The 71,862-nt window shown below is 42.9% G+C and overlaps 2 protein-coding genes and 3 pseudogenes across 5 annotated transcripts; 3 read left to right on the forward strand and 2 right to left on the reverse strand.

The window, feature by feature from the left end:
• Positions 1 to 11,685: 11,685 nt before the first annotated feature.
• LOC101142998 (class I histocompatibility antigen, Gogo-C*0202 alpha chain-like) lies at positions 11,686 to 15,582 on the reverse strand. Of its 4 annotated transcripts, XM_031011840.3 has the most exons (9): positions 15,509 to 15,582; positions 14,930 to 15,084; positions 14,531 to 14,800; positions 14,009 to 14,284; positions 13,146 to 13,421; positions 12,903 to 13,022; positions 12,430 to 12,462; positions 12,275 to 12,322; positions 11,686 to 12,110 (listed from the first exon to the last, which is right to left on the reverse strand). In XM_031011840.3, the coding sequence occupies exons 2-9, from the start codon at positions 15,000 to 15,002 to the stop codon at positions 12,106 to 12,108; spliced, it is 1,101 nt and encodes a 366-aa protein (XP_030867700.2). In that variant the 5' UTR covers positions 15,003 to 15,084; positions 15,509 to 15,582; the 3' UTR covers positions 11,686 to 12,105. The 4 variants fall into 4 exon arrangements, with proteins under 4 accessions (XP_030867700.2, XP_030867704.2, XP_063563534.1 ...); XM_031011844.3 differs by lacking the exon at positions 15,509 to 15,582 and having other exon boundaries at positions 11,686 to 12,112; positions 12,278 to 12,322; XM_063707464.1 differs by lacking the exons at positions 12,903 to 13,022; positions 15,509 to 15,582 and having other exon boundaries at positions 14,930 to 15,085.
• A 2,898-nt stretch (positions 15,583 to 18,480) lies between these two features.
• On the forward strand, positions 18,481 to 20,274 carry LOC101145683 (ubiquitin carboxyl-terminal hydrolase 8-like; annotated as a pseudogene).
• Positions 20,275 to 20,365: 91 nt separating this feature from the next.
• On the forward strand, positions 20,366 to 21,684 carry LOC129534129 (ubiquitin carboxyl-terminal hydrolase 8-like; annotated as a pseudogene).
• A 1,550-nt stretch (positions 21,685 to 23,234) lies between these two features.
• On the forward strand, positions 23,235 to 24,510 carry LOC101142644 (large ribosomal subunit protein uL3-like). Its single transcript, XM_055389980.2, has one exon. It carries the CDS (start codon positions 23,247 to 23,249, stop codon positions 24,102 to 24,104), a length of 858 nt encoding a protein of 285 aa, XP_055245955.1. The 5' UTR covers positions 23,235 to 23,246; the 3' UTR covers positions 24,105 to 24,510.
• A 2,508-nt stretch (positions 24,511 to 27,018) lies between these two features.
• Positions 27,019 to 31,896, reverse strand: LOC101146056 (actin-binding protein WASF3-like; annotated as a pseudogene).
• Positions 31,897 to 71,862: the final 39,966 nt, after the last annotated feature.

A 71,862-nucleotide genomic window follows, 5' to 3' on the forward strand; every position in this document is an offset into this window, starting at 1 on the left:
AATTTTGTTGATCTTTCCAAAAAACCAGCTGCTGGATTCATTGATTTTTTGAAGGGTTTTTTGTGTCTCTATCTTCTTCAGTTCTGCTCTAATCTTAGTTATTTCTTGTCTTCTGCTAGCTTTTGAATGTGATTGCTCTTGCTTCTCCAGTTCTTTTAATTGTGATGTTAGGCTGTCAATTTTAGATCTTTCCTGCTTTTTCTTGTGGGCATTTAGTGCTACAAATTTCCCTCTACACACTGCTTTAAATGTGTCCCAGAGATTCTGGTATATTGTGTCTTTGTTCTCATTGGTTTCAAAGAACATCTTTATTTCTACCTTCATTTCGTTATGTACCCAGTAGTCATTCAGGAGCAGGTTGTTCAGTTTCCATGTAGTTGAGTGGTTTTGAGTGAGTTTCTTAATCCTGAGTTCTAATTTGATTGCACTGTGGTCTGAGAGACAGTTTGTTATAACTTCTATTCTTTTACATCTGCTAAGGAGTGCTTTACTTCCAACTATGTGGTCAATTTTGGAATAAGTGCGATGTGGTGCTGAGAAGAAGGTATTTTCTGTTGATTTGGGGTGGAGAGTTCTGTCGATGTCTATTAGGTCTGCCTGGTGCAGAGCTGAGTTCAAGTCCTGGATATCCTTGTTAACTTTCTGTCTCGTTGATCTGTCTAATGTTGACAGTGGGGTGTTAAAGTCTCCCATTATTATTGTGTGGGAGTCTAAGTCTTTTTGTAGGTCTCTAAGGACTTGCTTTATGAATCTGGGTGCTCCTGTATTGGGTGCATATATATTTAGGATAGTTAGCTCTTCCTGTTGAATTGATTCCTTTACCATTATGTAATGGCCTTCTTTGTCTCTTTTGATGTTTGTTGGTTTAAAGTCTGTTTTATCAGAGACTAGGATTGCAACCCCTGCTTTTTTTGTTTTCCATTTGCTTGGTAGATCTTCCTCCATTCCTTTATTTTGAGCCTATGTGTGTCTCTGCACGTGAGATGGGTTTCCTGAATACAGCACACTGATGGGTCTTGACTCTTTATCCAATTTGCCAGTCTGTGTCTTCTAATTGGGACATTTAGCCCATTTACATTTAAGGTTAATATTGTTATGTGTGAATTTGACCCTATCGTTATGATGTTAGCTGGTTATTTTGCCTGTTAGTTGATGCAGTTTCTTCCTAGCATCGATAGTCTTTACAATTTGGCATATTTTTGCAGTGGCTGGTACTGGTTGTTCCTTTCCATATTAGTGCTTCCTTCAGGAGCTCTTGTAAGGCAGGCCTGGTGGTGACAAAACCTCTCAGCATTTGCTTGTCTGTAAAGGCTCTTATTTCTCCTTTACTTATGAAGCTTAGTTTGGCTGGATATGAAATTCTGGGTTGAAAATTCTTTTCTTTAAGAATGTTGAATATTGGCCCCCACTTGCTTCTGGCTTGTAGAGTTTCTGCCAAGAGATCCACTGTTAGTCTGATGGGCTTCCCTTTGTGGGTAACCTGACCTTTCTCTCTGGCTGCCCTTAACATTTTTTCCTTCATTTCAATGTTATTGAATCTGACAATTATATGTCTTTGGGTTGCTCTTCTTGAGGAGTATCTTTGTGGTGTTCTCTGTATTTCACAAATTTGAATGTTGGCCTGCCTTGCTAGGTTGGGGAAGTTCTCCTGGATAATATCCTGAAGAGTGTTTTCCAACTTGGTTCCATTCTCTCGGTCATTTTCAGGTACACCAATCAAATGTAGATTTGGTCTTTTCACATAGTCCCATATTTCTTGGAGGCTTTGTTCATTTCTTTTTACTCTTTTTTCTCTCAACTTCTCTGCTCGCTTCATTTCATTCATTTGATCTTCAATCACCGATACCCTTTCTTCCACTTGATCAAATTGGTTACTGAAGCTTGTGCATGCGTCATGTAGTTCTCATGCCATGGTTTTCAGCTCCATCAGGTCATTTAAGGTCTTCTCTATGCTGTTTATTGTAGTTAACCATTCATCTAATCTTTTTTCAAGGTTTTTAGCTTCCTTGCGATGGGTTCAAACATCCTCCTTTAGCTCGGAGAAGTTTGTTATTACCAATCTTCTGAAGCCTATTTCTGTCAGCTTGTCAAAGTCATTCTCCATCCAGCTTTGTTCCATTGCTAGGGACGAGTTGCGATCTTTTGGAGGAGAACAGGTGCTCTGATTTTTAGAATTTTTAACTTTTCTGCTCTGGTTTCTTCCCATCTTTGTGGTTTTATCTACCTTTGGTCTTTGATGATGGTGACCTACAGATGGGGTTTTGGTGTAGATGTCCTTTTTGTTGATGTTATTCTTTCTGTTTGTTAGTTTGCCTTCTAACAGTCAGGACCCTCAGCTGCAGGTCTATTGGAGTTTGCTGGAGGTCCACTCCAGACCCTGTTTGCCTGGGTAACACCAGCAGAGGCTGCAGAACAGCAAATATTGCAGAACAGCAAATGTTGCTGCCTGATCCTTCCTCTGGAAGTTTCGTCTCAGAGGGGCACCGGGCCGTATGAGGTGTCATTCAGTCCCTACTGGGAGGTGTCTCCCAGTTAGGCTACTCAGAGGTCAGCGACGCACTTGAGGAGGCAATCTGTCCGTTCTCAGATCTCAAACTCCATGCTGGCAGAACCACTGCTCTCTTCAAAGCTGTCAGACTGGGACATTTAAGTCTGCAGAAGTTTCTGCTGCCTTTTGTTCAGCTATGCCCTGCCCCCAGAGGTGGAGTCTACAGAGGCAGGCAGGCCTTGTTGAGCTGCAGTGGGCTCCACCTAGTTTGAGCTTCCTGCCACTTTGTTTACCTAGTCAAGCCTCAGCAATGGCAGACGCCCCTCCCCCAGCCTCACTGTCACCTCCCAGTTCAATTTTGGACTGCTGTGTTAGCAGTGAGCAAGGCTCCATGGGTGTGAGACCCACTGAGCCAGGTGTGGGATATAATCTCCTAGTGTGCCATTCACTACAACTGTTGGAAAAGCACAGTATTAGGGTGGGAGTGTCCCGATTTTCCAGGTACAATCTCTCATGTCTTCCCTTGGCTAGGAAAGGGAATTCCCCGAGCCCTTGTGCTTCCCTGGTGAGGCAATGCCTTGCCCTGCTTCAGCTCACACTCTGTGGGCAGCACCCACTGTGTGACAAGTCCCAGTGAGATGAACCCAGTACCTCAGTTAGAAATGCAGAAATCACCCGTCTTCTGCACCGCTCATGCTGGGAGCTGTAGACTGGAGCTGTTCCTATTCGGTTATCTTGGAACGATCTCCTCTGGGATAATTGTTCATGACCAAAAAGGATTCTGGTAATGTAGCAGGATCTTCTCACTGTTATGATTCTTCTGGTATAGGAGATCTGTGATTGGCCAGGCACAGTGGCTCAGACTTGTAATTCCATCAGTTTCGGAGGCCATGGTAGGAGGATTGTTTAAGGCCAGGAGTTTGAGACCAACTGGGGCAAAATAGTGAGACCCCATTCCTACAAAATCTTTAAAAAATTAGTTGGGCATGCTGGTGTGCACCTGTAATGCTATTGCTCAGGAGGCTGAGGCAGGAGGATCACTTGAGCCCAGGAATTCAAGGTTACAATGAGCTATGATTGTGCCACTGCATTCTACCCTGGGCAACAGAGCAAGACCTTGTCTCTGAAGTAAATAAATATCATAAAAAGAGATAATGTGGTCAAAGACCAGGGTGTGATCTGTGGCCCAATCAAAATATTTGGTCTTTTTCCCTGTTTCCTGACAAGCAGGTTCCAAAACATTTGCAATCTCCTCAGTGATAAGTATGACTTTAATATGCCAATGAGATGACTATGGGGTGAGGGGCTCCTAAATAGCTTCAGGATGGGGGCTAGTTGCCAGAAACATGAAGCTGTGATTAGAGGATTGGAACTTTCAGCACCATCCCTTACCTCTGAGAAGCAAAGAGGGGCTGGAAGTTGAGTTCAGTCACCAGTGGCCATTGATTTAATTAATCTTGCCTACACAATGAAACTTCCATAGAAACCTCTAGAGATTGGGTTTCGGAGAGCTTCCCAACTGGTGAGTACATCCGTGTGTCCATGTGCTGGGAGGATGGTGAACCTCATCTCCATGGGGACAGAGGCTCCTGTGGTCAGAGCCCTTCCAGGCCTCACCCTGTGCACCTCTTCATCTGGCTGCTCATTTGTACCCTTTATAACTGCTATGGTTTGAATGTTTCCCTAGAAAAGCATCTGTTGGATAATTCATCCTGAATGCAACATTTTTAAGAGGTGGGACCTTTGAGAGGTGATTGGACCATCAGAGCTCTGCCCCCATTAATGAATTAAGTCTGATCATAAAAGGACCTGAGGCTGTGAGTTTGACCTCTTATTCCCCCTACCTCTCACCCTCTCTTGACCTTTTGCTTTCTACCAGGTACAGTCCTTGGTCTTGGAATTCCCATCCTCAACAACCATGAACAAAATAAATTTCTGTTCATTTTAAGTTATCCAGTCTCAGGTGTTCTACTATAGTGGCATAATTTAAACCAAGAGTCTGTAACCTCCGGCTGTGGACTGGTACAGGTTCCTGGCTTGGCAGGAACCAGACCGCACAGCAGGTCACTAGTGGGTGAGAGAGCATAAGCATGACCACCTGAGCTCCGCCTCCTGTCAGATCAGTGGCGGAATTAGATTCTCATAAGAGCATGAACCCTATTGTGAACTCTGCATGCAAGGGATCTAGGTTGCATGCTCCATATGAAACAGTAATGCCTGATCATCTGAGGTGGAACAGTTTCATCCTCAATTCATTCCCCTCTATTCCCTGCTACCTCTGCTGGTCCTTGGAAAAATTTTCTTCCATGAAATTGGTCCCTGGTGCCAAAAAGTTGGGGACCACTGATTTAAGCTATAACAATAATAAACTACAATACTGAGTGTGAAAGAAAAATAAAATTTAGGGACGCCATATTCACTATACCAAAGGGACAAGTTAAGTTTGGTAACTGAGTGATGGAAAAACTGCCTTTCTTTTGTTCCTAAACAAATAACTGCAAAGATAGAGGACCACATATCTCCCCAGGTGGCCTCCCTCACAAATTGCTCACAAGATAATTCCTTGTGGGCCCCAACATCTTTACTCTAAAACAGAGTTTTGTTGAATTTCACCTTAACAATGTAAATTAACAGCTTATCTTCACAGGTACAGGACAAAGACAAGACCAGAAATCATCCCTCCACTCACCTGGAGACAAATGTGTATTTGACTTCTCTACCCAACATTTACTTTGTCTTATGTAAAATGCAGATTTACTGAGCACTCGATGAAAGCATAGTTGCCTGTTCCTTTTTCCTCTCCTGCCTGCTCTTTCTCCTGTAAATATTGAAGTCCTCAAAACCCTCTTAGTAAAAAGCATGGGCCACAGATGCTACAATAATTTGTGTCTCTGTTTCCAAGGTACATCTTCAGCTTGGCAAAATAAACTTCTAAACTGATTGATACCTGTCTCAGATGTTTTTTGGTTTACATGGCTATAGGAACTTCCTGAGTTCTTTGAGTTAGTTTATGAATTCCCAAACCTTGGGAGGTGAGAAACCCCTGACTTTGCAGCCATGATAGACAGAAGTGCAGGTAACCTGGAACCCAATAACTTGTGACTTGCATCTGAAGTGAGGACAGACTTGTGGGACTGAGTCCTTAAACCTGTGGAGTCTGAGGCTAACTCCAGGTAGTTAGTGTCAGAATTAAGTCAAATTCTAGGACTCCCAGTTGCTGTTGGAGAATCAGAAAATTATTTGGCTGGAGGAAAACCCCATCACCATCCCACAGAGAGAAACTTACAGTATATTGGGGGTACCCACCCCCAATATTTCAACATAGGTTCTTTCTATTTTCCATAAGTGTCGGCCAGCTGAGAAATAAAGAAAGACAGTACAAAGAGAGGAATTTTACAGTTGGGCCACCAGGGGTGACATCACATATCGGTAGGACCGTGATGTCCGCTTGAGTCTCAGACAAACAAGTTTTTGTTAAGGGTTTCAAAAGGGGAGGAGGTGTAAGAACAAGGAGTAGGTAAAAAATCACACGCTTCTGAGTGCAAAAAGCAGAACTACTAATAGGGGTCTAACAAAGATCACATGCTTCTGAGGGAACAGGACAAAGGGCAAAAGCAGAACCACTGATAAGGGTCTACGTTTAGCAGTGCACGTATTGTCTTGATAAACATCTTAAACAACAGAAAACAGGGTTTGAGAGCAGAGAAGTGGTCTGACTACAAGTTTACCAGGGCAGAGTTTTTCCCCACCCTAGTAAGCCTGAGGGTTCTGCAGGAGACCAGGGCATATCTCAGTCCTTATCTCAACTGCATAAGACAGACATTCCCAGAGCGGCCGTTTATAGACCTCCCCCAGGAATGAATTCTTTCCCCAGTGTATTAATATTAATATTCCTTGCTAGGAAAAAAATTTAGTGATATCTCTCCTACTTGCACTTCTGTTTATAGGCTCTGGGCAAGAAGAAAAAATATGGCTCTTTTTGCCCAACCTCGCAGGCAGTCAGACCTTATGGTTGTCTTTCCTTGTTCCATAAAAATTGCTGTTATTCTCTTCTTTTTCAAGGTGCACTGATTTCATATTGTTCAAACACACGTTTTACAATCAAATTGTAACACAATTATCACAGTGGTCCTAAGGTGATGTACATCCTCAGCTTATGAAGGTAACAGGATTAAGAGATTAAAGTAAAGACGGGCATAAGAAATTATAAAAGTATTATTTGGGAACTGTTAAATGTCCATATTAAAATGAAATCTTCACAATTTATGTTCCTCTGCCGCAGCTCCAGCCAGTCCCTCCGTTCAGGGTCCTTGACTTCCCGCAACAACAGTAAGAGTAAGCAAGTAAACCTCTACCTTCTTCAGTCCCAGAGGAAAAGAAAAAAAAAATTAAGCATTTATTTCATGTCCCTAAGTCTGCTAAACACAGGTTTCTACCAGCTGTTCATTGTCCAGACATGGAGTGGCCCTACCTCTAACCTAGAAGTTAGGATTTTTTAGGCCTTTGAGGGGGTCACATAAAAACTAATAAGTGTCAGAGATTCTCTCCCCAGAAATATTTCCACACACAAGAAAATATAAATATTAATATAAAACATCAGTGTGCAACCAGATCCTCTGAGATCTTACAAACCTGGGTGTTTTAATCCTAGTAAGAGACAATGCCAAGGGAAGATGTGTGAATAATCATTTCACCATCACACAATGCCACTCCAATAATCTGGAGTATGAACTGGGATAGACAAAAACTTGATGTAATAACTTATTTTCAAGGGAATGGGTGGAAAGATGTTATTTATTAGTCACTGGTTCATTCAGACACTCTGAATCCCTACCAGATACTAGATAAATTTCTTGTCTTGGAGCACTGCTCCAATAATTAAAATTTATCATTCTTTTCCCACCCTTCACACTCCAGCACTTGAACCCTCTTACTACATCAGAATTCCACACTGTCAATGAAAAGAGGCAAACTTCATAAAATATTTGAAGAGATTTATTCTGAGCCAAATACGAGTGACCACAGCCCATGACACGTCCCTCAGGAGACCCTGAGAACATGTACTCAATGTGGTTGGGGTACAGGTTGGTTTTATACATTTTAGGAAGATATGAGACACTAATAATATGTATTTAAGATATACATTGGATCAGTCCAGAAAAGCAGAACAATTTGAAGCAAGCGGGGGTTGGGGGTTACTGCTTCTAGGTTATAGGTAGATTTTAAAATGTTCTGATTGGCAATTGGTTGAGTTATTATCAATAAAAAGGAACGTCTGGGTTATGACAAGAGGTTGTGGAGTCCAAAATTTTATCATGCAGTTGAAGCCTCCAGGTGCCAGGCTTCAGAGAGAATAGATTATAATGTTTCTGATCAGACTTAAGGTCTGTGTTGATGTTAATTGCTGGTCAGCTTTTCCTGAATTCCAAAAGGGAAGAGGCCATAATGAGGCATGTTCAACACCTGCTTCCCATGGTGGCTTGAGCCAGTCTTTCAAGTTAACTTTTGAGCACCCTGGCTGAGGAGGGTGTCCATTAAGATGGTTGGGAGAGGGTGGGTTTGAAGTTTATTTTCGGTTTACAATATGTAAAGTGTTAAGAGGAGATAGAAACCACCCGCATCCCTAGAAGAGCACAACACTCCAGTTACCCCTGCAGTTGATAACGGACATGAGTCTTAAACTCCATCAGTCAGATGACCACCTGCTGAAGCGGCATTGTTGTCTCAGGTAAATACTCAGGGTTCTTTGTAGCTTGCCAAGAAGATTAAGGACAGTGACACACAAGGAGTGAGTTTATTGGCCGGTGCTATGTTGCCTGCTCTTTACTGAACACATGGCTGGCAAAAAGAAGGGAAGATGGAGCCATCATTGTGAACACGCCTAGTCCCAGGTGTCCTTTTCCTGTTGGCACAGCTGCCAGCATTCACTCGTGCAAGCTTCCAGCTTGCTTGTCTATGTCTGAAGCTTGATTTTACAGGCTGGTCTTTGTCAGAAAAGAAAATGATTTGGGGCCTGCTTTCCATTAAAAAGAAAACCTTGGCCGGGCGCGGTGGCTCACGCCTGTAATCCCAGCACTTTGGGAGGCCGAGGCGGGTGGATCACGAGGTCAGGAGATCGAGACCATCCTGGCTAACACGGTGAAACCCCGTCTCTACTAAAAATACTAAAAATTAGCCGGGCGTGGTGGCGGGCGCCTGTAGTCCCAGCTACTCGGGAGGCTGAGGCAGGAGAATGGCGTGAACCCAGGAGGCGGAGCTTGCAGTGAGCCGAGATCGCGCCACTGCACTCCAGCCTGGGCGACAGAGCGAGACTCCGTCTCAAAAAAAAAAAAAAAAAGAAAAGAAAACCTTACTGAGACTTCTGTACCCTCACTACCTGCCTAAATAATTTCTTCTTAAATCCTATATCACTGCCAGACTCTGAGCTAGAATGAGGTGACACAGAAAGGCTGGGATTGTGCAGAATGCATTTTAGTAAACATGGCTGAGTGTCAGTAGTGATGTCCAGTTGCCAGGTGCAGCAGTGACATCTATCCTAGCCTTGGGGTCCAGTGTCCAGCACCAGGATGTCAGAGGTGTGAGCAGTGGTGTCTGTGCTCAGCAGCAGGGGCAGTTGTTCCTAGGAGGGACCTGATCCAGGGGCGTGGGCTATGGATTCTGTTCCGGGATGTGTAGTTTTCAGCCTGGTTCTGTGGCCTTCCCCACAATAAAATTAACCCCCAATACCAGATATACTACTTTATGTGTAAATTACAGAAATTTGTTTTCCATAGTTTTCTCCAAGAGGTGAGTGAGAAATGAATCTATGGACCAGGGTCAGAGAGCAGCATTCGGAGGTGTTCCTTGTGTGACAGCCACATCCTGAATTGTCTACCTGGCATCTACCTCATGGTGGAGAGATCAACAGGGAATATCACATCTCTTAACTGATGATATACATCCTCCCTTTCCTTTCTGCAAGAAAAATCCTCTTTTAAACAGGGTTTGAAAACCCACCCCACCCCACCCACTCACCCACCCTGGGCACTCTCTGATCTCTGAGGTTCCTGATCCGGCTGAGCAACAGGATTTCTGGTGGAGGCTTAGAAAATAGTCAGGCCACTCCTCAGAACCCCTGTCTCACAATATTATGCACAAGACCAAGGAATCATTTACATAACAAGCCCTACAGGTGAGGCTGATGCAGACATGTGGGATCCTGGTGTTCTGGCTGCTCCAAGTGTGATCAGGAGACCAGTAACATGAGCTCCAGCCTTGTCATAAATCCAGAATCTCTTGCTCGACTCCAGACTTCCTGGATCTCAGCACCACATACAGGTGATCCTGGTGCACATGGGGGTTCCTTGTCTGAGTGTCCTCTAGACGTGGGGCCAGAACTGTGCAGTCTGCTCTGTGGTCTGATCAGATCCCTTACAACTGGAGGTCCAGGGTTCAGTCCTTGCGCTCATTCTTTTCCATAGTCAATCACTCCATTGGTGCTTCATCCATGCTTGAGGTTTTAAGTATCCTTTATGTGGTGTGACCTCTTAAATCTATTTCTCCAGCCCAGTCCTTTCCCCTGAACTGTGGAGTTGTCTGCCCAACTGCCACCCCAGCTCCCCCACCTGCATTCCTAGCAGCCATGTCCTCCACTGAGTGCCTGTGATGCCCCCTCCTCGGGACGCTCCTGCCAGAGTCTCCCCATCTCCACTGACAGCAGCTCCACCCTTCCTTCTACTCACTCATTTTACAACTATGGGTGTCCTTGATTCGTCTTTCTCACACCACAGATACAATCCACTGGCAAATGCTGTGAGTCTATCTTCAAATGTATCCAGAATCCCCTCGCGTCCCACTATTTCCTGTGCTCACACCCCAGTCAAGGTAACCGACATCTCCAGCCTGGAATACTGCACTCGATTCCTGTTTTCCCTTCTGCCTCCCTCGTCCCTCGCCTCTCAATTCTGTCCTCAGCACAGCCGTCAGAGATCCTTTTAAGAAAGAAGTCATATCATGGCCCTCTTCTGCTCAAAACTGTCCTCTAACTCCCCATCCCACTCAGAGCAGAGGTCAGATGCAACCCCACTCCCCTCAAGCCCACCTGTTCTGGCCACACCTCTGACCTCATCTAGTTTCTCTGTCCAGCCCTCCTGGCCTCCTTGCTCTTCTGGGAACACAGACACCTTCCTGCCATTGTGCATTTGGACTGGAGTTTCCTTGCCTAGAAAGAACTTCCCCAGACATCCTCATATCCCTCAAATCTTTCCTGAAAGGTCATCTTTGCAACAAGGCACACATTGACCACTCCTGTCCAACAGCCACCTTCCCTGTCCCCACTGCCCGTACCCGGATCACCTGCCTCATGGCACTTACCACCTTCCATCACTTTCTTTCCTTACTCTGGTTATAGTGTATGTATCGTCTGCCTCTTACCACTGGAGCATATGCTCAGATATTTTTCTGATTTTACTTCAATGGCGTTCCCCAGATGCAGAACTTTTCTGTCCTATGTCTGGCTGACAACAAAGGTCAGTTGAATGATCAGTGTAGAGCACCTCCTATTCTAAAGCCAGTATCTTTATTAACATAGCCTCAGGCCAAGTGCTGTTTTGTGGCAGCTGCAGCACAAGGTCCCCTCACACTGACACCGAGGCCGCCTGTACTTTTCTCAGCAGGGCTGCTTGTGTGTCTTCCCTCCCCTATCCCTCCTCCCACACCAACCGCCCTGCACACTGCAGCACACAATCAGGTTTCTCTCTTCAGGAAGGAACAATTCTAGACTATGGACCCAATTTTACAAACAAATATAAATCTAAATTAGGCTCTGCTTTAGATTCATGAGTTGGGATTGGAGTCAGCACGAAGATCACTGGAATCAGGGAAGGGAGAGAGGGCAGGAGACCAAAGCAGAAGAGGAGCCCTAGAAGGAGGGCAGGAGCTGAATGGGTCTGAAAATTTGTCTCAGAAAGCACAGGGACTCCCGTGTGCAGGGGCTGCCCTGGGGGATGGGTGAGCCTCTGTGGTCACAGCTCCCGCTGAACAAGTTTCCACTGAAGGGACAAGGACAATGGAGCAGTGAAGGTGACCCAGCTGAGGACTGACCACATAAAGCCCATGAAGAACTGAACAGCAACTAGGCACAGGCCCCGTCCACACTCGGCTCCTCACAGCCTTCCCCACCCCCACCTGCAACAGACTCAGCACAGCGAACATGCAGATTCTGGAAGGTTCTCAGGTCTTTATTTGCTCTCTCAACTTCTAGGAATTGACTTATTTAATTAATCCATCAACACTTCATAGCAAATATTTGAGAACACAAATTTATATTCAGGTTCTTAACTTCATTAGGGAAGTAAGAAGTTGCAGCTCAGTGCACCATGAATTTGAGACAGAGATGGAGACATCCAGCCCCACCTCTCTGGAACAGGAAAGATGATCGGGGAGGGAACACAGGTCAGTGTGGGGACAGGGGTCACGGTGGACACGGGGGTGGGCTGTCTCTCCACCTCCTCACATTATGCTAACAGGAACGCAGACACATTCAGATGCCTTTGCAGAAAGAGATGCCAGAGGCTCTTGAAGTCACAAAGGAGAGGTGTGAAGAAATCCTGCATCTCAGTCCCACACAGGCAGCTGTCTCAGGCTGCAAAACACAATAGTCATGAACAAATTCAGGTCAGTCATGGTAAGTGATGACACTCTGAACGGCCCACCACACACTCAAAACGCCCCAATCAAAGAATCCCCATTACCCAGGCCTTTTCCCTCTGCCCCACCCCCGACCACTTCAGCTCCCCAGAATCTCACCTTTACAAGTGATGAGAGACTCATCAGAGCCCTGGGCACTGTTGCTGCCTGGGGTAGAACAAAAAAAAAGACCTGGTCAGAGCCCGCAGGAGATGTGGGACAAGAGGAATTATGGAGTAGGTGAGCTCCTCCACACGCCCGCCGCCATCACTTACACGCAGCCTGAGAGCAGCTCCCTCCTTTTCCACCTGTGGGAAGAAAATGCCTTATGAGGGGACTGGGAGGAGGCAGGGCCATGTGATCTTAGGGGAACCTCCTAGTCTTGGACCCAAGAGAAGTTTCCAGAACTACGACTGCAGACCCAGGGCAGGATCAGGAAACATGGGGAAAGCAGTTGTGGGTTCTGGACCAACTGCCCTCCTAAGGTCTGTCCTTAGCAGGGACCTTCCCCTGACTCGTGAATGCTGGAATCAGGACCCCAACACCATAATCATCAAGGTGATACATCCGTCCTTCATTGTCACATGTGCTTCACAAAAGAGTAAGTGCTGGCACACAGGGTCCCAGGCTGGGATGGCCCATGTGTGGATGGTGCTTCCAGTAACAAGGCGGGGCACACTTCTACCTGGGGCTTGAAACTCCCAGTGGGACAAGAAAACCCAGACCCCACTCTTCACCCCTTCCCTACCTGAGCTCTTCCTCCTACACATCATAGCGGTGACCACAGCTCCAAGGACAGCTAGGACAACCAGGACAGCCAGGCCAACAACAATGCCCACGATGGGGATGGTGGGCTGGGAAGATGGCTCTGGGAAAGGAGGGGAAGGTGAGGGGCCCTGACCCCCAAGCCTCAGCCCTGACCCGGCTGAAGGGCTCCAGAAGGACTTCTGCTTTCTCTGATAAGAGATGTGACCCCCATTCCCCTCCTTACCCCATCTCAGGGTGAGGGGCTCTGGCAGCCCCTCGTGCTGCATATGGCACGTGTATCTCTGCTCTTGTCCAGAAGGCACCACCACAGCTGCCCACTTCTGGAAGGTTCCATCTCCTGCTGGCCTGGTCTCCACAAGCTCGGTGTCCTGGGTCTGGTCCTCCCCATCCCGCTGCCAGGTCAGTGTGATCTCCGCAGGGTAGAAGCCCAGGGCCCAGCACCTCAGGGTGGCCTCATGGTCAGAGAGGGGGTGGTGGGTCACGTGTGTCTTTGGGGGTTCTGACGGGAAGAGTCAGAAAATTCAGACACTTTGCATCTCTCTTGGGACACTCCAGCAGCGCCCATGTGACCATCCTGAGAATGGACAGGACACCTGGGGCGGGGAAGGCGGCACAGAACCCAGACGCCAGCCTGGACACAAGCACCTGGGATAATCTCCTATTCATTGGAAAGTTCTAGTCTCTGAGGGAGGAACAGCGACTTCTGGTCCTGACCTGAGTGGAGGCCGCAGGACTCAGAAAAGCTGGAATCAAACCTTCAGACACATTGAGTGTGAGGCAGAGAACAAGGCCTGAGAGAAAGGTCAGCAGCCTGACCACAGCTGCCGCAGTGGTCAAAGTGGTCAAAGGAGACCCCTGATCAGTATTCCAGGGACTGTCTTCCCCTCCATTTCCTCAGAGACTTCATCCCTTAATTGTCCTAGAGAGCAGAGGGGGCCCTCAGAGGAAACTCAGGAAAACTCATGCCATTCTCCATTCAAGGGAGGGCGATATTCCAGTGCTGATCCCATTTTCCTCCCTTCCTCGTGGGAGGCCATCCCGGGAGATCTATAGGAGATGGAGACGGCTCCCCACTGCCCCTGGTACCCGCGCGCTGCAGCGTCTCCTTCCCGTTCTCCAGGTATCTGCGGAGCGACTCCACGCACAGGCCCTCCAGGTAGGCTCTCTGCTGCTCCGCCGCACGGGCCGCCTCCAACTTGCGCTGGGTGATCTGAGCCGCCGTGTCCGCGGCGGTCCAGGAGCGCAGGTCCTCGTTCAGGGCGATGTAATCCTTGCCGTCGTAGGCGAACTGGCTATACCCGCGGAGGAGGCGCCCGTCGGGCCCCAGGTCGCAGCCATACATCGACTGGAGAGTGTGAGACCCTGGCCCCGCCCCCGTGGTCAGCCCCGTCCCCCGAGCCCCGCCCCAGCCCCGACCAACCCGCGGGGATTTTGGCCTAAACTGAAAATGAAACCGGGTAAAGGTGACTGGGGCTCTCTCCGGTCGAGGGTCTGGGCGGGTTCCGCAGCCTCGGGGTGGATCTCAGACCGGGAGACTCGGGGCGACCCGGGCCGTCCGTGGGGGATGGGGAGGGGTCGTGACCTGCGCCCCGGGCCGGGGTCACTCACCGTCCTCGCTCTGGTTGTAGTAGCCGCGCAGTTTCCGCAGGTTCACTCGGTCAGTCTGTGCCTGGCGCTTGTACTTCTGTGTCTCCCGGTCCCAATACTCCGGCCCCTCCTGCTCCACCCACGGCGCCCGCGGCTCCCCTCTTGGACTCGCGGCGTCGCTGTCGAACCGCACGAACTGCGTGTCGTCCACGTAGCCCACTGAGATGAAGCGGGGCTCCCCGCGGCCGGGCCGGGACACGGAGGTGTAGAAATACCTCATGGAGTGGGAGCCTGGGGGCGAGGAGGGGCTGAGACCCGCCTGACCCTCCTCCCGGCGCGGCTCCCCGGTCCTGCGCCCTCGCCGGGCGGGCCCCTCGCTCCTTTCCGCAGAGGCCGTTTCCCTCCCGACCCCGCACTCACCGGCCCAGGTCTCGGTCAGGGCCAGGGCTCCCGAGAGCAGCAGGATGAGGGTTCGGGGCGCCATGACCCGCATCTCGGCGTCTGGGGAGAATCTGAGTCCGGGTGGGTGACTGGGGACTTTAGAACCGGGACTGCGGCGACGCTGATTGGCTTCTCTAGAACCCGACACCCAATGGGAGTGGGAATTGGGGACGCGTCATGAGTATTCAGGAAGAAGGACCCGACGCAGGTTGGGAGAAGAAGTGAAACTCAGGGGAGTGGAGAATCCTCAACGCGGCGCCTCCCGAGTGCAGACACGGCCCTTGGAGCCTGAGACCCTGAGAGCCCCGCCCGGGACCTGGGACTTCGTCCTGATCCCTCTTCTCCTACATCAAGCATCTTTGTCACACTGTGTGCCTGAGTCCTGGCCAAGGATCTGTCTGTGGAAACCAGGGAGAGACCCCCAGGCTGGGCCCAGCCCCTTCCCCTTCACTTCTCCTGGAATCCCCGTCCCTGAACTGGACTCCCTGCCTCCCACTCTTTGCCTTACCTCACCTCAGGTAATATTAAACTACATCCAGCAAAATAAAGGACACTTACCTCTCCCCTTGGACTCTTGTACAGGGAAACTCACCATGGGGAACTTGATGCCAGACAGTGAGCTCGCCCTGGGAATGGACGTGTAGAGTCAGGAGTTTTCTCTTTAAACCTGGTGAAGTTTTGTCTGAAAGCACCAGGTAGAGATTCTCATAGAGACCAGTTTCCTTTTTGTTTATTGATACAGTAGGTAGCACAATATTGGTAATCCCTGAATGATTAGAATTCCAATCTGTGAAAGACCTGTGTCAAAACTGCATTACAATTAAATTCTCAAAGCTCCTGTTTTACTTTCGCAGACTATGGATCTGTGACTCTGGGTTGTTGCATTTAAAATTATCCTCATTCTCTAGCCCGAGTTTCCTTGTGTGAGTCCAGAACATCTCCTGAATACAAAGAAGCAGGGTTTGTTACTGTCTATTGCAACCGGGAGCCTGTAGTCATCACCTCAAAGTTGCGAGGGCTCCATGCAGTCCCAATGCTCTTCACCAGCGCTCAAGCACTGCCCGTTTTCGTGAACTATGCACATCTAAGCAGTGTGCATATTTTATTTGGACACTTGATATTTTTGTAACCCCTTTTTAAAAAAAAAAATCATAAGGAGGCCATTAGTTTTAAGGCAGTCACACAAAATGTATTAAATACCGAATGCAAAGAACCCCCTGCCAGGCTCTTCTACTGCTTTAGAATTCTTTCCTCTGCTCCTTTTCCTCACCTCCTGCTTCTCCAGCCCTTCTGTCTGCCCCTCTCATCCCTCACACCCTCTTTCCCCTTTAGTCCCCGCCACCCTGTCACTCCTGAATTGTGGCACTAACACTGTCCCTCACTTCCTGCCCATGTCTGTTCTCCCCACAGTGCTCAGCAGTCCTGCTAATGTGACTCAGGTCGTGTCATTTCTTCACTTACAATGGTTGGATTTTGGTCTACCATTTTGCTATACGTTTTCAATTTGTCTCATATCTTTTTGTTTCTGTTCCTCCTTTGCTACTTTCTTATGTGTCAAGTAAATATTTTTTAGCTTATGGTTTTAATTCTCCTAGTGGCTTTTAGCTATATTTCTTTACATTAATTTTTTATTGTTGTAAGAATTGAAACCCAATTCCTTGACTTTTCACAGTGAAATTCAGGTAATATTAAGCTGCATCCAGCAAAATAAAGGACACTTCAAATGGTGTAGTTTCATTTAAACTATCATTATGCTATTATTATTGTATATGTTACATCAATATACGTTATAAACTCAATGATACAGTGTAATACTTTTTGTTTTAGACAAGCAGTCACATATCTTCAGGAAATTAAGAAAATGGGTGTGTATGTGATATGTGTATGTGCATCATTTCTGTTGTTAATTGTTCCTTTCTGTATATCTGGGTCACCATCTAGTATCATTTCCCTTCAGCCTGAAGAACGTCCTTTAAAATTACATGTAGTACAGGACCCCTAGGAAATGAATTTTATGGGTTTGATGATCTAACAATGTCTTTATTTTTGCCTTCTTTCCTCCCCCCTCCCCCCCCCTTTTTTTTTTTTTTTTTTTTTTTTTTTTTTTTTTTTGCTTATTAGGGCATTTACGTGTAAAAAAATTTACCAGTTTTAGCTGCACTTTTTGGTGGATATTGGTAATTATTTATAGTGTAACTACCACACTGCCCAGTAGAGAAACACCAAATGCAAAGATCCTCCTACTAGGCCCCTCCACTGCTTTAGAGTCCTTTCCCCTGCTCCTTGTCCTCACCTCCTGCTTCCCCAGCCCTTTTCTCTGCCCCTTATCCCTCAGACCTTCTTCTCCCCTTACTTTCCCCTCCCAGTCACTCCTGAATTGTGGCCCTGTAGAGAACCGTTTCTTTTCCCTAAAAACTTTCTTTATGTCCTTTTCTATTTAATCCTTGCCTCCCACCCTCACCCCTTTCCCTTCATTCAACCACTGCTGTGCTTTCTGTCACTGCAATAGTGACATTTCTAGAATTTCATGGACATGCAATCATATGTTATGTAGTCTTTTGTTTGGTCTCTCCCTTAGCATAACGATGTTTGAGATGATGCCATTCATTCATTTTTGTTGCTGAGCAGCTGCCGAGTATTGCTGGAATCCCAGTTTATTCATTGGTTTCTGTGTCTCCAGTTGATAGACATGTGGATTCCTCCAGTTAGGGTTTGTTATTAATGAAGCCACTATAAATAACTGCTTACAAGTGTGGACTTACATTTTTATTTCTTTTGGATAAATACGTATTTGTGGAATTGCTGGGCCATGTGGTAATAGATGGGTAACTGTATAAGAAATTGCCATACCACTTTACAAATTAGCTGCCACATTTTTTGCATTCCTACCAGCAATATCAGACATTCCTATTTTTTCCATATTCTTGCCAGTGTTAAGACTTATCATGTGTCTTTTTAACTTTACCTGCTCTAGGTGATGTGTGATGGTTTCTCATTGTGGTTTTAACTTGCACTTCTTTGATGACTAGTATTGTTTGCTATCTTTTCATGTTCACCTAAGCGACTTATTACATATATTTTATGAACTATTTTGCAAATTCAATGATTAATTCCAGAGACTTTTTCAGAATTCCCTAGTGTTTTCTACATATACAATGAAGCTGGTGACAAAGAAAGACTTTCATTTCTTCCTTTCTTATACATTGATCCGTTTTCTTTTAAAATTATTTTTATTTGGTAGAGATGAGGTCTCACTTATCAGGCTGGTCTCAAACTCCTGGTCTCAAGTGATCCTCCCACCTCAGCCTCCCAAAATGCAGGGATTACAGGCATGAGCCACCATGCCTGGTCCTTGTTGCACTGGTTAGGATGACTGTTAGGTGTTTAAACAAGAATGATGAGAGCTCACATGTTTGTTTACAAGGAACTTAAACAAATTTACAAGAAAAAAACCCATCCCCATCAAAAAGTGGGCAAAGGATATAAACAGACACTTCTCAGAGGAAGACATTTACGTGGCCAAGAAACATATGAAAAAAAGCTCACACATGTATATGAAACGTGACTGTTTATAATCCTATCCAAAAAAGAACTGATTTCAAGCAACAGCAGTATTACTTCCATTCAATACTTGGACCTGCAAACATCAAAAAAGCCACTGGAGAAACTGAACGACTCTCTGAAAGCCTTAAACTAAGATATGAAGAAGTTGAAATCTGGAAAAAACTTGAGGAAAAGGACAGGCAGGGGGAAGCACAGTGGCTACAACAAAAAAGGCAGGAAACAGGAAGAGAGGATGGCAGCATGTTGGCTAAAGATTCTTTGGAGATTGTATTGGATTCCAAAGACAGAACCCAAAAGAGCAATGGTGAAAAGAATGAAAAATGTGAGACCAAAGAGAAAGGAGCAATCACAGCAAAGGAACTATACACAATGATGATGGATAAAAACATCAGCTTGATTATAATGGATGCTCAAAGAATGCAGGATTATCAGGATTCCTGTATTTTACATTCTCTCAGTGTTCCTGGAAAAGTCATCAGTCCAGGAGTCACTGCTAGCTGGATTGAAGCACACCTCCCAGATGATTCTATAGATACATGGAAGAAGAGGGGGAATGTGGAATATATGGTACTTCTTGACTGGTTTAGTTCTGCAAAAGATTTACAGATTGGAACAACACTCTGGCATCTGAAAGATGCACTTTTCAAGTGGGAAAGTAAAACTGTCCTGTGCAATGGGCCTTGGGCCTTTGGTTTTAGAGGGAGGCTATAAAAACTGGTTCCTTTGCTATTCCCAGTATACAACAAATGCTAAGGTCACTCCACCCCCACAACACCAGAATGAAGAGTTGTCTATCTCATTGGATTTTACTTATCCCTCATTGGAAGAATCAATTCCTTCTCAATCTGCTGCCCAGATGCCACCTCAACCTATAGAAGTGGATGAAGACATAGAATTGATAAGTGATCAAATAAGTGATAATGATCAAAATGAGAGGACAGGACCACTGAATATATCAATTCCAGTTGAACCAGTTGCTGCTTCTAAATCTGATGTTTCACCCATAATTCAGCCAGTGCCTAGCATAAAGAATGTTCCACAGATTGATCATACTAAAAAACTGGCAGTCAAATTGCCTGAAGAGCATATAATCAAATCTGAAAGTACAAATCATGAGCAACAGTCTCCTCAGAATGAAAAAGTTATTCCTGATTGTTCCGCCAAGCCAGTAGTTTCCTCTCCAACTCTCATGTTAACAGATGAAGAAAAGGCTCATATTCATGCAGAAACTGCTCTTCTAATGGAGAAAAACAAACAAGAAAAAGAACTTCAGGAAAGACAGCAAGGGAAACAGAAAGAAACTGAGGAGGGAAGAACACGAGCAAAAAGCCAAAAAGAAACAAGAAGCTGAAGAAAATGAAATTACACAGAAGCGACAAAAAGCAAAAGAAGAAATGGAGAAGAAAGAACGTGAACAGGCCAAGAAAGAGGATAAAGAAATCTCAGCAAAGAAGGGCAAACAAATAACAAGAGTAAAAAGACAAAGTAAAAGTGATCATGAAACTTCTGGTGCCGAGAAGTCTGTAGAGGACGGGGGAGAAGATGTTCAACCCCAGAAGTACAAAAAAAGTCAACAAGAGATGTGTCCCATACATCTGCGACAGGGGATTCAGGTTCAGGCAAGCCTTTTAAGATTAAAGGACAACCAGAAACTGGAATTCTAAGGACAGAAACTTTTAGAGAGGATACAGATGATACTGAAAGAAATAAAACTCAACGAGAACCTTCGATAATAGCATGAAGTGAAGAAATGGGGAGGATGGTACCAGGACTGCCTTCAGGCTGGGCCAAGTTTCTTGATCCAATCACTGGAACGTTTCATTATTATCATTCACCACTAACACTGTTCATATGTACCCACTGGAAAAGGCTCCTTCATCTGCACCTCCTTCCACCCCTCCAACTCATAAAGGCAAGCCACAGATTCCTGCTAAGCAGGATAGGGAACCTTCCAAACTGAAATGCTCTTACTCCTCCCCAGATATAACCCAGGCTATTCAAGAGGAAGAGAAGAGGAAGCCAGCAGTAACTCCAACAGTTAATCGGGAAGACAAGCCAACATGCTACCCTAAAGCTGAGATCTCAAGGCTTTCTGCTTCTCAGATTTGGAACCTCAATCCTGTTTTCGGAGGTTCTGGACCAGCTCTTACTGGACTTCGTAACTTAGGAAATACTTGTTATATGAACTCAATATTGCAGTGCCTATGTAATGCTCCACATTTGGCTGATTATTTCAACCGAAACTGTTATCAGGATGATATTAACAAGTCAAATTTGTTAGGGGCATAAAGGTGAAGTGGCAGAAGAATTTGGTATAATCATGAAAGCCCCGTGGACAGGACAGTATAGATATATCAGTCCAAAAGACCTTAAAATCACCATTGGGAAGATCAATTACCAGTTTGCAGGATACAGTCAAGATTCACAAGAATTTCTTCTGTTCCTAATGGATGGTCTCCATGAAGATCTAAATAAAACTGATAATCGGAAGACATATAAAGAAGAAAAAAATGATCATCTCAATGACTTTAAAGCTGCAGAGCATGCCTGGCAGAAACACAAGCGGCTCAATGAGTCTACTATTGTTGCACTTTTTCAGGGTCAATTCAAATCTACAGTACAGTGCCTCACCCGTCACAAAAAGTCTAGGACACTTGAGGCCTTCATGTATTTGTCTCTACTGATAGCATCCACAAGTAAATGTACATTATAGGATTGCCTTAGATTATTTTCTAAAGAAGAAAAACTCATAGATAATAACAGATTTTACTGCAATCTTTGCAGAGCTCGACAGGATTCTTAAAAAAGAAATCTGAAAGTTACCACCTGTGCTTTTAGTGCATCTGAAACATTTTTCCTACAATGGCAGGTGGAAACAAAAATTACAGACACCTGTGGACTTCCCGTTAGAAAATCTTGCCTTGTCACAGTACGTTATTGGTCCAAAGAACAATTTGAAGAAATATAATTTGTTTTCTGTTTCAAATCACTGCGGTGGGCTGGATGGAGGCCATTACACAGCTTACTGTAAAAATGCAGCAAAACAGCAGTGGTTTAAGTTTGATGATCATGAAGTTTCTGATATCTCCGTTTCTTCTGTGAAATCTTCAGCAGCTTATATCCTCTTTTATACTTCTTTGGGACCATGAGTAACTGATGTAGGCACATAAGGAGACATAGGTTATAAACTAGTTATCTTTTAAAAGCCTCAGCAACACAATTCTTGAAATGCTTATCAAGATAATGGTAGCAATAGCTGGTCATTTAGAGGAATTCTAGGACAGTGGGAGCTGTGTTACTAGCACTATATAATTCCTGTCAGTGGTAACAAATAACACTTAACAAGTATTGCAGTAAGCATCACTTACAGGTACCAGTTATTTCAAAACAACTTTTTTAGTCTGCTCCAAAGTTAAAATAATTAACTAGCTAAGCATTATTATTCTACTGGTCTAAAAACCATTGTACCCTTTTTTTCCTTTTCACTGTTACAGCCTTTTCACATTTCTAAATCCCATCTTCATATACTATGAATACTCTAGAATGATGTGAAGCAGATAGGAATGTATGTGTACATATTTATTGCATACTTACACATCAAATCGATGTACATAGTTTAACATGTGGTCCTTTCGTGAAACTTAGAACTCAGAGGATTGCATTTTTTTCTTTGAGCATATTTTGAGTAACTGCAGTGCTTTCTTAGGGAAATGACAGGGCAAAGCTATTTTTCTGTTGGCTTTGGGGGCATTTGGGTGCGCTAAATCTTTATCCTAAAAAATAAATGGAAACTTCCTTTAATTTTGTAAAAGGAGACATTAAAATCTTAATGAGAAAAATTTAAAAAGCTCAATATCACTGCTCATTAGAGAAATGTAAATCAAAGCCACAATGAGATACCATCTCCCGCCAGTCAGAATGGTAATTATTAAAAAGTCAAGAAACAATAGATGCTGGTGAGGCTGTGGAGAAATAGGAACACTTTTACACTGTTGTTGGGAATGTAAACTAGTTCAACCATTGTGGAAGACAGTGTGGCCATTCCTCAGAGATCTAGAACCAGAAATACTATTTGACCCTTTGGGTATCTACCCAAAGGAATATAAATCATTCTACTATAAAGACACATGCACACGTATGTTTACTGCAGTACTATTTACAATAGCAAAGACTTGGAACCAACCCAAATGTTCATCAGTGATAAATGGATAAAGAAAATGTGGTGCATACCACCATGGAATAGTACACAGCCAGAAAAAGGAATGAGTTCATGTCCTTTGCAGGGACATGGATGAAGCTGGAAGTCATCATCCTCAGCAAACTAACACGGGAACAGAAAACAAAGCACCTCATGTTCTCATTCCTAAGTGAGAGTTGAACAATGACAACACATGGACACAGGGAGGGGAACAACACATATCAGGGCCTTTTGGGGAGTGGGGGGGGCAAGGGATGGGAACTTAGAGGATGGGTCAATAGGTGCAGCAAACCACCATGGCAGACTATACGTATGTAACAAACCTGCAGGTTCTGCACATGTATCCTGGAACCTAAAGTAAAATAAAACAAAGCAAATTAAAAAAAGAAAGCCCATGTCTTACATGTATGCATATGTTCATTGCAGCACTATTCACAATAGCAAAGACATGGAATCAACCTAAATGTCCATCAATGGTAGACTGGATAAAGAAAATGTGGCAAATATGCTCTACCAGCAGGATTTGATGGCGTGATGTCTCACAGAAAGTTCTCCACTCCCAGACATGGGTCCCTCGGCTTCCTGCCTTGGAAGCGCAGCAGCAGGCATCGTGGGAAGGTGAAGAGCTTCCCTAAGGATGACCCGTCCAAGCCGGTCCACATCACAGCCTTCCTGGGATACAAGGCTGGCATGACCCACATCGTGCGGGAAGTCGACAGGCCAGGATCCAAGGTGAACAAGAAGGAGGTGGTGGAGGCTGTGACCATTGTGGAGAGGCCACCAGTGGGCATTGTGGGCTGCGTAGAAACCCCTCAAGGCTTCCGGACTTGCAAGACTGTCTTCGCTGAGCACATCAGTGATGAATGCAAGAGGCGTTTCTGTAAGAACTGGCATAAATCTAAGAAGAAGGCCTTTACCAAGTACTGCAAGAAATGGCAGGATGAGGATGGCAAGAAGCAGCTGGAGAAGGACTTCAGCAGCATGAAGAAGTACTGCCAAGTCATCTGCATCATTGCCCACACCCAGACGCACCTGCTTCCTCTGTGCCAGAAGAAGGCCCACCTGATGGAGATCCAGGTGAATGGAGGCACTGTGGCTGAGAAGCTGGACTGGGCTGGCGAGAGGCTCAAGCAGCAGGTACCTGTGAACCAAGTGTTTGGGCAGGATGAGATGATCGACGTCATCAGGGTGACCAAGGGCAAAGGCTACAAAAGGGTCACCAGTCGTTGGCACACCAAGAAGCTGCCCCGCAAGACCCACCAAGGCATGTGCAAGGTGGCCTGTATTGGGGCATGGCATCCTGCTCGTGTGGGCTTCTCTGTGGTACGTGGTGGGCAGAAAGGCTACCATCACCGCACTGAGATCAACAAGAAGATCTATAGGATTGGCTAGGGCTACCTTATCAAGGATGGCAAGCTGATCAAGAACAATGCCTCCACTGACTATGACCTGTCTGACAAGAGCATCAACTCTTTGGGTGGCTTCGTCCACTATGGTGAAGTGACCAATGACTTTGTCATGCTGAAAGGCTGTGTGGTGGGAACCAAGAAGTGGGTGCTCACCCTCCGCAAGTCCTTGCTGGTGCAGACAAAGCAGCAGGCTCTGGAGAAGATTGACCTTAAGTTCATTGACACCGCCTCCAAGTTTGGCCATGGCCACTTCCAGACCATGGAGGAGAAGAAAGCATTCATGGGACCACTCAAGAAAGACCGAATTGCAAAGGAAGAAGGAGCTTAATGCTGGGAACAGATATTGCAACTGGTGGGGTCTCAATAAAAGTTATTTTCCATTAAAAAAAAAGAAAAAGAAAATGTGGCACATATACACCACAGAATACTATGCAGCCATAAAAAAGAATGAGATCATGTCCTTTGCAGGAACATGGATGGAGTTGGAGGCCATTATCCTTAGCAAACTAAGGCAGGAACAGAAAACCAATTACCACATGTTCTCACTTATAAGTAGGAGTTATATGATGAGAACACACGGACACGCAGAAGGGAACAACACACACTGGGGTCCACTTGAGGGTAGAGGGTGGGAGGAGGGAGAGGATCAGGAAAAATAGCTAATGGGTACTAAGGCTTAATACTTGGGTGGGTACTAATGGGTACAGAAATAATCTGTACAATAAAACCGCATGACACAAGTTTACCTATATAACAAACCTGCACATGTACTCCTTAACTAAAAATAAAAGTTAAATTAAAAAAAAAAGAAACAAAGAAAGTGCATATCTGGAAAGAGCATATGGTTGGGTTCTGTGTTTTGTTTTGTTTTTTTTTAACCAATTCACACAATCTCTGCCCTTCATTGGAGTGTTGATTCATATAGGTTTTTTTTTCATTATTGATAAGTTTTAGGTCTACCATGTTATTTCCTCAGTTTTGGTTTCTCTGTCCCTCTTGTCCTGACCAACGACTTCTTATTAGAAACCATAGAAACAAAAGAAAGTAGAATAACACCTTTAAAGTGCTGGAAGAAAAAAAGGACAACTAAGAATTCTATATCCAGCACAGATGTCCTTCAAGGACAGGCAAAATAAGGAGATGTTTCAGGTAAAAGAAAATTAAGAGAATTTGTCACCAGAAGATCTGCACAATAACAATTTGGTAAAGAAAATTCTTCAGGCTAAAGGCAAATGATACCAGGTGGGAAATGAGGTTATCAGAAAAGATGAAGATTATCAAAAATGGTAAATACTGAGCTAAGTGCAAAAGGCTATCTTGTTCCCCTCATTTACTCTAATTTATATACATAGAACTGTTTAAAGATAAGAAGAAGTTTTTTTCTTGTGGGACTTATAACCTATATAGATATATTACATATAATATCTGTACCATAAAGATGGACATTTTATAGAGGATAAATGGTTGCAAGATTTCTCTATTTATGGGTACTAGTACATTTTTAACTGAAAGTGGACTGTGAAATGTTAAGAAGAGTTAAGTTCTGAAGGAAATTGAGACACAAAAACCATTCAAAAGATTAACAAATCTCATGATGGTTTTTTGAAAAAAACAAAACAAAACAAAATAAAAACTAAACCAAAATAAAACCCTAGCCAGTCTTGAGTCTCATCATCCTATGATTTCAGAACTATTGTGAATACAAAAGTAATCAAAGAACAGTCCTGCCCAGAAAGAGGAGTTATCCCTAAATATGGTGTCCCTGGAACAGGTGGCTCTCCCTGCTGGACCTCTTCCACGTGGGTGCTTTCTGCAGTGACTTTGTTGCCTTGCTATTCCACTTTACCCAGTGTCCTGACCCAAGAGACAAGGGGTGTCTGCTGCTGTGTCCACACTTGGAGAAAGAAACCTTGATAATGTCAGTACATTACAAGCTGGGCATGACAGCTCATGCCTGTAATCCCAGCAATTCAGGATGCTAAGGCAAGAGGATTGCTTGAGATTAGGAATTGGAGACCAGCTTGGACAACATAGTGGGACCCTCGTCTCTAAAATAAATAAAAATAAGTAAACAGCTGGGCCTGGTGGTGGACGCTTGTATTTCCAGGTATTGTGGAGGCTGAGGTGGGAAGATCCCTTGAGCTCATAAATACAAGGCTGCATTGAGCTACGATCCCACCACTGGGTTCCAGCCCAGGCCAGAGTGAGGTCTTGACTCAAAAAAATACATTGTAAGCCTTTGCTCACTATGGGTTATTTATTATTTATTCAATATGTATTTTGATTTTATTTTACTGGCAGCACAATAAACCAGGACATGCTGAAACTAGAAATCACATCCACTTTCCAGTGTTAAAAAGCCCAGTCTTGGGAGGTGAGAAGGAGACAGTCCTCATTAGCGTTGAGGATTCAGGGAGATCGAGATGGGCTGGGCAGGAAGGTTCTTACTTGGAACCTGGAGGATGAGCAATGACATTCCTCTCTCCACCTTAAAGTTCATCCTGGGCATCCGCCTCCTGGGAGCAGGAGCACTGCAAGCTCCGCCTCCCGGGTTCACGCCATTCTGGCTCAGCCTCCCGAGTAGCTGGGACTACAGGTGCCCGCCACCACGCCCGGCTAATGTTTTGTATTTTTTAGTAGAGACGGGGTTTCACCGTGTTAGCCAGGATGGTCTCAATCTCCTGACCTCGTGATCTGCCCACCTCGACCTCCCAAAGTCCTGGGATTACAGGCGTGAGCCACCGCACCCGGCCTCTCCTTGGGATTTCTTTACTGGACACCAGCCTGAGTCAACTTTCCTGTAAAGCAAAAGAAGCGTGAGGTTGCTAAAGGAGGAATGGTGTGATCTCCACCTTTGGCGAGATCCCTGTCACCGTGTTCAGGCGAAGGGCCAGGCCTTACTCCCCGTGCAGAGAGGAGGCTATGGCCGTGAAGACGCCTGTGGAGAAGTGAGGACCCGCTCCCTCTACACTGATGGCCAAGAGCCTGCAGATGGCGGAGAAGGCTTCCCTTCAGCTGTGTCCTATCAGATTCTTCCAGGAGTCAAGGAGTAGACCTGCATGTTGCCTCTGGTCATGTAAACTGCATGCACACCTAGAAGTGAGGTCACCCCTGCTGGGGGTCCTGGGGCTGCTGGTTGTTCTGGGTGCTCAGTGTCCAGAAAAGAAGATGGGGAGGAGGCCTTGTGCAAAACAGCAACCATACTCTATAAATTATTTTTTCATTAGCCTTTGTGTCCTAAAATAAAATATAGGACTCCAAAAGAAAAAAATGTCTAAAATTTGTGTGCTTTAATACAAAGTAAACACCCATTAATCACCAGGGATAGGTGTTTGTGGGGCAAACCAGAAGCCCCATCATTTGCTCCAGCCCAGCAATAAACTCTTTCTTCCCTCAAATAAAAACACAACCTGACTTTTACGATCATCACTTCTTTGTTCTATTTTTATTTTTATCATCCAATATTATGATTTAGTTTTACCTTTAGAAATATGCTTTTCTTGTCTTTATTCTATAGATTCTTCCTTGAAATTTATATTGTGTGGTAGAGCTTCCCATAGCGTGCATTTTGCTGATTGCTCCCCAAGGCATAGTTTAATATGTATTTCTATTATCTGTATTGCCTCTAAATTGGTAATTGGCTATGGAGATCAGCTTCTATTCAGGCTTGGTTTCTTTTTCACTTGGACTTGTTTGATGGTGCTATATGGTGTTCTTCCATCAAGAGGAAGAACCTCACATTAGTTTTTTCTTTTATTGTGTTGTTAATTGCCATTGCTGTTCAATGGCTAAATCTGTTAATTCATGATGGGTTGCAAAAGAGTTATTATAGTCTCCGTCTCTCATTCCTTCTTCATTTATTATCTGAATAATTTCTAAGTAAGAGATTCACCCTCCTCTACTGTTTGTTTACTACTAGAAACTTGGTTTTTGAAAGACTAAGCCAAGCATCTACTCACCTATGATCCAGCAATAGCACTCTTACTTCTAAACCAATAGAAATGCAGGTATGTGTGTGCCAAACTATATGAAAATATTATTCATAGCAGCACGATTTGTAAAATCTGGATACAACAAAATTGTCTGTCAACAGTGAAAGGACAAGAAATGTGAGCTATTTATAAAGTGGAGCATTGGACAGCCATGGGAGTGAATAGGCTACGACCACACACAGCGAGATGATGAGACCCAGGGTCATGATGGTGACTGTATAATGCCATTCAACTAGACCTGGCAGAACTTATCTGTATTAGAAATCAAGAGTGGCTACTCTAGGGTGGGGAGGGTGGTTTATGACTGAGTAGGACCCAAAGATGCCAGCAAAGTAGGCCTCTACATTAAAAAAAAAAGAGAGAAAATTAAACAGAGAAATTTAAAAGTTTATAAATAATGTTTACTTGTATTCAAGAAAATTATAGCGACAGCCGCCAGATAATGATCAGCTCTAAAAAGAGAAGCTCGAGAAGCTCATGCCACAGCAGCTGGTACAGCTGAGGAGATCAGATAAACCAGCACAAGCATGGTCATGAAAGGGAGCTGCAGACATATGGTTTCCAGAGTTTCAAAATCCATATGACTAAAATCTATGTGATGCGTATTATATGATGACTGCCTCAAGACAGACAGGTGTCCACCTAGAGACACAGAGTTGTGACTTGCAGGGGCTGGTTGATTTTCTCAGAACTCATTAACCTAAATCCATTAGTTACCATCCTGTTTCCACTCCTATCATCACTTCAGACAACCCTGCGTTTAGCTCAAGATTCTTCCCTTCATCGTAACTGAAAGTCACTAATGACTGCAATCAATTTGAAATATTATAAGTAGGTAAGATTTTCTCAGTAAGTAAATGGTCTTAGCATATTTTTGAAGTCATAACTATAATCAAAGCCTGGGACATTTATTTGTTCTAAACAAGCAGTTATTCTTCATCCAGAATTACACAATAGAAGCTCTCATTCTTGCATTTCCCAACAGTTTGCCTTAGCCAGGAAAATAAATCCCATGGGTCTCTAGCATGACCACGGTGCGAGAATAAGGGGAAGGGCAGAGGTGAGAACTAAGTGTTCTTCTACAGCTACGGGTCTATCAAAGTAATCTTGAGAGGTACTTATCAACATGTGGTGTGCCAGCAACAACATGAGGGAAGATAACCACGTGTTTCTAGGATAAGGCAAAGGCCCTGCTCATGGATTCATCCGTAATCTGAACACAGCACATGAAGAGTGAACAGCTGTCAATATCTACTTTCACCTCAATGTAAACTTTCAAAATTAAGACCAAGTGGAGCACGGTGCCCTCTGAAGCACAGTCTGTCACACACTAAGAAGCTAAGAACTCCTGTGGCCTCCCTTAGAACACAGCTCTTCCAGGACACACAATGAGCAGGCCTGCTTAGCACCCAGGGCCCACATGCAGCTGCTCTGCCCAGAGCTGCCCAGCTCCTGGACCACTCACCTCTGCTCCTGCTGGCTGGTGCCCAAGCTGTAAGGGCTGGCAAATATTTTTAGTATCGGTCCCAAAGGCCGCTGAAGGTGAAAGGATCTTGTTCTTCATTTTCATTACTTCTAAGCACTGAGACCTCTTACAAGAATCATCCACAAGCATTTACTAAGTGAATGTTCACAGGAAACCCTTCCTGAAAAGGGTCCTTCCAACTTTACATTTGACAAGTGTGTACTAAGGCAATAAAACTATTCAACTGAGCATTCAAATTCACGCAGAGGATACCACGCCAAGAAAATGAAAGCAGAAATATTGGATTCTCCTTATTTGTTAAACCTTTCCCTCTAGAACCAACAGCTTTTCAAACTCATAAAACACCCCAAAACAGTAAAACAATATCAATTACTCATCTGAAGATATCCACCTGAAACACAGTTATTAATCTTCAAAGGCCTAGTACCAGGCAGCTTCACACAGCACATCTGCAGAATTGTAATGATCAATAAGAGTAAACCCAAAGTACACTAAATACTTTCATGGCCTACAGGAAAACAAAATGCTCTTTTCAGGACAATGTAATAGTTACATCCTATTTCTTCATGTGCAGCATGATGTTCTATGCTTAATGGCATTTAAATGTTACACAGTAAATACTGAGAAAACCCAGAATTTTTGGATGTGCAGAAGCAATATCACATCATTAATACAAAAGGTGCTCAGCTGCGGGATTATAATACCATTGAGTGCTGAGACCACTTGAAATCTTAAGTACATTCTTAGCATATGGTCTACTGGCTGTCACCCAGCCTGGTACCAGCTACCCACCTGTTGCATAGAGCTAGCCCCAGCACTGCCTTGGTTGGGCCGGTTGTTTTTGTCAAACTCTAAGTCTCCCTGAGAATCCCTGTGCTCCTCCACTGCAATGTATTGACAGGGTTGTGACCTTGTGACCTTGTCCTTCCCAAGGGGCTCACTCTTGGCCTCTTGCTCACACAGATCCTGCACCTTTTCCAGTCAAATCCCCATTCCAATAGCAGCAAGGAGATCACTTCTAGTATCACTTTTTGGTGGCTGTGCAGGTTCTTGACACTTTGCCTCAGCTACTGGTGGTAGTGTGGGGGCGAATGCATGGGGAAGACAAAAAAGAAGAACTGAGCCAAGAGGCCTGGTGGGGAAAGTGTGTGGCTGGAGGAGGGAAGGCTGGACCCAGGGGCCAGTGGAGGGAGGGTGAGGAGGAGGGTGTGTGGAGCCAGCTGATATGAGGAAGGAAGCGGCAGGAGGATTTGCAGAAGGCAACAAAGGCAGTTTGTACTGTAAAAGGGGGAAGAGAAGGAGGTCTTGACGGGTTGTAATATGCAAGCACCTGTGCTGGGAGCATCCTGTAGTCTCCTGGAGCCATGAGTGAACAGGATTGGGACACAGCTGGGGTAAGGCAGGGAAGTGGGGGCCGCTCTTGAGGTCCATTTAGGGCCATGTGCCTCACTGAGGCAGAGGAGGGGTGGCACTCAAGCTCAGGGGCCTGGTTTGTGGGCCCATGTGGAGATGCATCTTCAGCTGCCTAGGAAGGGTCGTGAGAATGGTTTGGAGTAGCTCGATAAGAGCATCCCTAACATCCATCGTATGGGACCTGCTGTCTAGGGACAGGGGTCCTTGGAGGATGCTCCATGGTACACACTGAGACAACCTGTTGCTGGGTCTAAGCTCTTTGTCATATGCCATCATATTCCACTCATGGTGCTTGTTTCTGGCTTTTGTAATCCTTTTCACATCATAAGTGGTGCCACCTATGTGGTTTGGCTACTTTTGATGCCTTCTGTCTTTCCTTTTGTCTTCTGTGTCCTGCAGCACTTCTTCTTTCCAGAGGTCAAATAAATGGGAAGGATCAGTATAGAACTTCAGCCTGTCTTTATCATCTCCGTGTGCTCTCATGCTATTCAGGGGAGGTGGTCAATCACTCTGATTGTAAATGTCAGCAGCAGGAGTAGGAATGCTGCTCTTTGAAACTGCTTGCTGGTCTTGGGCTGGGGAACTTTTGAGGGCTTTTTCCATGTTGATGTCCTATGGTGACACCTCTTCCACTGCTGAATCCAGCTGAGTGACTTTGACCGTGAGGCAACAAATTCTAAGAGAATTTGATCTAATGTGGAAGTAGTTAGCCTCCTTAAATAGCTCACCAAATATGTCTTCAGCATGTATGTTCAGATTGCTTAGCTGGTGCGTAATAGTGACAAGATTGTTGTTGGTTACACTTTCAAGTCACTGGTAATCCCTTCAGGCAGAGCTCCCTGGTGCAAATGCTGGGATTAGATGCTCCTCTTCATGGGAGGCATGGCTCATAATGGTCTAATTGACTAATGGCTTCAGAAATTTCCTCAGGAAGCATCACCACTTTGATTCAGATACCAGCAGTAACTGCAATCAAAATTAAAATGATCAGTCCCGCTGATGTAGAGGCAGAGATTGCACTGGTAGCTCCCCGATCTTACTCCACACCAGAACACACATCCCTGGGGCTAGCTAAGTTGCCTCAGGCCAGGCCAAGGCCTTGGTCACCCTATTTGTAATTTTCTATGCAGTTATTTTGCTTTCATTTATTTAACACCTTAGATATGAGCTAAAATCCCCCACCAAATTTGGGAAACTTTCAACTATTATTTTCTCAAATATTTTTTTCTGATCCTGTGTCTCTGTCTTCTTTTGAGGATCCACTTGCACATCTGGTCACCTGCTTTATATTCTCTGATGGGTTCATGAGGTTCTCTTCATTTTTTTCTTTAATCTTATTTCAATCTATGTTTTGGATTTCAGAATTGAGCACATTCTAGAGATTTATATTCAAAGTCACGGGCTTGTTCTTTATTCTGCCATCTCAAAACTTCTGTGGACCTCTTCCAGAATACTTTCATTTTCTTTTTTTTTCTGTTTGAGAATTTCCACTTAGTATCTTACGTGGTTTCAGCAGGGGTTTCTGGGTGTGTGTCCTGCATCTGTGTAATTTAGAGGTTGACCAAGTATTTAGGTCATTTATACTCAGATTTTGTGATTCAACTTCATTGTGGTTGCTTTGTTTCTGGAATTCTCTTTGAATTTCCAATTGTTTTGTTAGCCTCAAATCCTGCCTTTTCACCCCTCAAGCCAGTAAGATTTTTGCTTTCTTCTACTGAGCTCTGTGCAGGTTGGTAAATGCACTCAGTCCATGTTACTGAAGACTTACAGATCTCACCAGGATCATTTATCTCTTTGGAGGGTAGACCTCCCTCTAGTTTCTTTCTGGTTTTTCACCAGATTCCCAAGTGGCCCACACCCATGCAGAGTTTAGTGTTCAACTAGGGATGAGCATAATTTGCATTCACATTGTTGATCTCAACTCTTCTGCAGCTCTCTTTCAACATTCTCATTTACATTTCTAGCTGATTTGGGCTCTGAACTCTATAAACTGCCCATATTGAGCCATTAGGGCTGCAGTTATCTGCTGGGAGGCTGGAGAGCACTCATAGGTAAGAAGGAAAGGCCACCAACTTGCAGTCCTTACCTAAGACAGAAGGAGTCTTAAACAAGAAAGCTCTTATCACATATTGCTTGCCTTTGTTAATTTTCCAGTGACTTCAAATGTTTGTTTTTAGTATTTAGTACAGTTTTCGCTTTGCTGTTGGAGGAAAACTTGCTGGTCTATCTCTTCATGTTGCCATAACCAGAAGTTCTACCCTGAAAGAGACTTTTGGGAGAGAAGGTCACAGTCCACAATTCAATCTTCTGAGACAAATATGGATCCAGGCACCAGAAACTGTCAAGTTAGATTTCTAAAATTAAAATAAGATTAGGGCTAGGTGCAGTGGCTCATGTCTGTAATCCCACAACTTTGGGAGGCCAACGTGGGTGGATTGCTTGAGCCCAGGAGTTCAAGACAAGCCTGGGTAACATGACAAAAACCCATCTCTACAAAAAACACAAAAATTAGCCAGGTGCGGTGGCACACAGCTGTAGTCCCAGCTACTTGGAAGGCTGAGGTGGGAGGATCACCTAAGCCTGGGGCGGTCGAGGCTGCAGTGAGTTGTGTTCGCACCATTAGACTCCAGCCTGGGGAAGAGAGTGAGACCATTGTTTGAAAAAATAAAGATTGAATGAATAATAAAAGAAGATTAGGCCTGGCATCTGTGACCCCAAGGTTCTATGGGAATCACTGACTTCATACAACCTACAATGATAAAGAAGGACACCCTACATATGACTGGCCTCTTTAGTATTGGAGAGAGCACATTCCATAGCTCATAACTTTCCAACAGTCTGTGAATCAAGTCACCAAAACTGCAGCTAAAGTTGAATGGAGGCCATGGAAGTAGTTCAGTGAAGTACAAAACAAGCACTGCTTTTGTTCTTGATTCTTTCCCCAAACAATGCACTCACATGTTTTTAATAAATTCTACAGCCGGTTGTAGCCATTGGCAATGAGACCTCCCATTATTGAGGCCCTGGTCTTTTTAACTTGAGGAATTCCAGCAAATCTAAGGAGTACAAGCTCTTCGAGAAATAACTGCATGATATTATTAAACTCTAATGAGGACAGATGATTTCACCAATGAAATAGTATGACTTCATATCCTGCAAGGGCATTTCTCTAATCCAAAATCCTATGAGCTGGTAGAAGTAGAGAAACATTCCATAATAAATGGAAATGTCATTTGGATCCAGGCAAAAGTCAAGCATATCTGCCATTTGGCCCTAAATGCTTATTTGGATATTGTTGTGTGTGTGTGTGTGTGTGTGTGTGTGTGTGTGTGTGTGTGTGTGTGTGTGGCAGTCATAGGACTCATTGCCCAAGTTTCAGGGTTTGGGGAAAAAGTTCCATTCTTTTTCTGAATTTGAGTAATAGCTTCTGGCTTACTACTGGGCCCTGGTAGATTCTGAATTCTATGATCATGATACAGAAAACGACCAAGTGACTTGAGATGCCCATTATGACCTGAGTTTTATTGGGTCACTCATGCTCACCAGCCCTCAGTCTGCAAGGGGAAATGGTATACACAGCATCAGACTTTAGCAGGTTCCATAAGGCCAGGTAAGTTGCCTAATAATTTGTACTATACTCCTAATGTTCTTATTACCACTGGAGAGTCCACTCTCCCTTGTCTCATTATTGAGGTCTTGAGGAGTTCCCTAAGGACAATTGACTGTAGAGGAAAAAAATTTAATATGCTTGGATACCCCAGAGTTAACTGTCAGGGCATTAGAGTCTCTTTCAGGAATCATCATTAAGAGTAATGGAAATAAAAATACTTCCAGTGAGAAGATGTTCAATTAGACCATCTGGAAGTCCAGTTTACCAAAAGGAGAAACGTCTTACTGTTGGGTCCTAATCAATGCACAGCAGTAGCTAGTAGTTTGCTTAGATAGTCAGTGACTTTAAAGGAATAAGATGCGAAGGTTTGTGATAAGGAGCGTTGGGGAGGAGATTTGAACCACTCACATGGCACATTTAGGTAAACATACCTACCCTCATGCTAACAAAAATGGATGGTGAAAAAATAAAACACAATGTAGAAGCATTGAGAGGCTTAAACTTTAATGAAAATTGTCAAATCCTAAATCAAGGAATTGTGCATTTACTTTTTTTGCTGAGCTTATTTACTTAATGCAGGATAATTAAGGTTTAGTTTTCATGGCCTCCTAAGGCATTTGGAATAGAAGACAGAGTTCAGGTAGCACTCAGAGTGGGAAATTTAATAGAGTGTTCTCCTCATTTCACCAGGATCCCTAAAGCCAGCTCCTCAGTATAAGGAAAACATCCATGCTTGAAGGTCTCCCCAGAAAGTCACCTTGGTGCTGAGTGGAGAGGGGCAAAACCTTTTCCTGAGATTAAAGAGAAGTGGATTTGCAGCCCGAGTTCACACTCCCTGGGTGGTCTGAAAATCATCAAGTCATGAATTTATTTCAAAGTAGTGCAGACTCCAAGGAACCTTGGAAAATCAAGCAAAACTTCTCTGGAAAATTTCTACTGTCATTGGCACTCTGAAAATTCCAAAAAATCATTACACCAGCAAAAGGAGCACTTAACAGTTAAGAACAACAACAGAGAACGATGTTCATAAGAGACAAAGCACCGTGAAAGAACAAGAAAATACAACAGACAGCAGAATCATACAATCATATAACTGAGAAATCAGAATAATCGTATAGGATATAAAATTGCTAAATGGGCTATGATTAAAGAACAGATTGTTAAATACGTTTAGTTACTATAAAACTATAAATAATCTTCAGAAAAATTTGAAGAGACAAACACATAACACTTAAGCATGAAAATATAATAATAAAATTTAAATCTCAATGAATTTTGAAGACAAACAATTTAACACAAACACACCTAGTAAAGTACAAGAAGTTCTAAAGAATGTACTTTAGTCACAAAAAGATATCCCAGGTAGAAAGTATGAGGTGAAAGAAAAAAACAAACAAAAAATAAAGGTAAATGGATGGTTAAATATAAATTGAGGTTTAAAAGGATAGTGTATATATTGAGAATCTATAAATATTGTTAAATGAAATACAAATTATTTTATCTTTTTCCAGGTCTAATGTTGGATTTCTTTTCTTCATATTCTGATTAAAATTTCAAGATAAACTTCTCACTCATAATGTGTCCTATTCTGGTTTTGTTTTGTACATTTCAGTATAATGCATATAAAAGAATATTCTGCGGGTCTTTTTATGGTATCTTTCCAAGTTATTGTTGGATTGTCCAGTACTTCATGTTCTCCAACCTTGTAAGTAACGAATGTACAAATTCAACTGTACATTTTTACTAGTGGGCAGTTTTCCACAATGTGAATGCCATTCATGTAGTCGGTGGGACCTGCCAGTGTGTCTTTCAGAACCACGGACAGATCTACATGTTCTGGGATGCAGGGAGCTAGAGTGCTCTCTCAACTGGATGCAATGGAATGCCAGGCAGGAAAGTTTAAGATAAACTTTAGTCACCACGGAATTGTGATTTTTAAGCATAGTAAGCATAGTCTGAAATACCACATTCTTTCCAACCCCTCTCTGCACCCAATACTTCATTAGCCCCGTATTTTATACTTACTGTCATAAAAGAACCTGCTGGGGAAGGGGAGGTAGCTTTAGGTCAGTCTTGGTACAATCATACAGTGGCTAAAGCAGTAGATCTAGTGTAAAATGGCCTGGAACTGAATTCTAACCTCATATCTTCAAAATTATGGAACTTTGGGCAAGTAACTTAACATCTCTGTACCTAATTTTCTTGAACAAGTTACAGTTTACAGATTTCATTTATTTATTGTGGATAATAGCATCCTTCTCATATGGTTGTGATAAATATTGAACAAAATAATCCATGTAGGTACTAAAGCCAGTGCCTGAAATATAGCAAGAGCCTTTTAAATGCAGCCATTATTGTTATTATGGTTATTCTTATTGTTGTTTTTCACAGAATACCTTCTGGTTCCCACACAGGATCTCTGAGGACCTGTTGGATCAGCAGCTTTTTTGTAAGATTTGTTGATATTGTGAAAATTCTCTAATCACAGCCCAGCTACAATTTTACAGAAGTTCCCAATGCCTTATCTGAAGGTTTCTTACACTCAGATTATGAGTCTTGGTTGAAGGCATCTTCTGGAGTCACGGTAACACTCCGGGTATTCTGGGAAAACAGTGATTTCAAAATACAGTTTGTCTTGTTGAGACTAGGAATTTGGAAAATTCCAGTCTGTGAAGTGAAGGGAGAGGAGATACTTCCTTAGCAGGAGGAAGAGAATGTACCAGGTACAGGGCAGTTAAAGAAATGTTTGTTTGATTTTTTTGCCAGTGGTTATATCTGTGGTTTCATTAGTTAAATGCCTTATGTGGTACATTCTTCCCAATAAGCATTTTTAAAAGCCTCTGAAAGGAAGGAGCTCTTGCTACCACCATCCTCTCAGTCAAGTGGGAATAATCTGGTGCGCATAGCAGATGCCAATCAGTTCATAAAAAGCTCAATCTTCAAGTTTGCAGAATTAATTCTAAAAACGAGAAGAGTATTGGACATAGAATTTGACATATATGTTGCATGCAGAAGCTGATATTTTAGCTTTATAGTTTACAGGTCCCTCAGAGTGTTTTATACTTTTTTATCATAACTGGGAAGCTGTCACTTTAATCTTTGAGTAGGACTAAGGTATGAAAAGAGCAATGATGGTGTGCTCAGTGGCTATATTACTAAACACAAGAATGTTTTCAGCTCGATCTACCTGAGCTACATGGAGATTTGATAACTAAATATAAAGTGAATGGAGATAAATGCCTTACATACCTTCTGCAGATGACACCTTCTAGTTAGCAAGTGGCAGATCTAGGACTATTGGGCTAGGAAACCACTTGGGCTGGAGTACAAGGGTAGTTTCAGGGATAGAGAAATTAACAGGCAGAGAGGGAATCTCTGAGACTAGGAAAGACTAACTGTAGCTGGGCCTAGATGATCTGAGATCCAAATGTAGCTGTTGATCTTAAATTATACAAAGTAGCAATGGAACTGTCAGTCAGTCAGCATGTCTAGCTAGTCAGACAGATCAGGAGTTTAATCACTGACTTTATGGGAAATCAGAAAACTCTGGGATGGCTGGGAGAATATGTGCGTATAGATGTGTGTAGAGTGGGTGACAAATAAATGAAACCACCTAAATATTTACCCCAGGGGAGTAGGTGCATATAACATACTATGGAACAGCATTAAAATGATGAGTTAAACCATTTTTTCTGTGAAATTCAAAGGATGTTCATGATATAATAGAAATAAAAATATCAAATGGTAGGGCACTGTGAATACAATGTAATTTTTCAAAAGCTACAATGAGCAATAAGATGAAATAAAAGTCATCTAGATTAAAAAGCAAGAGGTAAAACTATCTCAATTGCAGATGATAAAATCTTATATAGAAATACGAAAGAATTCACTAAAAACGAGTTTAGCAACTACTAAACCACTAATACTAAATGAGTTTAGCACATTGGTAGTCTACAAGATCAAAATACAAAAATTGAGTGTGCTTCCATAGAGTATCCATGCATTAATACAAATGTTATTAAAAAATCCAACTTACAACAGCATTAAAAAGAATGAAGTCAGAACAAAATTGAGGGCCCAGCAATACTCTTCACTTATATGGTTAATTGGTTTTAGAAAACAGTGCTAATATAATTCAGTGAGGGGAAGAAATTATCTTTTCATCAAATAGTGCAGAGACAACAGGCTATCCCCATGCAAAAGAATAAAGCTGGATCCCTACTTCACACCACATATAAAAATTACCTCAAAGTGTATCAAAGACCTAAATGTGAGACTTAACATTAGAGAACTCTTAGACGAAAACACAAGCATAAATCTTCATGACTTTGGATTAGGTAAAAATACCTGATCTTAAATGATACCAAAGGCACAAGCAAAAAGAGGAAATAAAAGATAAATTGAACATCATCAAAATTAAAAATGTGTGAGTCTAAGGATACCATCAAGAAAGTGAAAAGAAACTCATTGAATGGGAGAAAAGTTTTGCAAATCTTATATCTGGCAAGGAAAGGACTTGTATCTAGAATATATAAAGAATGGTTGTAACTCAATATAATAATATTAATAATAAGATAATAATAATAAATAATAAAATAATAATAATAAGACAAATAATACACAAAAGGCCCATAAGCACATAGAAACATATTCAACATCATTAACCATCAGGGAAATGCACATCAACCCAAAAATGAGATACTATTTCCCACCCACTAGAATGGCTATAATTAAAGAGATAATAATTAGTGTTGATGAGAATATGGAGATACTAGAATACTCACACTTTGCTGGTGGGGATTTAAGAGACATAGCCCCTTTAGAAAGCAGACTCTCAGTAGCCCAAATTGTTGAACATTAAGTTATTACATGACCCAGCAATCCCCTCCTATGTATACAGTATACCCAAGAAAAATGAAAACATAAGTTCACATAAAAACCTATATGCCATGTTTATAGCAGCATTATTAATCACAATCCAAATGAGAAGGACCAAAATGTCACTAACTAATAAATTGTGATATATCCATACAATGGAATATAATTCAGCGATGAAAAAGATGTGAAGTACTGATACAAGCTACGACCCACACAAACTTTGAAAATGTTCTGGTAAGTAAAAGAAGACAGACACAAAAAGCCACATGTTGTATAATTTCATTACATAAAATGTTCAGAATAGGTAAATCTGTAGAGTTAAAACATAAGTTGGTAGTTTCTTAGGGCTGGGGTTTGGATATGGATTTTTCTGCAGGGCTGGGAGGAGATAAAAGGATCTGTAATTGATTGTGGTAATGGAGGCACAACTGTGAATATTCTAAAAGCCACTGAATTGTATATTTTGAATGTGCGGATTTTATAGTATTAAAATTATATCTCAAGTTGCCCTGAAAATGATTAAATTACATATAAAACTTATAGTCATTACAGCTCAACAAAAGCTACCAGATAAAAACACTCACTATGGTTTGCGTGCAAGTGAAGAAAGTAGACATGCAGAGAGTAGGCTGATACAATAGTAATCACCTTAGTTAAGTGGGTTTGGATTTAGTGAAAGGAGAGATTTAAAAGTATATTTATGCATATTTTGATTGTTTCATTTCCTACTGTGAGCATGAATTATTTTTACACTAAAATTTAAAAAATAGAAAGTTACAAATCTTGAAAGCTCTGCAGTCAAATAAACATAGTAACAAATGATAATGAGCTGTCTGGAATGTCTTCCTAGAGAACTGGCTGAAGCACATGCATGCAAAAGGAAGGCAATGGCTGAAGAATCAAGGCAGAACTACAGTGGTAGAAGAGAAGAAAAATGTAAACATGGAGATATAAGACAAGAAGATGCCTGATGAAGGAAGTGGACATGAATACTGTGAAAACCTCTTGGGGAGTCAGAAATGACCGGGTCTACGTGGGAGGGAAACTGGATTACAGCCCAAGATGGCCAGCCATCAGGGACAGTGTCCCGAATCAGATTCTGTCCCGAATCAGAAGGGCTGTCTAATCATTCCCTTTCTTCTCCTTCCAACACCCCAGCAAGATTATTGCCTAATTTACAGCCATGCACGTTGAAGAATCAGTACAATTTGGAGACTTTGAGACAACAGACAGAAAATGTTTGAGCTCCTCTGGACATTAGTGAGCTGTTTTCAGAAAAACAGACTCACTCTGGTATTTCAGGAATAAATAGAAATAAAAGCATACGCTAATGTTTGGAAACCACGGGTAGCAAATATTGGTGAAGTCATGTGACAGGCAGAATAACGGTCTCCTAAATATGTCTGTGTCCTAATCCCTGGAACTTATAAAAATGTCTGCTAATAGGGCAAAAGGAAATTTTCAAATGTGATTAAGCTGAGGCTCTTGAGATGGGAAGATTATCCTGGATTATCTGGGCAGGTTCGATGTAATCACAATAGTCCTTATAAGTGAAAGGAGTAGAAAGCAGCATCAGAGTTAGAGCAACAGAATCAGAGGTCAAAGTGATGTGACTGCTGACTTGGAAGATGGAGGAAGAGACCACAAGCGAAAGAATGCAGGCAGCCCCAAGAAGCTGGAAAGGGCGAGGAAACAGATTTTCCTTTAGAGCCTCAGAAGAAATGCAGCTCTGATGACATGTTAATTTTAGCCCATAGTGACCCATTTTTGACTTCTTACCTCCAGAACTATAAGAGAATACATCGGTGTTGTTTTAAGCCACATAGTTGTGGTAGTTTGTTATAGCAGCAGCAGGATACTATAATAATACCAGTCACCATTGGAGCTCCTGGAAGCTGCAGTAGGGAGGTCAGGGAAGCATATACTGAAGACTTCAGCTTGAAGCATGGATGGGAGGTTCTCAGAATCCTGCTGCAAGATTGCTATATTCTCCAGAACCTATGAGAAAGCTCTTATCACTCATCTTAGTCCACACAAGCAAAGCAGGTGGGTCTCTAGCCTAGCAGGGAAGCCACTGAGAACCTGACATCTGCCTGCTCCTCTACCTGCAGCCACCACTGATGGGTACAGATCTGTCCCGCCATCTCTCCAGGGCCCCATTTCTTATGCAAGTCTCTCTCACTGGAAAATGTAAACTGGAACTATACAGGGAAGGGGATCCTGGGAGATATAGTGCCTGGCTTCTCCTCTGCAGAGAAGATGCTAGAGGGGAGATGAGGTGATACTGGGTTTTTAACAATGCAACACATGAGTTACTAACAGTGAATGAAGGGGGACTGGCTGACCTCAGCTTGACAAGCAAATGTGCCATTAGATGATGCAAACCATTGGTATATCTATGAGATTTAGTAGTTTTAGCAAGCTATTTATTGGAGCAAGGATGTATCAAAAACTATGAAAAGTGCAGGTTTAAAAAATGTACAAAAAATTTAATGGACTATACAAATGAAATAAATTCTTTTTTTTAATTATACTTTTAAGTTCTGGGATATATGTGCAGAATGTACAGGTTGGTTATATAGGTACACATGTGCCATAGTGGTTTGCTGCATCCATCAACCCGTCATCTAGGTTTTAAGCCCCGCATGCATTAGGTATTTCTCCTAATGCTATCCCTCCCCTTGCCCCCATCTCCTGACAGACCCCGGTATGTGATGTTTCCCTCCTCGTGTCCACATGTTCTCATTGTTCAACTCCTGCTTATAAGTGAGAACATGCGGTGTTTGGTTTTCTGTTTCTGTGTTAGTTTGCTAAGAATGATTGTTTCCAGCTTCATCCATGTCTCTGCAAAGCACATGAACTCATTCTTTTTTATGGCTGCATAACATTCCATGGTGTATATGCACCACATTTTCTTTATCCAGTCTATCATTGATGGGCATTTGGATTGGTTCCAAGTCTTTCCTATTGCAAATAGTGCTGCAGTGAACATATGTGTGCATGTGTCTTTATAGTAGAATGATTTATAATCCTTTGGGTATATGCCCAGTAATGGGATAAATAAATTCTTAACTATGCTGCTATTTTATTTATTTAAAAATGTGAGTTCGTGGTCTGAGTAATTTACCTCAGTATGACTCAAGAAGGGCACTGGAAGTCCATTGATCTGGCCAGAACAGAACCACATATATGAATGGAAAAAGTGTCTTGTGTCTGCCAATCCCAGGGGCTTACAGGATGCTGTCTAGAATAGGCTGGCTACAGCAACTCCTAGTTAAGCCAGAAATTTGAAATGAGTTCAATTTTGGGGGATTAAATTCTAATGAGAGGCAGAAAACAGGAAAGTTTATGCTTTTCCATGCTAATCAATGGCCCCATAAACATTTTCTTGTATATATTTTTGTAATTTCAAAAAAACTCAAGTGTTTTAACAGTAATTTCTTAGAGGTGCACACAGAGAGAGATGAGTATAATTGTGAAGCTAAGTTTTGTAAAGCACAGGGATGGCTAAGAATGGGAAGGAACTGATCCCAGAATCCCACAGAGTTAACCAGTAACCCTCAGCCCAAGTACGTGATGGCCACTGTTGAGCTTCAAAGGAAAAGCGGCCATCTGAGGAGCAAACAGAATTGCATGAAGAATAAGAGTGCAGACGGTGTCCTAAATACAGTGCTGAGATTCATGTAGAAGCACAGGAGGAAGCAACTGTGTAAGTATCCAGAGTCCTATGAAGTAGGGATTTCAATCCTCCAAGCCACCCTCTCCCATCTGCTAACAAGGATCAAGGCTTTTGTGGATGTAACTGGCTGTGGTTGATGGGAACCCCTGTGATCCCTATGGGGTTACACATAGCTTCGGAGAGGGGAATGAACACACACACAGCAAAGGGAAACCATCTGGGCCTTTACTGAAACCACTGGCTGACCTCTGGGTTAAAGTATGTATGTTCTGAGTACTGATGTTAATTACATACAGACATTTCTCAGACCCCATGTCACCTCACACTGCTGGAAATTTGCCTTGACCTCGACTCTCACCAATGACCTTATGGGTAGTTTCTATGACCAGCTGACTTAAGAGGACAATTCTGAGCTTCTTCATAAACATGCCAGCTTAGTGTGTTGGTGTGAGGCAGCAGTAGAGTGTGTCTGCAGTGTGGGCAACTCAGGAATGAGCAGAGACAGTGCTGAAGAGGGTCCTGCCAATAGGCAGGTGGGGCTCTGATTCACCCACTTTGTGTAGACAGAAGTGGCCTGAGGTGAGAATATGCACAGACTCATAGGCAACGGCAAATGGCTTAAATAGCGGGTCAGGGGCCTGGAAGGAGCAAGATAGGAAGATCAGGAACAGGAATATCTGGAAAGAGGCATACAGTAGATACAAAGTGCTTGGATCTTTTGTATCAGATGTTAATACTCAGCAAAAATTACCCTCTATACAAGTAGTCTAAACAACCAGGTGTACAGGATGAATCATTCGGTACACATCAGCCAGCCTCTGTCCTTAACTATCCCAGTGCTCATGAAACAGGCTCTTTAAAGCAGTATCTATGGTGGCAGAGATGCACTGTGGGTGAGTCCCAAGGCTTGGGCTCCCTTCAGCATGGCTGACGTGGTTATTGTCACAACCTACCTTCCAGCGATAAATAAACTCCAACAGATTACCTTTGCTTATGGAGGCCAATGAGCAATTTGATGGCAAATTGATGCTACTCTTACTTTTTCACAATGAAAAAGGCAGGGGTTCTGTCAGATTTAGCTTGCCTTGTATTAGCGGTATGAGTTTGTTCTTTCTTCCCACAGTGCCACACTCAGAAACATTATCTAAGGGCTCACATATGTATGATCTTCTAATAGGGGACCCACATAACATTGCCCCAGACTAAGGGACCTACTTTATAGCGAACGCTGTCTGGTAGTGGGCACACGACCATGAGATCTCCTGGTTCTACCCCATACTGCATCACACACGCTGCCAGCTGATAGAGCAGTGGAATGGTCTCTTGAGGGTGCAGCTGGGTTTTATCTTGAAGATCACATCCTATCAGGATGGGTAATGTCCTTCAGGATGAAGCATACACTTAGGCTATGGCAGCAGCTGTTACATAGTGCCAAGTCTCCAACAGGTAGAGTAAGTAAGTCTCTAACCACCAGTGCTGGAAGAAGGAATGACTACACTCACCAGCACTTCCGGTAACCCGCGTGGGGTGTTGGTGCTTCCCATCCCCTCAACGTACTCAGCTGGTCTAGGAGTTTGGGATCCCAGAGAAGGAAGTTCCTACCATGGAACAGAGTACAAGTTACATTACGTTTAGGGGTATGTTTGTTACCTGTTCAATTTGGGTTCCTCATGCTAGGAGGCTGTTGGGAAAAGGAGGGGTTACTGTATAAGCAGGGATAATTGATCGTGATTATTATGAGGAGCAGAACTTTAATTTCTGTCTTAATTTCTTGCTGAAACTGGTTCTAACAGTGGTTGCATCCAGGCAAGGAATTTGGAAGAATTGTGGATGGGGTGGAGAAGGAAATTTGCTTTGCACGCTATATACATTTTTATTATTATAATCTTTTAAATATTGTTCTTGTATTAGCTATTCAAAATAAATTTTAAATTACAAATCAACCCCACATTTATCTAAAAAATTTTTTTATTTCAATAGTTTTTGGGGGACAGGTAGTTTTTGGTTATGTGTGTGAGTTCTTTAGTAGTGAATTCTGAGATTTTGGTGCACCATCACCCGAGCAGTGTACTCTATCCAGTGTTGTCTTTTATCCCTCACCCTATTCCCAACCTCCACCAACAAGCCCCTAGAGTCCATTATGTCATTTTGTATGTTTTTGTGTCCTCATAGCTTAGCTCTCATTTATAAGTGAGAACATTCAGTATTTGGTTTTTCCATTCCTGAGTTACTCCACTTAGGATAATGGACTCCAGCTCCATCCAAGTTGCTACATAAGGCATTATTTGATTCCTTTTTATGGCTGAGTAGTAATCCATGGTGTATATACACCACACTTTCTTTAGCCACTGGTTGGTCAATGAGCACTTAGGTTGGTTCCACATCCCTGCAATTATGAATTGTGTTGCTATAAACATGCGTGTGCATGTGTCTTTTTCATATAATGACTTATTTTCCTTTGGGTAGATACCCAGTAGTGGGATTGCTGGATCAAATGGTAGATCTAGTTTTAGTTCTTTAAGGAATCTCCATACTGTTTTCCATAGTAGTTGTACTAATTTACATTCTCACAACCAGCAGTGTAATCCATCCATGCCAACATCTATTGTTTTTTGACTTTTTAATTAATGCCATTTTTTTTTTTGAGACAGAATCTCACTCTGTCTCCCAGGCTGGAGTGCAGTGGTATGATCTTGGTTCACTGCAACCTCCACCTCCCAGGTTCCAGCAATTCTCCTGCCTCAGCCTCCCAAGTAGCTGGGACTACAGGTGCATGCCACCACGCCTAGATAATTTTTTGTATTTCTGGTAGAGACAGGGTTTCACCTTGTTAGCCAGGATGGTTTCGATCTCCTGATCTCGTGATCTGCCTGCTTTGGCCTCCCAAAGTGCTGGGATTACAGACTTGAGCCACCGCGCCCAGCCAAATTAATGCCATTCTTGCATGTATAACGTGGTATCTCATGGTGAACCCCACATTTATTTAGCAAACATTTATTAGGCAGTTACTATGTGTCAGGGTCTCCTAGGCCTCAATGAGTGAAACATCAAAGATTCCACAAGGGGACTAAAAAAACAGGTAAATGCAGGCTACTATAATAACTGCAGGAAAACTGCTTCCAGGAGGATGCAATGTCTAAACAGAGAACTGGATGAGGAACACAGTTAATCCAGGTGAATGGCAGGAGAAATCTTTTAGGGAATCAGTATCACAAACAAAGGCTCAGAAGAAAGAACACACAGGGAGTCTGGGGGAACTGTCAGCAGTTCAGGGTAGAGATTAAAGAAAGAGGAGCACAGGGGCAAAAAGCAAGCTTGGAGCAGTGAGCAGATTCAATGACTAAGGCTTGTGGGGTTGGGGAGAACCTTTGGCTTTTATCCGAGGACAATGTGCAGCACTGGCAGCACTGAAGTCAGGAAGAACCTTGATCAGATCTGCATTCCAGAATATCACTTTGGTGAAGTGTGAAGAATAAACTGAGAGATGCTAGACTGAATACATGGAGAAGAAGAGGTTCGGGGAAACCCTGGCGGGAACTGTAGGGAGAATGTTAGGATGGAGGAAAAGGTAGAAAGGACCCTGAGAGATCTGAGTAATCAAGACCCAGTGTTTCACACATGGAAAATGAGGTGGAAAAGGAGAAAGGTCCCCATGTGAACAGCACCCCATCTGGAAAAATGACATAAAACAAGGGAATTTGGCCCATGACATAAGAGGTCCTTGGGCTCACATGGTATTGAGTGATCAGGGAGGAGTTTAGTTGAGTTCACCTCTACAGACAGGTATTGAGTGCCAGGTATGCTGTCATCAGGATCATAAGGAAATCAAAGGTATCTGCCTCATATCTTTGTGACTTACATGTCTGATCCTGCTTAAGAACTATGCCAATCCCCGACTTTCCAGGACCCCCAGTAATTTTGTCGTGTCCATGTGGGAAGTGAGCTGAGGCTTGGCAAGAGGATCTTAGCCCATATGGTCCAAAAAATAGTAGAAATATTTCTTTAGAAGACACAAATTCCCTAATTAAATGGACTAATTTATCCATACAAGAGAAATAAAATCACTAAAAAATAAACTGAGTGAAGGAAAAGAAATCAATAAAGTGTAATTACCAGAAGTTCATGGGATTCTGCATGAAAACAAGCTTGAAGAAATAGTGAAAGCAGAAGATTTACCTAACAGTATGACACTCGAATGAAAAAAAACCAGATAGGTTTAGTGGTGTTGCTTCTTTACAGATGCAGGAGGTTTGAAAAGTAATAGAGAAAAACATGTGGAGAGAACGCCATCTTAGCTTTCACACAGAATGCAAGACCAGCCTTTCCAGTGGGCGTCTCTTGATTTTTGTTTTCAGGGATTCGATTTCATAAACACAGCTCAGCTCTGCAGATCATCTGGCCCAGTCCAGGACCCGGGTTTGTAATGACCTTGTTCAGTCATGGTCCAGCCTGTGTATAGAGACCCTAAGATGATGCCCGGTGATCCTGTCTCTTGGCATCTCATCCAGCTGAGAACCGGTGGGGCCTAAACTTGCTTCTAACCAATAGAAAGTGACAAAAATGATGTCACTTCCGTGATGAGGTCATATTACAGCCGCACTTCTGTATTACTAGATGACTCTGTCTTCTACCTTCTTTGTTTGCAAGTTTTGATGAAGCAGAAAGGCCCATGTGGCAAGGAACTGAAGTCAGCCTCTGGCCACCGGCCAGTAAGGAACTGAGGCTGTCAGTCTAACAGGCATGGAGGAATGAATCCTGCCAACAATTGCTTGAGCTTGGAAGTGGATCCTTCTCCAGTTCAGCCTCCACATAAGACCCAGCCACGGCACTCTGATGAAAATCATGTGAGAAAGCTGCATAGCTGTGTCTGGATTCCTGAACCATAGAAATGTGGGATAATACATGTGTGTTGTTGTAAGCTGCTAAGTTTGTGGCAATTTCTTACATAGGAATAGATAGCTGAAAACACCTCCGACAGCTTTCACTGAGTTAAGTGACCCTTGGGGCCAGTTAGAACTTATCTCATCCCCTTCCCTGTGGCAGCCCTTATCTTTCTCATAGGTTGACATCCCACTTTCTCTTTACCAGTGTGAATGTCAAGTTCTCTTACTATCTCCGTCGCTCTCCTCTCACACCATCCAGGAGGCCCCACTAGGGAGTGGCAGGCAGAGAGGAGGAAGTGTGGGGTGTGGGTAGACTCCTCCTCATGGTTCAACCTTGAGTGCAGGTATTACCAGTTGGAAGAAGAGAGGTCAGGAACCAGTAGGGATTGGATGGAGATGAGTGAACACCCCACCGCTCTCAGGCCCATGCAGGCTGTGAAATAAAACAGTGATGAATAGACTCTGCATGGCCCCTGCTGGTCTTTACCCTTCAGCATTCTAGATAGTGCACCTCATATGCCATGATGCAAACACCATTGACTCCCTCCAGGGCAGATATAAATCTCCCTTTCCCCCGCATCCAGCAAGCACACTCCATCAGCCTATGGGTCACTTCAACCCCATGACTCCCCAGTCGGGACTGTGGCAAATGCAATAGACTTCAGTCTAGTCTCTGTGCCTGGAGAAGAAAGGGGAAGCTGGTCAGAGCCCACAGGAGGAGGTGACCCACAGGGAGCCAGTAGGTGGGTATGAGGGTGAGTATGACAGAGCGGTTACTTGGGCTCAGCAGTCAGACTGTCTCCTTAGAGTCATGAGTCAGCCCATTGACAGTTACTAAACTTCCTAGTGACCTGTTTCCTTGTCTGTAAAATGGGGCTGATAGCTGTCTCTAGGTCATAGGGCTCTTGTGAGGTTTAAATGATTTAATTCATGTAAATCCCTTAGGAACGTGACTGACACTTTTTTTAAGGTACAATTCTGTAAAAGAGTGGGACCCATCCATTTAGGTCCTGTTTCCTTATTCCAGGTGTGATGAAACGAGCTCTCTCCAACACTTATCCTGACCCCCGTTCTATGCCTGCAGGTGGAGCCCTGTTCTGTCCCTTACAACCTATGGTGTGGGGGGCAACCAGGAAAAGGCCAGGGTGGTGCCAAGTATGAGGAAGTCACAAAGTAACACACACACATACACACATACATACCCATACCTGCTTATATACATAAATATGTACAGATACATACATATACGCACTTATAAACACGCACATACACATAGATGCCCATACCTGTTTATACATCCACATGTGCACAGACAGACACACGCACATTACACAGTCCCAATTCCTTGATTCAGTTTGGGGCCTGGGTAATTCCAGTTCAATCTCTTTTAAGAAATTTAAGAATCTGAAAGAGAAAGACCTGAGAATTTTTGTCCCACAAGAGACAGACCCACTTCCTAGGCACTGTGGGACTTTCTGAGCCCCATGTGGCCCTGCTCCTGGAAGCTCATGGAGGAGCGAGAAAATCTGACTTAACATCAAGGTTCTGAAGTCCAGAGGCAGCCCTAGGAACTGGCCTTCCCTGGGTACCAGGCCTCCGGGAGTCCAGCAGGTCCCCTTCCTCCTATCTCACCTATGACGTCTCAGCCTGCCTTCCACAGCTAAGGGCCCCTCCCAGGCTTTGCTGCACAGCAGGAATCTCCACGGGGCTCTAGAAGGAACAGGGACAGAGTTTTAACTTCCTCGGGTGATGCACCCTCAGGTCCAATTTTTTGGTTCTAACATTGGTGATACCACTTTTCAGTCTTAAAATGTCTTTTTCGGCCGGGCGCGGTGGCTCACGCCTGTAATCCCAGCACTCTGGGAGGCCGAGGCGGGCAGATCATGAGGTCAGGAGATCGAGACCATCCCGGCTAACATGGTGAAACCCCGTCTCTACTAAAAATACAAAAAATTAGCCGGGCACAGTGGCAGGCGCCTGTAGTCCCAGCTACTCGGGAGGCTGAGGCAGGAGAATGGCGTGAACCTGGGAGGCGGAGCTTGCAGTGAGCTGAGATCGCGCCACTGCACTCCAGCCTGGGCGACAGAGCGAGACTCCGTCTCAAAAAAAAAAAAACAAAAAAAAAGTCTGTTTCTTTTCTGATTTGCAAAAAGGTTTATAACTTTTGATACTCACATCTGCTACTTTCTATTAGAACCTAGCAGTCCTTCATGGTACTTTCATCCACTGTGTCTCCGCAGATTCCGTTTCCTGGTGTTTTATCTTCTGGTTGGGTTAAAGATTATATGTAATTGTTGGGCACAGAGGACCAGGAAAGAAAAAGATACCCGGTGAAGCTGGACCCAAGTACATCACTGTTGACAAGGGTAACTACTGTCCTTTCCTATTTACCTCCCTGCACTCCTTCTTCTCTGTCCTCCCTCCCCACCCACCCATGGGAGAGCCTCAGGAGCCTGGGCCAGAATCCCCAAACCTGCAGTAGGGAGGAGGAGGAGGAGGAGGAGGCAGCGACGGCGGCGACGGAGGAGGAGAAGGAGGAGGAGGAGGAGGAGGAGACGGAGACTGTTCGGTCTCCTCTTTCCTCAAATATGGATGCCTCCAAGGAACACAATTCCAGCTCCAAGAGGTCCTGACGTGGGGCCCGGAGGACCCCAGTACCTGCCGGCAGCATCATCTCCTTGCCATGCTCCAGGTGTCTGAGCAGCCACCTAGTGCAGTGACCCATCGGGGCTTCCCTTGTGGCCTCCGCGGTCCAGAACCTCTCCCAGGTGTGCTGGATCCTCCAAGCCACTCTTTGAGCCACTGTCCAGGTCTGCAGGTCCTCGTTCAGGGACATGAAATCTCCTTGTTGTAGGCAGACTTAAAGTGTCCTTCGAGGAAGCTCCTGTCTGGAGCCACCACCCAGCCAGGCAGCAGCATCTGCAGGTGAGGTGCCCTGGACCTGCCCCAGGGTGAGCCGGAGGCGGGGCCAGGGAGGGGAGGGAGGTCGCCCCGCCCACCCCAGCTCCTTCCTCCCTCTGTCATTGGTCACAGAACAAGTCAGTCATGATCCCTCTCCCTCTCCCTCTCCCCCTCCCCCTCCCCCTCCCTCTCCCTCTCCCCCCCTCCCTCTCCCCACGGTCTCCCTCTCCCTCTCTTTCCAAGGTCTCCCTCTGATGCCAAGCCGAAGCTGGACTGTACTGCTGCCATCTCGGCTCGCTGCAACCTCCCTGCCTGATTCTCCTGCCTCAGCCTGCCGAGTGCCTACAATTGCAGGCGCGTGCCGCCACGCCTGACTGGTTTTCGTATTTTTTTGGTGGAGACAGGATTTCGCTGTGTTGGCCGGGCTGGTCTCCAGCTCCTAACCGCGAGTGATCCGCCAGCCTCGGCCTCCCGAGGTGCCGGGATTGCAGATGGAGTCTGGTTCACTCAGTGCTCAATGGTGCCCAGGCTGGAGTGCAGTGGTGTGATCTCGGCTCGCTACAACCTCCACCTCCCAGCCGCCTGCCTTGGCCTCCCAAAGTGCCGAGATTGCAGCCTCTGCCCGGCCGCCACCCCGTCTGGGAAGTGAGGAGCGTCTCTGCCCGGCCGCCCATCGTCCGAGATGTGGGGAGCGCCTCTGCCCCGCCGCCCTGTCTGGGATGTGAGGAGCGCCTCTACCCGGCCGCCACCCCGTCTGGGAGGTGAGGAGCGTCTCTGCCTGGCCGCCCCATCTGAGAAGTGAGGAGCCCCTCTGCCTGGTAACCGCCCCGTCTGAGAAGTGAGGAGCCCCTCCGCCCGGCAGCCACCCCGTCTGGGAAGTGAGGAGCGTCTCCGCCCGGCAGCCACCCCGTCCGGGAGGGAGGTGGGGGGGTCAGCCCCCCGCCCAGCCAGCCGCCCCGTCCGGGAGGTGAGGGGCGCCTCTGCCCAGCCGCCCCTACTGGGAAGTGAGGAGCCCCTCTGCCCAGCCACCCCTACTGGGAAGTGAGGAGCCCCTCTGCCCGGCCGCCCCTACTGGGAAGTGAGGAGCCCCTCTGCCCGGCCACCACCCCGTCTGGGAGGTGTACCCAACAGCTCATTGAGAATGGGCCATGATGACAATGGCGGTTTTGTGGAATAGAAAGGGGGGAAAGGCGGGGAAAAGATTGAGAAATCGGATGGTTGCCGTGTCTGTGTAGAAAGAGGTAGACATGGGAGACTTTTCATTTTGTTCTGTACTAAGAAAAATTCTTCTGCCTTGGGATCCTGTTGATCTGTGACCTTACCCCCAACCCTGTGCTCTCTGAAACATGTGCTGTGTCCACTCAGGGTTGAATGGATTAAGGGCGGTGCAAGATGTGCTTTGTTAAACAGATGCTTGAAGGCAGCAAGCTCGTTAAGAGTCATCACCACTCCCTAATCTCAAGTACCCAGGGACACAAACACTGCGGAAGGCGGAAGGCCGCAGGGTCCTCTGCCTAGGAAAACCAGAGACTTTTGTTCACTTGTTTATGTGCTGACCTTCCCTCCACTATTGTCCTATGACCCTGCCAAATCCCCCTCTGCGAGAAACACCCAAGAATGATCAATAAAAAAAAAAAAAGAAAAAAAAAAGAATAATAAGCAGAGAGAATTTCCTTAGCAGATATTAAGACTTATGTTAGAGTTATTTTAATTAAGCGAGTCGAGATGTTGAGACAGGGTAGTAAACTAGAACTTGGGAACAGAATAGAAAGCCCTGAACGTAGAGCAGAGGCAACATTACAGATCAGTGGGTAAAGGAAAACGATTTAGAAAATAATTTAACAACAATTGGTTATCTATATGGAAAAATGCAATTGTACTCATCTCTTGTAAAAAAATGTGATTGTACTCATCTCTTTTCAGTAATATAGTAGAATATCTTCATTACTTTAGTGTAGGGAAAGATTTTTATGCAGGTTACAACAAAGTATTAACCCCAGGGTAACCTTTGACAGGATTAAAGACATTAAAGTTGAGCTCCCAGATTATTTGGGGTTTTCCATTCCCCAGTGGACAGCGATAAATGACTAAATGTTCCTCTGGGAAAGTCCTGTAAAAAGAATTTATCTTGGAGTGAATTGTAGGGTCCTTTCTCAAGGGCACCGGCCTTCTGCTTATTTGAGGGGCTCTGACATATCAACTGGCTTTGGTGTAGCTACTGGATAAGAATTTCTGAATATCCGGGACTCAAGGTTGGTGACTGCTCGGCAGACCTAGCAGTTTTTATACCTGTATGTGTCACGTGGCACCTTAATGCCTTGGTAAGGGGGGCATCCTCTCAGCCCTCCCGGGAGATGTGGTTAGGAGATGTTAAGTAGGTTGCACATAATGGATACATTCCCACTTTTCCGTCTCTCTCAGCTGTGTTCAGACACTTTCCTCTGCAGTATGCCTGTGATAGGGATTCTGTTGATATAGGCTAGTGGTTTTCACGAACTGTTGCATATAGCAAAATCTGGAGAGATGATTTGTTTTAATAAACTCAAGGCTCTAGCCTGTTAAATTAGAATAATATCTGGGCCTGTGTAGTTTTGCTACAATTCCCAGATGATTTTGATACATACCAAATATTGAGAACCACTGCTTTGAGCTACTAGTTTTTAACTTGGCTGTTGATTGGAGTCAAACCTGGAGAGTTTTAGGAACAATACTGATTCCAGGATCCTACTTTTGATGAATTAGATTTCATTGGTTTTACATGTTGATCTAGACCTGGGGCTATTTAAAATCTCCCACGTGATTGAAAGCGCTGTCAAATTTGAGAAACACTGTGCTAGGCCACAGTTGAATTCGGGTTTTAATTAGCTGACCTGGCTGACTATTAACATCACTCTTAGGTGTTCAAAATAACACATTTAATCTAAGATACTGGGTGAAGATCCCATATTGATGAATCCAGGCCAATCATGTCTCATTTCTCCCTATGTCAATACTGAAAGCTATGGGGAGAAATCCCTCCAACCAGTGCTCCTCATCACTCTCTCCGTGATGATGCTCCCATTTAGCCGATCCCAAATAAAAGCCAGACAGCAAGGTTGCCTTTTGTGGTCCACCAGGCCATGCAGCACAGTGTCCAGGACACGGAGCAGGGAGGGTACATGGAGCGTGGATCAGGAGGGCACAGAGAAGATACCAGCAGACCTGCCCTCTCCATTGCACTCAAAATTACACTGGATTTCCTAGCTAGTGCAATCAGGCAACAGAATATGTAAACTACATGAATTAATAAAAGCTTTAAGCAAAGTCATTGAATTAAAACTATATAAAATTACTTACATTTATACATACCACAACCAACACTGAAATTCAACAAAGAAAGAGATACTGTGAACACTAGCACCATATTTCAAGATCTTTGGAATAAATCTACTAAAAGATGCACAAGTAAAACCAGCAATACTTTATTTAAGAGTATTTAATAAATAAACGTTACATGTTCATGAATTATAAGTCTCAATGTGGCAAAATTTGTCAGTGCTCTCCAAATCTGATTACTGAATGAAATCTCTATTAAAAATAAAATTTTTAAAGGTACTTGGAAAGGTGCCTGTCAAGCTAGGAAAGTTGCCAATGATAGAAAAAACACTCCTGAAGTGAAAACTCAAAATTTATGGATTTACTTCATTGTATAGAGAGACATATTATAAAGCCGTGGATTATCTTGGGATGATGAAAATGTTCTAAAATTAAATATGCAGATTTAAAACTCTGAATATGTGAAAAACCATTGAATTGTATACTTTAGATGGGTGAGTAGTATGTGATTTATATCTCAATAAAGTTTAATGAAGAAAACATAATGAGATATTTTGAAAAATGCACTAGAATTTCTATATTAAAATCATTGAGTTTTCCAAACACTGATGAGAATACAGACCATCAAGATCTACTATGCACTGCTTGCCACAGCCACTTTATCTAGCAGTGTGGCATCATCTCTTTGAATGGGATATCATACACATATACCAATAACTCTACTCCTAGGTGTATAATTTTGACAGATATGTGCCCATTGTGCCAACATTCTAGTGCTAGAAGGCTTATAACAGCAATGCTTGTAATTTTAAAAATCTGGCAACCAATGAAATGACCATAAACGAGAGAAGGGTTAATTTAATATACGATTTATTTGTTCAATGAAATGTTACAAATAATAAACATGAATACTCTAAGGACACCTATAAAAACTTAGCAAACATAATTTGATCTAAAATGCAGTCTTGTAAGAATATACACAGCATGATTCCATTTGTATGAAAAATTCAAAATTTATATAAAGTTTGAGATAACCTATGTTGTTTTAGAAATGTATGCATGGGGTAAAGCTTTAAAGAAAGACATGAACAGGATTACTATGAAATCAGAATGAGGGTGAACTCTAACGACAGAAAGGGGATTGTTATTGCTATGAGAATTGGTATGAAAACTGCTGGGGTTTTTTTCTGAGTTTTGTTTCTTTTTCACACGGATCTTCCCTTTAAAACCATCTGTTAAAATGTAAATGTAATTCAAGCCCTTCACTTTTGGGTGTAACTTAACAATGTAAAACTGGTTTAAAAAAAAAAGTAATGTTAACTACTTATCTGTAGTTGGAAAAATTAACCTTTATTCACAAAAGTGATGGGTTTCCCCCTACACCTCTCATCAGAGAAGAGACCATGAATTGGAATGGGAACTCGGAATTGTCATCATCCTATAATTCTACTCAGGATTCTGGCTTTAAAACATTGGCACACTGCTGTCCAGCTCCCTTCTGTACTGATGGAATGCCTATATCTGTGCTGTTCATTACATCAGTCACCGGCCACCCATGAATTCTGAGTACTTGAAATGTGGCTAATACAAGTGAGAAACTGGGAAAACCGACTTTTAAAATTAATATAATTTTAATTGATTTAAGTGTAAATAGTGCCTTGTGGACAAGGCAACATTACAAAAGCAAAATGCAGCACCCGCTGTCTCTCTTTTGTTCAGCCATCCATCGTGTGAATGACAGCTTCATTGTTACTAACTTTGAAAAGACCTCATTTCAAAGAAAAATGGAATTTCAGCTTCTTCAGGGGTGAGACTTTCTTGAACTCAGCATCTAATAAAATGCCCAAACCACACGAAAGGACCCTGTTTATCTCTGTTCTCTCTGGGTATAGAAAAATATGCTGAATTCTTATTTGTATGCGAAATAAAGGGGTTTTCAATAGGAAATTTTTCTGTAAGGTGAGAAATTTATTCTAAATATAGTTCTCTAATTTCAAATGTTTTATCCAAGTTGCTTATAATTATTACTGTTTGGCTGCTATAGTGTAAATATTTTTCAAATCATCTGAAATTTAAAAATATAGCAATATAATTCTATGCTGTGTGTGAAAAGGATTAAAAACAAGGTAAGCCTGTGTTAGCTTGGTAAATTATCACAATATAAGAGTGTTGTACAATGTACCAAGTTTAATGTAAAAGATAATGAACACCTCACACAGCCCGTTAAATTAATCAGAAACATTTCACTGTGAATGTGGAAGGGAAGATGAACAGAATTTTAAACACATTGGGTGTGTACAGAGGATCAGAATCTTGAATTTAGCATCACTTTTATATATTTTTTATTTACTTAGAGCGACTTTAGCACTTACTATGTCTCAGGCACTTTTCTAGATGCTTTTGATGCATTAAAACACATTTAATCCTTGTACCAACTTTAAGAAGTAGCCACCATGCTAATCCCAATTTACGGGTGAGTAGTAACTTTGTGTAACTCCAGCCAAGGGCGTGATAAGCTTTTACAGTTCTTTTGTAGTTTTTATTCCTAAAACATGTCTTTCATTCATCTTTTTTCTAATTAATGTTCAAATATATCTAGCAACTGGTTATGTTTTGTAGGATAATTTTTTTGTCATTCATTCTACAATGATTTAGCTTAGCATTAAAAGTTTATGGAATTTCCTTTTAGTTTGTAAATTAGAAACAAGGTAGGCATTTACTTCTTGTTGATATTCCCCAAACTTCATTGTACACAACAGCTTCTCTCAAATAGGATCTCACAGAATCAGTTCAAGGTTGAACTCCTAACACTAATATTTTACATTAAAATTGCATTCTCTGTTGCCCAGGCTGGAGTGCAGTGGCACCATCACAGCTTGCTGCAGCCTTGAACTCCTGGGCTGAAGGAACCTCCTGCCTCAGGCTCTTGAGTAGCTGGGACTACAAGGCATGCATCACCATGCCTGGCTTGGTATTTTCTTTTATCAGATAGCAGAGTGAAGCACTTGCATTACAAAAATAAAATACGTAAAAATTACGATGAGTTTGCCAATCTAACATATGACTTCAAATGGTAGTGGTTAAATTAGGAGCCAGTCAGCCACTTTCAAACATGTTTTTCAAAATGAAATTTTAAAGACAGTGTCATTGTTTACTTCTACTACTACTCATAGGTTTAGCTGTGGTCCTGCTATAGAGTTTGTTAAGAAAACTTCCCTGAGTTGTTTTAAATGGTCTTTTGAAAGCCAAACGCTGCAATCCTATAATCATTGGAATTGGGAACAAACGATACGTTTCTAGGCTTTGTTTTATTATAACTTAAAATCTTAGTGATGGTAGGATTATTTTTCCTTATTGAGTTTTTCTAATATATTTAAAGCCTTGATAATTGTGTTCAGTCAGTTGTATTTTCTGCTGAATCATTTGACCATGTGAGGAAAGCAGATTTTTAGACTTTTAGCCCATCTTGACCAGAGGGATCAGTAAAAACCTGGAATGAAGAATTTCTTCCTGTGCACACCTTTTTTCTTGTGTGCATTGACCCTCATTCACACTTCTGCGCATTCATACATTTGTGATTGCACTTTTTTGTATTAATTTGGAATCATTTATTAATTCCACAGTCAAGTTAATAAAATGGTTAAAAATAAATTTTACATGAATTTTCTCAAAATTCATTACTTGATCCATTTATTCATTCTAAACCCATGTCAAATACCATTCTTTAAACCTCATCGTGTATTAAAGTTGCTTTCATTTATTAATTCAATCAAATGGCATTGAAATTTGTAGCAAGAGGCATCTAAGAAGGCAGAATGTTTCTATCTGTTCTGGGATTAACAGGGGTAGAAAGATGTGAAAGGCAGATGGAAAAGAGGCCTCAGAGAGGCAGCCCAGATATGATGACACCTGCCTCCCTGGCCAGAAGCCAACTTCCAGGATTCAGGATTCAGGAATAAAGTGTCCCAATATTCAGAAGGTTTCCTGATCTCTCTTGAATTCAGTGCTCATTTGGCCAGGGCTAAGACCCTCACACACTTTGGTTTGAGGATCCAAGCACAGAATGTGGCTGTCTCTGGGACATTTCATGCTAAAGAAGCCCAGCACGTATAGACAAAGGGTCTAGAAGGCACCAGCCACCCTTCCATGGAGCTCTGTTCAAGGCACCTCCCCGTGCTCCATTACTTATGTTGGCCACGTCCTCAGGAGTTTAGAGAAATGGCCGTGTTGTCTCTGAGTGGAAGTGAGGGGAGGACACTAGGATAGTCAGGATTTTGAATCCCTGTGTCCTTTCCCTCCATCTGTACCAGAGACCACTTGTGGAAAAAAAAGACACGAATGTCAGAGGTGAATCCAGGCCCATGGATCCATTGTGGTCAGGGGACTGAAGCCAAGTGGCCCAACAGTGATGAAGTCTATGAGGCCTTGGTCACCCCAAAGCTTCCCCCGTTAGGAGCTGCCTCTTACTGCCATCAGGGACCCCAGGAGCTGGACATGGCATTCTTTGTCATTTCTCATGAGGAGCTGGAGAGGTCCCAGAGCATATAGACCTTGATTGAATTGGAACCAGAGAGAAATCAGGTAAAACTCTCCATTGGGCAGTATAATATGTTTGTTTTAATTTGCTAGAGCTGCCATAACAAAGTACCACACGCTGGGTGACTTAAACAACAGAAATTCATTGTCTCACAGTTCTGGAGGCTGGAAGTTCAAGATCATGGTGTTGGCAGTGCTGATTTCTTCTAAGGCTTCTTTCCTTGGCTTGTAGATATGTTCTCTCTATGTCTTCACATGGTCATTCCTCCGTATCTGTCTGTGTCTAATCTTCTCTTTTTATAAAGACACTAGTCACATTGAATTAGGGCACACTCATATGACCTCATTTTACCTTAATGACCTCCTTAAAGACCTCTCCATATGCAGTCACTTTCTCAGGTACTGGGGGTTAGGACATCAACATGCCAATTTTGGGGGGATACAATTTAGCCCATAACAGTCTGATTATCCTTGAGATTGCATTTTCTAAAGAATAAAATAGAGTAAATCTCTTTGGCTCTTGATACTCTGAAATTTTGTTCTTGCAATGAGAATAAAAAAACGGAGAGCCAAAGGTTGGTGTCACCCAGAAGGTGAGCCCTCCCTAACTCTGGCTGCCCCAAGACCTGGTGCTGTGTCATACCAGAAAGCCTTGCTCCATTCTAGTGATTCCGGTACCAGCCTTTCAACTGGAAAGAGGATGCTCTCCCAGGGGAACAACTTCTCCTGCTGTGCTGGCTTATTTTCTTTGTATTTGGAGGACAAAAAAGTTGATGTAATAAAAAGAACATATTTGTCAAATTTTGGTGGTAATCTTTTTGATATCCTTATCAATACCCCATATTGTAATGAATATGTTGGCTTCATTTTGGTGGAAGGGACATGACACTGGTCGTTTTGAGCCAGAATGTTCTGGGCCTTTCCATGGGATTCAGTTTCTGCCATGGTGGATAAGGGGAGAGCTCTTGGTGTAGGGTTTGGTCTTTATAATGAACCATGCTGTTTTGGCAGCGGGTTTATCTCTGGAAGCGTGAAGGTTAGGCAGGAGCGCTATCCTCCTCCCCATTCGAAAGGTCAAGGTAGAGCAGGTTCTTGTTCAGGGTGCAGTGAGTGAGAGAAGGGAAAGTGACAGAGCATTCTTTCACCTTTTTGTGACATGCATGCATCCAAGTCTCTGGTGTTTTAAATAATTGAAACTGAGATCTAGTTCCACTTATCTATAAAGTAGAACTGTGGAGAGGGAAGTGTACCATCCCCGCCACTGGAGAGATCCCTGAAGAGAGATTTGTGAGCCCCCATTTTATCGAAAATGACACAAAATTTCATCAAAATAAAGTGAAATTGTGGCTGTAGATGGGGCTTTATTTAGAGCTTCGACTCCCCACCTGCTTCCTAAGACATGATCCTTCCCCAGGATACTATAGAATCACAGGGCTTAGACTGGAGGGGTAAGGCATGATGGTGTTCTTCCTTTTTGGCAGATAGGATGTTTTGGATTGCATGTATTTTCCAAAGACGGCTACAAAAATATCTAAATATCTTCCATCACACTTGCTTTTCTTTAGTTTGACCCACCACTCCCTTATCAAGAGGTAAGGTCTCTCCACTCTTTAAACATAAGCAGATCTGATATTTGCGCTACCCAATAAAATATGGCAGAAGTATGCTTGTGTCAGTTCTGGGCACTGCTGTTAACCATCCTGCCTGCATCTGGTTCCTTCCATTTCAATCCCTGGACCATGTAACACTCTCAGGCCATCATCTGAACCCAGCCAACACATAGAACCCTATGAGAGATCATTAAAAATTCTTAGTTACTATTTTCATGAATATCCTTCTCTATCCTTCCAATTTCAACTTCCGAGTGTCGTTAGATCCAAAGTGAGAATCTTTTTTTTTTTGAGACGGAGTCTCACTCTGTTTCCCAAGCTGGAGTGCAGTGGTATGATCTCAGCTCACTGAAACCTCTGCCTCCCCAGTTCCAGCAATTCTCCTGCCTTAGCCTCCCTTGTAACTGAGATTACAGGCACCTGCCACTATGCCCGGCTAATTTTTTTCTATTTTTAGTAGAGACAGGGGTTTCATCATGTTGGCCAGGCTGGTCTCAAACTCCTGACCTCGTGATCCGCCCGCCACAGCCTCCCAAAGTGCTGGGATTACGAGTGTGAGCCACTGTGCCCAGCCAGATTCTTTTTATTCGATCCATTGTGATAATCTCTGAATTCTGATTGGGGAGTTTAATCCATTTACGTTTACATTTAAAGTAATTACTGATAAGGAAGGATTTACTTCTGTAATTGTGATGTTGGTTTTATGCATGTCTCATAGCTGTTTTGTCCCTCATCTCCTTCATTCCAACCTTCTTTTGTTTTTAGTCATTTTTCATTTAGTCCATTTTTTTCTAGCGATACGTTTTAACTGCCTTCTCATTTTCTTTTGTGTATATTTTATGTATATTTCTTTGTGATTACTGTGGTATTAGATATAACAATACAGTTATAACAATCTTCAGTTGAAACCAATATGAAACTCTGCTTCTTTACATCTTTTCCCACCCCTCATTTTACGTTATTGATGTCACAAGTTACACCTCGGCAGGCTGGCAGGCTGGAAAGTCATAATGTTGCAGCCTTCAGTCTAAAATTTGTAGACCAGGCTGGCAGATTGGAAACCTAAAGTGTAGTTGCTACTGTCATCTTGAGGCAGAATTTTTTCTTCTCTGGGAAGACTCACATTTCGCCCAAAGGCCTTCAAGTGATTCAAAAAGTCCCACCCACATTTTTTAGGGTAATTTCCTTTTCATGAAATCAACTGATATCAGATTTTAATCACAACTGCAAAACACCGTCATATCAACATATAAATTTAGTGTTTGATTAAATAACTAGGTGCTATGGTTTAGTAAAATTGACACATAAGACCCACCATCCCAGTCCATGCTTGTGAACTTGGCACCCATTAACATTTTCCTTAAACCTTACTTCATCTCCAAATAAAAACAACTATAAAGTCTTACTTTTGCCAAAGATGATACAATTAGCTTGCATCCAACTAGAAACACACTAACCCTTTCCTCAGAAAAAGATTCAAACTGAATGCATGATATGCACTCTTCTCTTTGATGTACTGTAACCCAAATACCATGTGTAATAAAAGTTAAACTTTCATTAATAAAAGGGAATTATTGTTGCACATCTTATGTTTTATTACAGATGATCAGGAAAAGATGAAAAGAAAGGTATTTGCTCAATACATGTATGGATACATACACACAGACATAAATATCATTATAAAAACATAAAGAAGTAATGCTGATAACATTTACTGTCTTTATTTCTGTAAGTGCTCACATGGTTACAGCTGGTTATTTATTTATTTATTTACTTACTTATTTATTTGAGACAGGGTCTTGTTCTGTTGCCCAGGCTGGAGTGCAGTGGCATTACCTTGGCTCACTGCAACCTCCACCTCCTGGGCACAAGTGATCCTCCTACCTCAACCTCCTAAGTAGCTGGGACTACAAGCACACCACCAAGTCTGACTAATTTTTTGTATTTATTTTCAGTAGAGATGGAGTTTCAGCATTTTGCTCAGGTTGGTCTCACATTCCTAGACTTAAGCAATCCACCTGCCTCAGCCTCCCAAAGTGCTGGGATTACAGGCATGAGCCACTGTGCTGGGACAACTAGTATTTATAAATACTTTTTTTTGTTGTTTTTCACTAACCATCCCATATTCCCATTGCTTTCAGCAAGTCCCTCAGCTGTTCAGGTTTCTTCTCCTGCTTGGATGACTTAAACCTTCATTCCTGAAGGGTATGAGTCATTAGTAGTCCTACCTGACTTGGGTTGTTGTAGTTTTTATTGACTTTAATTATAGGGCAGAGTATTGATAAGAGATGCTCTAAAAGACCTCCTGTGTTCCAGACATAGTCCTATTTACCGCCATTGTGTAGTAGCAGACCAATACCCCCTGATGACCAGGACCAATCACCCCAGACAGTGCAGTAACTCCTTCCTTTGTTGATTCAGAATGATGAGGAGCTGAAGGGCCCAGGTGGCTGTCTTAGCTTCCAGCTGAATTGTTCATTTCTGTGTCTCCTGTAGGAGCATTCCTCCTTTTGTAAACCTCTAGATCCTGATCCTGTTCCTCCTGACTGGGCAAGATCTTCCAACCAGGGTCTCCAGCACCTCCTACAGGTGTGTTCAGGCTGGCAACAGGTCTGTACTTTTCCTGGAACAGACCTCCCAGAAGAAGGGGCAGACTGCCATCTTTCATGGCCTTCACTGGTGATACCTTCAGGTACTGGAAAATCTGAGGCAACTAGGGACTGTAGCAGGCCCCCAGCAAACTGTAGCAGCCCTGCAGAAAAGTGGCCAGACTGTTAAAAGAGAAAACAAAAGAAGAGAAAAAAAAAATCCACTCAAAGGTCAGCAACCTCAAACATTGAGGGTAGATAAGCCCACAAAGATGAGAAGAAATGAGCAAAAGAATTTGATAACCAACCTGACAGAGCTGAAAAACACACTATAAGAATTTCATAGTGCACTCACAAGTATTAATAGCAGAATAGAGCAAGTGGAGAAAAGAATCTCAGTGCTTGAAGACTGGCTTTCTGAAATAAGACAAGAAGACGAGACTAGAGAAAAAAGAATGAAAAGGAATGAACAAAACATCTGAAAAACATGGGATTATGTAAAGAAACTGAATATATGAATGATTGGTGTACCTGAAAGAGATGGGGAGAATGGAACCAATTTGGTAAACATTTCAGGATATGATCCATGAGAACTTCCCCAACCTAGCTAGACAGGCCAACATTCAAATTCAGAAATGCAGAGGACCCCAGTAAGTTACTCCATGAGAAGATCATCCCCAAGATAAATAATCATCAGATGCTCCAAGATTAAAATGAAAGAAAAAATATGAAGGGTATCCAGAGAGAAAGGCCAGATCACCTACAAAGGGAAGCCCATCAGACTAACAGTGGATCTCTCAGTGGAAATCCTATAAGCCAGAAGAGATTGAGGGCCAATATTCAACATTCTTAAAGAAAAGAGTTTCCAACCCAGAATTTCATATCCAACCAAACTAAGCTTCATAAGCAAAGGAGAAATCAGATTCTTTTCAGGCAAACAAATGCCAAGGGAATTCATGACTACCAGATCTGCAGTACAAGAACTCCTGAAGGAAGCACTAAACATGGAAAGACAGTTACCAGTCACTACAAAAACACAATGAAGTACACAGACTAGTGACACAATAAAACAACCACATAAGCAAGTCTGCAAAGTAACTAGTTAACATCATGATGACAGGATCAAATCCATACATATCAATACTAACCCTAAATGTAAATGGGCTAAATGCCCCATTTAAAAGACATAGAGTGGCAAGCTGGATAAAGAACCAAGACTTATCAGTATGCTGTCTTCAATATACCCATTTCACATGCAATGACGTACATAGGCTCAAAATAAAAAGATGCAAGAAAATTTACCAAGCAAATGGAAAGCAGAAAAAAAGCCAGGGTTGCAACCCTTGTTTCTGACAAAACAGTTGTTAAACCAAAAAAGATAGAAAAAGACAAAGAAGGGCATTACATAATGGTAAAGGGTTCAATTCAACAAGGAGATCTAACTATCTGAAATATATATGCATCCTATACAGGAACACCCAGATTCATAAAGTAGGTTCCTAGAGACCTTCAAAGAGACTTAGAATCTCACACAATAGTAGTAAGAGATTTTAATACTCCACTGACAATATTAGACAGATCATCAAGACAGAAAATTAACAAAGATATTCAGAACCTGAACTCAGCCCTGGATCAAATGGACCCGATAAATATCTATAGAAGTCTTCACCCCAAAGCAACGGAATATACATTTTTCACATTGTCACATGGCACTTACTCTAAAATCGATCACACAATTGGAAGTAAAACACTCCTCAGCAAATGCAAAAGAACTGAAATCATAACAAATAGTCACTTGGACCACAGTGCAATCAAATTCAAAATAAAGACTAACAAATTCACTCAAACCATACAATTACATAGAAATTGAATAACCTGTTCTTGAATGACTTTTGGGTAAATAATGAAATTAAGGCACAAATCAAGAAGTTCTTTGAAGATAATAAGAACAAAGATACAACGTACCAGAATCTCTGGGAAACAGTGAAGGCAGTGTTAAGAGAAAAATTTATAGCATTAAATGCCCACATCAAAAAGTTAGAAAGATTTCAAGTTAACAACTTAAAATCACAACCAAAAGAACTTGAGAACAAAGAGCAAACATATCCCAAAGCTAGCAGAAGACAAGACATAATAATAAAAAAAATTAACAAAGGTATTGTCTCCTGAAGGAGACAGAGACATGAAAAACCACTCAAAAGATCTACGAATTCAGGAGTTTTTGTTCTGTTTTGTTTTGGTTTTGTTTTTGTTTGTTTGTTTTTGTTTTTGTTTTTTGAGATGGAGTTTCACTCTTGTTACCCAGGCAGGAGTGCAGTGGTGTGATCTCAGCTCACTGCAACCTCCGCTTCCCAGGCTCAAGTGATTCTCCTGCCTCAGCCTCTCGAGTAGCTTGGATTATAGGCATGTTAATTTTTTTGTATTTTTAATAGAGATGAGGTTTCTCCATGTTGGTCAGGCTGGTCTTGAACTCCTGACCTCAGGTGATCTGCCTGCTTCAGCCTCCCAAAGTGCTGGGATTACAGGCGTGAGGCCACCGCTCCTCGCCTAGGTTTTTTTTTTTAATTAATAAAGTCAATAGACCCCTAGCTAGGCTAGTAAAGAAGAAAAGAGAGAAGATTCCGATTAAACACAATTAGAAACAATAAGAGGGACATTACCATTGACCCCACAGAAATTCAAGCAACCACCAGAAAATATTATGAACACCTCTATGCAAATAAACTAGAAAATCTAGAAGACAAGGATCAATTCCTGGATACATACACCTGCCCCCTCCAAGACTGAACCAGGAAGAAATTGAGTCACTGAACAGATTAATAACGAGTTCTGAAATTAAGGCAGTAATAAACAGCCTACCAACCAAAAAAAGCCCAGAACCAGATGATTGATAGGCAAATTCTATTAGATGTACAAAGAAGAGCTGGTACCATTGCTACTGAAACTATTCCAAAAAAAAAAAAAAAATGAGGAGGAGAGACTTCTCCCTAACTCATTCTATTAGGCCAGCATCATCCTGATACCAAAATGTGGCAGAGATACCACAACAACAAAAAAGAAAACCTCAAGCCAATATTCCTGATGAACATCGATGCAAAAATCTTCGACAAAATGCCGGCAAGCCGAATCCAGCAGCACATCAAAAAGCTTATCCACTACAATCAAGTAGACTTCATCCCCAGTATGCAAGGTTTGTTCAACAAGTGTAAATTAACAAATGTGCCTCATTATATAAACAGAACTAAAGACCAAAACACATGATTATCTCAGTAGATGCAGAAAGGGCTTTTGATAAAATTCAACATCTATTCATGTTTTAAAAAACTCTCAATAAACTAGATAGTGAAGGAACACACTTCAAAATAATAAAAGCCAATTATGACAAACCCACAGCAAGCATTATACTGATGGGCAAAAGCTGGAAGCATTTCCCTTGAAAACTGACACAAGACAAGGATGCCTTCTCTCACTACTCCTATTCAACATAGTATTGGAAGTTCTGGTCAGGACAATCAGGCAAGAGAAATAAATGAAGGTATTCAAACAGGAAGATAGGAAGTCAAACTATTCCTGCTTGCAGATTACATGATTCTATAACTAGAAAAACAAGCTTTTAAAGCTGATAAACAACTTCAGCAAAGTCTCAGGATACAAAATCAATGTGAGAAAATTACTAGCATTTCTGCACACCAACAACAGGCAAACTGAGAGCCAAATCAGGAATGAACTCCCATTCACAAATGCCACAAAAAGAATACAATACCTAGGAACACAGCTAACTTGGGAGGTAAAAGGTCTCTATAAGGAGAACTATAAACCACTGTTCAAAGAAATCAGAGATGATGCCAACAAATGGAAAAACTTCCTATGCCCATGGATAGGAAGAATCTATATTGTGAAAATGGCCATACTGCCCAAAGCAATGTATAGATTCAATGCTATTCCTGTCAAACTGCCACTGACATTCTTTTTTTTTTTTTTTTTTGAGATGGAGTCTTGCTCTGTTGCCCAGGCTGGAGGGCAGTGGTGCGATCTCGGCTCACTGCAAGCTCTGCCTCTTGGGTTCACGCCATTCTCCTGCCTCAGCCTCCCAAGTAGCTGGGACTACAGGTGCCCGCCACCACGCCCGGCTAATTTTTTGTACTTTTAGTAGAGACAGGGTTTCATCCTGTTAGCCAGGATGGTCTCGATCTCCTGACCTCGTGATCTGCCTGCCTCGGCCTCCCAAAGCACTGGGATTACAGGTGTGAGCCACTGCGCCCGGCCACTACCACTGACATTCTTCACAGAACTAGAAAAAACTATTTTAAAATTCGCCTGAAGCCAAAAAAGAGCCTGAATAGCCAAGGCAATCCTAAACAAAAGCAACAAAGTTGGAGGTATACACTACCTGATTTTTTTTTTTTTTTTTGAGACAGAGTCTCTACCCTGTTGTCAGGCTGGGATGCAATGGTGTGATCTCGGCTCACTGCAACCTCCGCCTCCTGGGTTCAAGTGATTCTCCTTTTCTCAGCCTCCTGAGTAGCTGGGATTACAGGCACGTGCCACCACGCCCAGCTAATTTTTTGTATCTTTAGTAGAGATGGGTTTCACCTTGTTGACCAGACTGGTCTCAAACTCCTGACCTCATGATCCACCTGCCTCTACCTCCCAAAGTGCTGGGATTACAGGTGAGAGCCACCACGTCCAGCCTACGCTACCTGATTTCAACTATACTTCAAGGCTACAGTAACCAAAACAGCATGGTACTGGTACAAAAACAGACATATAGACCAATGGAACAGAATAGGGAACCCAAAAATAAGACCACACACCTACAACTATGATCTTTGACAAACCTGACAAAAACAAGCAATGGGGAAAGGGTTCCCTATTCATAAATAGTGCTGGGATAACTGGCTAGCCATATGCAGAAGATTAAAACTGAACCCCTTTCTTACACCATATACCAAAATCACCTCAAAATGAATTAAAGACTTAAATGTAAGATCCAAAACTGTAAAAACCCTAACACAACCTAGGCAATACCATTCAGGACATAGGCATGGGCAACAATTTCATGACAAAGATGCCAAAAGCAAGTGCAACGAAAGCAAAAATTGTCAAATGGGATCTAATTCAACTAAAGAGCTCTGAACAGCAAAAGAAACTATCAACAGAGTGAACAACCTACAGAGTGGGAGAAAACTTTTTGCAAACTATGCATCCAACAAAAGTCTAATATCTATAAGGAACTTAAACAAATTTACAAGAAAAAACAAAACAACCCTATTAAAAAGTGGGCAAAGCATAAGAACAGACACTTCTCAAAAGAAGACATACATGCAGCCAACAAACATGAAAAAATGCTCAACATCACTGATAATTAGAGAAATGCAAATCAAAACCACAGTGAGATGCCATTTCACACCAGTCAGAATGGCTATTATTAAAAAGTCAAAAAATAACAGATGCTGGCAAAGTTGTGGAGAAAAAGGAATACTTATACACTGTTGGTGGGAGTGCAAATTAGGTCAGCCATTGTGGAAGACAGTGTGGTGATTTCTCGAAGACCTAAAGACAGAAATACCATTATACCCAAAGGAATATAAATCATTCTATTATAAAGACATAGGCACACATATGTTCATTGCAGCACTATTCACAATAGCAAAGACATGGAATCAACTTAAATGCTCATCATTCATAGACTGGATAAAGAAAATGTGATACATGTATACCATGGAATACTACGCAGCCAGAAAAAGGAATGTGATCATGTCCTTTGTAGGGACATGGATGGAGCTGGAAGCCATTATCCTTAGCAAACTAATGCAGAAACAGAAAACCAAATACTGCATGTTCTCACTTATAAGTGGGAGCTAAATGATGAGAATGCATAGAGACATAGAGGGGAATAGCACACACTGGGGCCTTTCAGAAGGTGGAGGGTGGGAGAAAGAAGAGGATCAGGAAAAATAACTAACGGGTACTAGGCTTAAAACCTGGGTGATTAAATAATCTGTGTACCAAACACCCACAACACAAGTTTACCTGTAAAACAGCCTGCACTTGTACCCCTGAACTGAAAATAAAAGTTAAAAAAAGGAACTGATCTGTGGATTTTGCCTGTTGCTGAGTAGGTCTGTTTCAATTATGCAAACCAGCACTGAGGAAATAATCACAGAGTGGTCAGGGGCCCACTGGAACAACTGTGAGAATTGGTTCATGGATGTTAGGGCTTCAGGTTTTCTATTCTTCCTAGTTTAATCTTGGTAGGTTGTTTGTTTCCAGGATTTTGTCCATTTCCTCCAGGTTTTCCAGTTTGTCAGTACAGAATTGTTCATAATAGTCTCTGACAGTCTTTTGTATTTTTGCAATATCAGTTGTAATGTTTCTCTTGTTTCTGATTTTGAGTCTGTTAGAAATTAAGCTCGAAGTCGCAAAGAAAATGAGCACTTGAACAAAGGATTTCTCAGCAAGGCAATTTTTACTTCTGTGGAAGGGTGCTACCTGTAAGTCTGATTGCCATGAGAGCACCCAGAACAAGGGAAAGCAGGGGTTTTTATTCCTAACGCAAGTTGTTTCTACTATTGTGTCCTGTCTGCATTGGCTGGAGCTGGACTGCGCAGTCTAAACTGATCCCGGTTGACTAAAAACTTTAACTTTCCTAAAAAAGGTAAAGGTGCAATGGAGAACAAAGGAAAGGAGGGGGTCGCTTGCGGGAAACCAGGAAGACAATAATATTTCTAAATGAGGCAAGAGCATAGGCTGCAAGCTGGGACATGTCTGGGCATGTCTGGTCAGATCCAGGCAGACTACGAGTTAGGCCTTGGTTCAAGTACAAGAACATAGAATGTGTTTATTTCTTTACTGTATGTAACAACTAATTGGAGCACAATAAAGAGTCATTAGTAAATTAGAAGATTTGTTAGTATGAAGAGTGAGGGAAACTTAAAGAAAGCTTTTAAGAGGAACTATCTTCTTAACACTTATGTTAAACCAAAAAGGAAAACTTTGGAGAGGAACTTTTATTATTTACAGCTTCCCCCTCTTGATTTTACAGTTCTTCCTCTTCAAATCTCCTTAACATATCTTTAGTTTGTTGCTCTTCTTAATCAGTTAGAAAGAACAACTTATCCGAGTAAGGGGAGGAGAATTGAAAGGGGTTTTGGTAAGAGCCTTTTCTATAAGCCTTTGCACTAATCCACGAATGCAAGGTATAATATAACATTCTACAAGGATAAGTACACTGATTATGAGAGCCAGTGAGGTGAGAATTGAGGACATGAGTCCTTTCCACTTACCAAACCACCTTTCCATTAAGCTAGTGAAAGGATCATTTATTCCAGAGTTTTTAGCTAGTTCATTTGATAAAGCAGTAAGACCTTGTAGTGCTTTTGTTATAGTTCAACCAGGGGCAGTATTATTAGGGATAAAAGTACAACATTGAGTTCCAATCATAACACAAACCCTGCCTTTTTCTGCTAGTATCATGTCTAGTGCTGTTCTGTTTTCCCAAGTCATCTGTCTGGTGGGTCCTAGTTGCTCAGCTATTCCCTCATAGCATTCCTTGTGCAATTAATGAATCATTGCTGATTGTAGTAAATATAATTTATCCAATCTACATTTTTTTTTTTTTGAGATGGAGTCTCAGTCTGTCACCCAGGCTGGAGTGCAATGGTGCGATCTCGGCTCACTGCAACCTCCGCCTCCCAGGTTCAAGTGACTCTCCTGAGTAGCTGGGATTACAGATGCATGCCACCACACCCCGCTAATTTTTGTATTTTTAGTAGAGAAAGGGTTTCACTTTGTTGGTCAGGCTGGTCTCAAACTCCTGACCTCGTGATCCACCCTCCTTGGCCTCCCAAAGTGCTGGGATTACAGACGTGAGCCACTGCACATGGCTATCCAATCTACATTTTTATTGATAGTCACCCACCTGAATAATGACTTAAATCCTGCAGCTATTTGGTTTCAAGCTTTAAATTCATCTGGTACTCCAATAGCATCTATATAAACGTTGGGATCAAAAGACTCACAAGAACACTTCTTGTACTATGATGCCTGGTTGTTAATTCTTTTGGTGAATGAAATGCCAGGGTGAAAGAGATAGCCAACTGAATTAGAGCACAAGTACCACTCCAGTTATTTGGCAGAGTGTCCCACAAAGGTCCACCACAATACCACCATACATCTGCTTGGGGATGGATAAGGGCAGACTGATCGGTTAGCTCTTGGAAGCACTTGAGCTCCCTGCATCCCATGAGGTTTCCAAGGAAAGCCAAATTTTCTCCCTGTTGTGAGAGACACGAAACAAATTTGGTCCCAGAAGATGGAGGCTGAATGGCCTTCGGGGGCTGACCTACAGGGTGCTGTACCACAGGGAATAGCAGAGAAAGTGTTTGACATGATTTATTACCCCAGGCTGTGGGGTCTTGGAGCAGAGCTACCATGCAGTCCGTATCTGGTCTATTACAAGACCATCTCAGTGGAAAGGGGATAATTTGGGCCTCTGATCTGCTGTGTGCCCAAGCATAACAATCTCTCTTATTTTGACTGTGGATGGAATATTTAATCCATTCCACCCAGGCATTTGCATCCTGAGACCCTGTTTCAATGGATAGAGTTTGCCTCAGGTCTTTTACTTCTACTATACTACTTTGGTCTTGTCACTGAGTATAGGTGGGGTGATGGTTTGAGGAAGATGTGATAGAGAGGTGGAAGGGGCAACTTTCCTGAGATGTTGGCCCCTATGCCACAAATACGACTTAATGAAGGGGAAGAGTTTTGGGATGTTGCAATAGTAATAGTAAGCTGAATAGGATTACATTGGTTATATGGACAATTAGAAGAGGCAATCCCTTTTGT

The sequence above is a fragment of the Gorilla gorilla genome, chromosome 5, assembly GCF_029281585.2.
Source record: "Gorilla gorilla gorilla isolate KB3781 chromosome 5, NHGRI_mGorGor1-v2.1_pri, whole genome shotgun sequence".
NCBI classification, from domain to species: Eukaryota; Metazoa; Chordata; class Mammalia; order Primates; family Hominidae; genus Gorilla; species Gorilla gorilla.

Bases quoted from the DNA above. Each gene is read 5' to 3' on its own strand.
- LOC101142998 (XM_055389978.2), bottom strand. From the start codon at position 15,002: ATGCGGGTCATGGCGCCCCGAACCCTCATCCTGCTGCTCTCGGGAGCC. The intron at 13,422-14,008 runs GTACCAGGGGCA...TCTTCCCGTCAG, and splicing joins GGAGACGCTGCAGCGCGCGG to AACCCCCAAAGACACACGTG. The intron at 12,463-12,902 runs GTAGGGAAGGGG...TTCTTCCCACAG, and splicing joins GTGTAGGAGGAAGAGCTCAG to GTGGAAAAGGAGGGAGCTGC.
- LOC101142644 (XM_055389980.2), top strand. From the start codon at position 23,247: ATGTCTCACAGAAAGTTCTCCACTCCCAGACATGGGTCCCTCGGCTTC.